Source organism: Psittacula echo, assembly GCF_963264785.1.
Source record: "Psittacula echo genome assembly, chromosome: 1".
NCBI lineage: Eukaryota > Metazoa > Chordata > Aves > Psittaciformes > Psittacidae > Psittacula > Psittacula echo.
This window is the reverse complement of record NC_137735.1, coordinates 76,657,948-76,730,036: the sequence shown is the minus strand read 5'-3', so window position 1 is coordinate 76,730,036 and position 72,089 is coordinate 76,657,948. Positions and strand designations below refer to the sequence as shown.

At 39.9% G+C, this 72,089-nt stretch overlaps 3 protein-coding genes across 3 annotated transcripts; 2 read left to right on the top strand and 1 right to left on the bottom strand.

The window, feature by feature from the left end:
• Positions 1-35,565: 35,565 nt before the first annotated feature.
• RPL7L1 (ribosomal protein L7 like 1) lies at positions 35,566-40,087 on the top strand. The gene is made up of 7 exons (XM_080626156.1): positions 35,566-35,595; positions 35,735-35,843; positions 37,760-37,923; positions 38,100-38,237; positions 38,499-38,608; positions 38,857-39,069; positions 39,320-40,087. The coding sequence occupies exons 1-6, from the start codon at positions 35,585-35,587 to the stop codon at positions 39,063-39,065; spliced, it is 741 nt and encodes a 246-aa protein (XP_080482282.1). The 5' UTR covers positions 35,566-35,584; the 3' UTR covers positions 39,066-39,069; positions 39,320-40,087.
• Positions 40,088-41,162: 1,075 nt separating this feature from the next.
• Positions 41,163-43,240, bottom strand: MAD2L1 (mitotic arrest deficient 2 like 1; the record flags this gene model as incomplete). The annotated part of the gene is made up of 5 exons (XM_080613660.1): positions 41,163-41,335; positions 41,860-41,963; positions 42,575-42,695; positions 42,850-42,996; positions 43,165-43,240. 5 exons carry the CDS (start codon positions 43,238-43,240, stop codon positions 41,163-41,165), a joined length of 621 nt encoding a protein of 206 aa, XP_080469786.1.
• Positions 43,241-63,187: 19,947 nt separating this feature from the next.
• Positions 63,188-66,780, top strand: LOC308222820 (uncharacterized protein; the record flags this gene model as incomplete). The annotated part of the gene is made up of 3 exons (XM_080621246.1): positions 63,188-63,369; positions 65,606-66,112; positions 66,530-66,780. 3 exons carry the CDS (start codon positions 63,188-63,190, stop codon positions 66,567-66,569), a joined length of 729 nt encoding a protein of 242 aa, XP_080477372.1. The 3' UTR covers positions 66,570-66,780.
• Between the last annotated feature and the right edge of the window lie 5,309 nt (positions 66,781-72,089).

Here is a 72,089-nt window from a genome sequence, read left to right as displayed (position 1 = left end):
GTTTTGAATTTTAAAATGTACCATGTCATTTTAAGTTGCTAAATGGTGTGATTCACTAACTGCTCTTAATAGCTTGTGTTGACATCTCATGAGGACTACATTCTAGCTTTTTCCTTAAAATACAGTCAGTTCTAAGAAATCAGCATTATTCTTGTGGAAACAGCGTTTATGGATTTCTCTTGCATATTTATCCTCAGTATCATCTTGCTGGGAACATGTTTAATCTGCCAAAAGATCTGAACTCTGACTGCAAACCATTCTGTAGTCCAGATTTCTAATGTAAATACCGTATGACTTCAGGTAGGTAGAGAACTTCAGGTTCTCTAAGCACATTATCTGCAACCAACTTTACAGTTTTCTGTATGACTGCTGCATATTCAAAGCACTGTTCACTTATTGTACTTGTTATCTAGTTAGACTGTATAACTTCTATTTCGCCAGTTTGCTTTCAATCTTACCTCAGTATTCACGACCTTGTCTTGCTGAGAAATCTTATCCAGGCTTCTTATCCTGAAAATTCGGTGCTTTTTATTTGTTTAACTTCCGTGGCTTGCAAGCAATCCAGCTTTTGTTCAGTCGGTGTTCGGTAGGCTGGTGCATGCTTCAGCACTGCTTGGGTTTTCTTTAATTAACATATGGACTATAATATATTGTTTGTTTAGAATCTGATGTCATGGGAAAAAGTGTTGCTTGAGTCAGTTTGGAAACTTGCCCAGGTATGTTCAAGTTTTCTTCCTTGACTGTAGTATCTGCTTGAAACTTTTCGCTTGTCTTCTAATGGTTATTCCTATTCATCCACAGGCTGTTTCCAGTCCAAATATAGTGCTACTTGGCTGAAAAAATCCAAGAAGCAGTTCTTTTTGGCATGTGTTTAACAGTCTTGACCAAATCCGTTCTGAAATGCCATGGTCCAGTCTGTTATAGAAAGTCACAGGCTTGCTAGGGCTGTCCCTCCCAACATTTCAGAAACTTCTGTGTCTGCACAGCTATAAAAAACTGCTGAAATCTGGAATGTTTTTCAAACCCTTTTTTCTCCTCCCTCCAAAGTTGCTGTCAGGAAGCAGTGACCTGGGGTACCCTTGTGAAACTTATTGACCCACAGTTTGAAATGTGCCCCCAGTTCAGGGCTGTCCCCTACATCAGGGTCCTGTGTCGGGGGTTGTGTGTGTTACACTGAAGGAGCCCTTCAGATAGTATTTGGGAATACTTCAAAAACATAGCCGAAGTGATTTTATTTGCCTGGCTGCTTAACAAAACTGTATTAGTCAGGGCAAAGTAATGTAACTCCACTGATGTTAATAGGAACACTGAGTTACATCAACTGAAGAACAAGACCTTAAATTCTGTAGAAATTATACAGACTGAGCTTAAAAGGCTCTAATGCTGTCTACAGCATATAAGTAATGTTAAGAATGTTTAATACCCAACTAATTTCTAATTAGCTTTTTTCTTGTTAACTTTTCTATGATACTTTTTTTCTGTTGATGTCATAGGTTTGCTGTAAGAAAACAAGAGCTCTGTTCAAGATAAAGCTGTCCCAAGCTGTACATTCACATGTGTAGTACCTTGCCCAGGACAAGCAGCTCAGCAGGCTTCAGGGCTTGCATGTTCCTGTTGAAATGTTCAGAATATCAAAATGTAACAGTTTTTGTAAATACTAGGATTTTTCTGTAAACTTTAACCCACCTAATAAAGAATGGATTTTGCTGGGGACAAAAAGAAGATACTGTTTCAACTGCAGCATTGTGTTCATGCCAGATTTCAAGCTCCTGTTATAAATCATTATGGCTCTTCAGAAAAGATGAAAAAAATGAATGTTGGCAAAACCATCCTTCACTAAGTTTGTTCTGAAAATGGCTGAGCTATTTTTATTTTCTATCAAACTAAAAAAAGGAAATAAAAAAATATTCCAGAGTCAAAGAAGATGAAATTTCAGCCTGGCTGGTTGAAGTTTGACATATTTGAAAATTAAAGTATGTAATGAAGTAATTAGTCAGACTGAACTGTCAGTATTACACCGTGCTCATCTTGTTGAAAGTTTCATGAAGACTACAGGGAAAGGTCAAGGTATGTCCATTCTGTTTCTTTCTAACAAAAGGTACTTCGATAGACGGACAAGATCCTTGAGCAGAGCTGGATGCTATAGGACTTAATAAGTGGATTCCGGTGGCAGAATTGTATGTAGTGCATGTGGAGTTTATTAGTTAGCTACCTGGATGCTACTGGAAAATTTAAAATATACAGAAAACAAATTCTGGTAAGCATAATCAAAACTTTTAAAGTTAGTTTACTTAACTTTTTCCAGGATGCTGAGTGACAAGGTTTAGTGTGAGGTGTCCCTGCCCATGGCAGGGGTGTTGGAACTTGATGATCTTAAGGTCCTTTCCAACCCTAACTATTCTGTGACTCTATGTAGCCAATTTGTCTGTCAGTTTTTAAATTATTAAAAAAAAAAAAAAATCTTTAATGTCACTAAAAAAAAAAAACCAACTACAAAAAAACAAAACCAAAAAAACCAAACACAAACCATCCATCATGGAATAGTGGTCAAGTATTGCAAGTGTTGAAAAATTTTTCTGGCGTGCTAGGTTGTGTTGCATGCTTTCTTAGTTTTATGTAAAATGACACTCAGAAGTGATATTGTTAATTACTTTTTAATACTTTAGTTAGGTATACCTCAGTGTCATCTGACTAGCCACTCTTTGTCAACCTTAGAAATATAATGTGGCTGGCTGAAGACCTACCTGTAGGGAGATCTTTGGTTGCTTTTAGCTGGATTTGGAGGAACTGCTGAAGACTGCGAAACTTAAGCAGTGAAAAGGGGTTAAGATACTCCAGCTTTTCTCAGGCAGTACTCATCACAGAGGGAAAGTGTGTAATTTCATAGAATCATAGAATGGTTAGGATTGGAAAGGATCTTAAGATCATCTAGTACCAACCCCCTGCCATAAGCAGGGACACCTCACACTAGACCATGTTGCCCAAGGCTCTGTCCAGTCTGACCTTGAACACTGCCAGGGATGGACAATTTACCACTTCTTTGGGCAACCTGTGCCAGTGCCTCACCATCCTCACAATAAAGAATTTCCTTATATTTAACCTGAACTTACCCTGTTTAAGTTTGAACCCATTCCCCTTTGTCCTATCATTACAGTCCCTGACGAAGATACCCTCTCTGGCATCCTTGTTGGCCCCTTCAGACACTGGAAGGCTGCTCTGAGGTCTTTACACAGCTTCTCTTTGCCAGGCTGAACAGCCCCAAATTTCTCAGCATGTCTTTGTACAGGAGGTGCTCCAGCCCTCTTATCATCCTCGTGTCCACCCTCTGGACTCACTCCAATAGTTCCGTGTCCTCCTGGAATTTCACAGAAGGATTAAAAGCATGCTTATATATTATGGAAATAATGCATTTTCTATTATCCAGTCATTTTGGAAATCAACTCAGTGGGGAACTGGGTTACAAACCAGAGACATTGAAGTCAGTATCTTCTGGACACCCTTAGGTTGCAATGAAGATGACTGTAAAGTTTAATCTACAAATGGACTCAGAATAATCAACAACTTGAATGCAATCATCCTTTTATTCAGGACCTAGAGCTGTGCTTTTCTGTTAGCTTGTTTCATCTCTTACATTTCCAGGCCATCTATCAACACAGTTATCCCTTTAGCTGCTCCTCTGTATATAATGATAAGAGAAAAGCCAGAAGCCAGACAGAGAATGCATGGGCTATCATGGCAACTTTGTTGCGTTCAATTTTTGCTCAGATAAAAGCATTTGGCCCTTACGAACATCACCTGGCAACGACAAATGTGCTTGTATTCTGATACTCAAACTGAGGGGTCATGGCCTGAGATTTTGTCTTAGTTACTAGTCTGTATGACCAATGTTTTTGAAATAGTAGAGGCAGTATCCAGGATATTTTTGCTATTATAATTCCCATTGTTGCAACTCTCTGGAGATGATTAGATCAGATGACTTAAGTGGTGTGATAGCTATTGGCATAAATAACTTCCCAGAAGATTTTCTACTGACTTCAGAGCAAATTAGCCAGTAAGAGAAACTTTTCTGAAGCTTAGTTCCCTAGCTATTTTCTGAAAACCACAGTAGGCACTGATCTGCATTATGGAAGAGCTACAAACCTTTAAAAGCTAATCTTTGAGTGCCTAAGTTTTTGATAAAAACCCAAAAAAAACCCAAAACCCCCCAAAAAACTCCCCTCAAAAACCCCACAAGATAAAACAACTAAAATCAGTTATCAAATGCATAGGTGTCATTTTCAGGAATCTCAGGTTCCTCAGTTTCTTAAGTATTTTTGAATATTGTGCTTTCTGAAAAGTTTAGAAAAAATGGAAGAAATGCTGACCTAGATGAAGTCAAAGTAAACTATATGTATTCTTCAGTCATCAGAAACAAATAGTGTAGTTCAATGACTAGCTGCAGGAAATCTGGTGAAGAGACCTATAATTATCCAGAACTGTCCACTTTAGAGCACACCTAAACTTCTGCTGTTGGAAGAAGTCTTTCCTGTGAGGCTTCCAAAGTTTCCCGGGTTCAGCTGAGAAAGGAATAGTGGAAGAAATGTCTCTTGTTCTGTTCTGGTACTTTTTCATGAAGAAGGGAAGCAGAGGCATAGCGTGTGTTTGAAAATAAATTAACAAACTTGTAATTGCTCTTTCATGTATGTCTACTTCATTCCATGTTTTGGAGTAAAGATTTGCTTCATTTATTGAAAAGACAGACTGGCAGCAGACATTCAGGGTATTTTTTGAGATCACTGCAGCTCTTTACCTTAGCAGAATAAAGTTAGTTAAACATTATTCCAATACAAAATGCTTGCCATATTGTGACATGCAGTTTGCTGTATGGAAACACAGATGTTCTTTAGCTCAGTAGTGCTCCATACATCTCAAAACTTTTCTGCGTGACAGCCTTGCTTTTCTTGGAGAATATTTTAGAAGTGTTTTGGAGCCATCTAGAATTGGAAACCTCCATAGTATGAGCTAATCCTTTGACCAGGGATCTATGAATATATTTTCAGTTTAGTAAACCCTCTAAGACTTGCTGAAGAACCTAATGCTAATCAGTCAGCAAGACTCTGCAGAGTGGGAATAAGGCTGGCACCATGTACTAGCTGGTGCCAAGGGAGTATGATCCTTACTACAATCCTTGCTTGTGGTGGTAAAATTAGTAAGTTGCTTAAGTTATATGAACTGCAATGAGCCACTCTGCAAAAAAAAGGTAGCTATTCTTACCTGCATAATGTCAATGTAGGGGATTACTTACTGTATTTATAGTAAAATAAGTGTGTTGCTGTGCTGAATTAGATCCCCAGTCTGTTCCCATAGATGGTAGTGACAAGTAGCCAATGCCAAGAAGTGTCAGAAATGCAATTGTAAGATCACATGTAATAATTTACTCATAAGTGAATGCTTCCCTTAATTAGAGACTATTTATAATTTGGAATTATAGACTTGCATATTTTCAATACTCTTCTTTCTTATTTCCAGTTTGATCTAGATTATATTGTTAAGTCTCAATGTAAACACTGGGGGATGCAACCATATCTGGGGGAAGGAGGAAGACTTCATTTTGTGAGATGTTGCATACTAAAAGTCAATTATTAGGTGAACTGGCTATAATATAAGTAGCTGACAAAAGTAAAAGGCATCCTGTATAATATTGTAAGAAAAGTAATTCAGTTCAATTTGTTCTTGCACCTACTGCAGCCTGAAAGCTGCCTGAGTTCTAGCCTACTTCTCTAACCAGAAGTTCCTCCCTTATGTTTCTTCAGGGCCCAGATAAAATATCTTTTTATCTTGCCTTAAAAAGCATATATCATTATTTCAGTATTCACTTTCAGTTCTACTCATTCTGCCAACTAAATCATAGAATCATAGAATAGTTAGGGTTGGAAAGGACCTTGAGATCATCTAGTTCCAACCCCCCTGCCATGGGCAGGGACACCCCACACTAAACCATGTCACCCAAGGCCTCATCCAACCTGGCCTTGAACACGGCCAAGGATGGAGCATTCACAACCTCCCTGGGCAACCCATTCCAGTGCCTCACCACCCTCTCAGTAAAGAATTTCTTCCTTAGATCCAATCTAAACTTCCCCTGTTTCAGTTTGAACCCGTTACCCCTTGTTCTGTCACTACAGTCCCTGATGAAGAGCCCCTCCCCAGCATCCTTGTAGGCCCCCTTCAGATACTGGAAGGCTGCTATGAGGTCTCCACGCAGCCTTCTCTTCTCCAGGCTGAAAAGCCCCAACTTTCTCAGCCTGTCTCCATATGGAAGGTGCTCCAGTCCCCTGATCATCCTCGTGGCCTCCTCTGGACTTGTTCCAACAGTTCCATGTCCTTTTCATATTGAGGACACCAGAACTGCACACAATGCTCCAAGTGAGGTCTCACGAGAGCAGAGTAGAGGGGCAGGATCACCTCCTTCGACCTGCTGGTCACACTCCTTTTGATGCAGCCCAGGATACGGTTGGCTTTCTGGGCTGCGAGCGCACACTGCCGGCTCATGTTCATTTTTTCATCGACCAACACCCCCAAGTCCTTCTCTGCAGGGCTGCTCTGAATCTCTTCTCTGCCCAACCTGTAGCTGTGCCTGGGATTGCTCCGACCCAGGTGTAGGACCTTGCACTTGGCACGGTTAAACTTCATAAGGTTGGCATCAACCCACCTCACAAGCGTGTCAAGGTCCCTCTGGATGGCATCCCTTCCCTCTGGCGTATCAACCGAACCGCACAGCTTGGTGTCATCGGCAAACTTGCTGAGGGCGCACTCAATCCCACTGTCCATGTCACCGACAAAGATGTTGAACAAGACCGGTCCCAACACCGATCCCTGAGGGACACCACTCATTACCAGTCTCCAGCTGGACATTGAGCCATTGACCACAACTCTTTGCATGCGGCCGTCCAGCCAGTTCTTTATCCACCGAGTGGTCCACCCATCAAATTAATGTCTCTCCAATTTAGAGACAAGGATGTCATGTGGGACAGTGTCAAAGGCTTTGCACAATGTGTAAAAGTAGTGTTGTCCCTTCCATTTTTCCAGCCCTTAGTTTTCTGCACATTTCAGGTGACTTCAGCTGTGAGGGGAGCATACAGCATCTATAGAAACATTAAGCTAATTCTATTTCAAAACTTAGTTGGTGTAATGAGCTCAAAAGCTCTCGATTTCAACCCCTCTAATATGTATTAATATGGGTATCCTTACCAAAGGAGGCACTTCTCATGAATATATAACAAGTGTATCTCACCTGATTTTACTTTATCCATGAATTCTGTCTTTTATGAATTACTCTAACCACAATTGTGGTGTCTGTTCTTAAAATATTATTTCCTTGTTGAAGCTGCTGATTAATGTCCCTGATTATTATGCACTGGGTTTTGTTTATCAGTTTTCTACACTGATTGCCACAATATGCCTAATATGTTAACTAGATCTTCTGCCAGGACTTGTTTAACTATCTCTCTTCTTCTCATCAAACCAGGTACTGAATGAATGAATTATCCATCTGAGACCGTCAGGTACTGCCATGAACGAAAGTTCTCCAGCAGATCTGTAAAAGGATGATGGGAGACACTTGGCCAACAGATAATATTCCCAGTCAAGTGTCATACTTGGGCATATTTGACAAGGATTTCTCCACTGGAAATGAAGGGTTTAAATAAACCGGTGAGCTGAGATATTGAGAAGACAGTTCTTTGCTGCAGAAAACTGGCACTGAGGAAGCTGCCACTTGGCAGAGTGGTGTTACTGCCTCCTTTTTTTGTGCTGCTGCTGCTCCCAGATGTGAGGGGAGAAGTCATGGTAGAAATCCATAATTCATTACGCACATTGGGCTCTTTTTCTCATGTTTGCTCTAGATTGACTGTAATAATGGCAGAGAAAAAAGAACAGTAACTTGCTATCTGTCCTTGTAACTGAGATTTTTAGTCCTCTGAAATTTCATGAAGACTTATTTTTAGAGACTTTTTCTATGAAACCATCTAGGTTCCTCAGAAAAAAAAAAAAAAAATCCTGTTTTTCAAAGATAATATCTAAAGGTAACCAATCTCTGCTGTTCTGCTTGATCTAGATTTACCACTTCAAAAAAAAAAAAAAAAAAAAAAAGCCCCACTTCTACAATCTGTATGACTCTGCAGGGGGTAATTCCCTGTAGCAGGAATGTGCTTGTTCAAATTCAGTTAATTTTCAACACTAAAAGCTACTCAGAAACAAAATATAGTAGAAGAATGAAAAACCTAACACTATATTCCCACTTGAGCTCCAACAAAAATTCACTTTCATGTCCTGACTTCTAATGCAAGATTCTTTCAGATTCAATGGAATAAGTTGATTATATTGTGCTTAAGCTTCTGAAGACACTATCTTTGTTCCGTTTTTGATCAGAGATACCTTTCTTATTAAGGCAAGAAAGAAAAAGAAATAGCAAATAAATCCTTCATGGTCAATCTCTAGAGAAAAAAAAAAAAAAAAAAGCTTTGAAAAGATGTTTGAATTGCAAATAGACAGCTTTGCTAACACATTCATAGTGCTGCCAGGCTTGAATTGCAGATGGCCACTGTTTGAAAGCTTATCAAGTTACTGTTTCATTCCACTAGCAGATGGTGAAATAGTAAAAGGCAGGTTTCACTTTTCAGGGATCTGTCCTCTGCACTGCCTTGACCACAGGTTAGGGAATGAAGGTCACCCTGCGGAAACTTGGCAGGCATTTTTCACTTCAGAATCTGGCTCTAACTGTGGGCTGGCTTTGACATTTGGAGAGAAATTACAAGATGTTTTTGATAAAGGTCCAGTATGCTGTTCTTGGAGGGTCTGGGAAGATTGTCCCTCATCTGAGCTACCGTCTTTTTTTCAAAAACTGACCCCTGTATAGAACTTTCTTTGACTATAGAAAGTAAGATATTTCTGAGGGATAAAATTGTCTTTTGCTTTGTCATGGGTATCTTAAATCATGTGTGACCCTCTAGAATGTCTTAGTCCCATCACTTTAAATGATGGTGAATGACAGATTTCACCATGGTACTTGTAATATATGTGATATGTCCTTTCCTTGCTTCCTGTAGGTAACGTTATTGTAAATTCGCAAGCAAGTCAACTGATGCTGAATTCTCTTGTTGTATCTTTTTCTATGAGCCCTTTGTGCTGTGGTGTGGGTTTGATTTTTGGGCTTTTTCTAGGAGACCTTCCTAAAGCATTAATAAGATACCACAAACACTACAATGGCTTGTAGGCTTTGATATTTACATTGGATTCCAATGCACTTCAGATAATGAGGTTTCTCTGCATTAGTTTACATTACAAATTGTCATTTTGTCTGCAAAGAAAATGTGCAAAGGAACATATGAAATCAAAGTGAAAAAGCTCTTGGGTTTTGTGATGGACTAAAATGGCAGTGCAGCTATAATATGCTTTTGTGGAACAGTGCCACTCTGGAGTTCCATCATGGAGCTGGGTGGAAAGGTGAAGGTCAGAGGGAGTCCTATTACAGAGACTTTCACAGGGCTTTTGAAAAATACATTACCAGTGTGGAGAAATGTAGACTTCCGGCATTTCTGTTTGTAGGTCTCCACACTGCTGCAATCAAAGGTGGACAGGGTAGGATCAATGGCCTGCTGTCCAGTTGCCTTTGAGATTGTATTTCCCTTCATCTCCACAAAGACTCACCTGTGTTTGAGGAGATGAATTATCCTCAGCCTCTGTATTTCCTTGGAATAGCTGTATTTTCTTCTTTCTCTTCGTTCGTAACCAGGAGATCTGAATAGCTGTGGCATGTATGCTGTTCTGTTTGTATATGGAGAAAACAACTATGAGAATGTTGGAACATTGTTCGAACAACAATTAACTTCAAATTGAACGTAGTACTTTATTATCACTTAAGTTGCTAATCCTGGCTTTAAGGGTGGTTTTGCTCTGAGGGAGACCTAAAAGCAGAGTTAATAAATACACAAATCTTATCTTTAGTGCTTGTAATTTTGTTCATGTTGTAGATTGGTGGCTGGTACATGATCACCAGTTCTTCGTGTCTGTGCTCTTGCATAATAAAACAGCTGAATTCAGATGTATTTTTCATAGCCACCTCTCCTGTTGATGCCATAGTCATTTGCTTCGCGTTCTGGAAAAAGCTGGCATATCATTGCATTTTTGCAGAAGTAATGAGCTCCTCTTGAAGGGGTAAATCAAAGTCATAATTAAACACAACCGAGGCAGCTGCCATGTTTTAAAAGCAGCTGAAAATGAAATGAAAAACCCTTCAACTTGTATTCTCAAACTGCTAACTTTAAATTTGGTTTGTAATTGCTGCCTGCACAAATGCCGTAGGAATTACCCAGTGCTTGTGTTTACTCCAAGACTAACACCTCTTTGTGAAAGTGGATAGTTTACAACATGTGTAGTGCTCCACATGTATGTATTTGAAATATCTTCAGAATGCAGTATATACAGTACAATACTTTTGCAGTGTATTTCTTACTGTGGTTTAACACCTTTTCAACTCAGTGGTGAATTAATTTTGTACTTTCTTGAACATTTTTTCCCTCCTTTTAAAAGAGTATATTTATAATATCTAGACATAAGTCTTTAAAATCATGGAGCTTATAAAAGCTCTTGAAATAATTGGAAAAGGTTTGTAAATGAAATGAATGCAACAAAGTCAGTTATCTAGAATTCAGATGTGGGCAAGTGCTTTAGGCTCTAATGGGGTAACAGTTCACCTGCAGTTCTTTCTGAGACATTTTAGAGCATCTTATAATTTCAAGAGTATGAATAGTGGCCTTGAAACACCTTTTGATTATGATACAACTGTAAGTTATCTGCTGCCCTACTTTGATTCTGATGACAATAGCTTTCAGGAAGGTCTCTAGGTTTGAAAAAAAAAAAAAAATAGAAGCCTTTAATACATGACTAAATGCCTTCAAGTACAGAAGGGTGCTTCTGTCTTTGTGTAAATGGGCAATGACAGCAGCAGACAGGAGAGGAAAACCAGGATGAGTTGTGGGAAATCTCTAAGTTCATTCTTCTTTTCATGATTGCTTAATTGATGTGAATGGAATTCAAGGTAGAGTCTTTGTCAAGTTCTTTCTAAAAGTGAATAGCTGTGGTGCTTACATGAACTACATCAAATGGTTTTGTTTAGGTGCTTTAATAAAAGTTGTTGGATACCAGGCTTTTCTCTAAATGCAGTCCTAAGTCACTGTAGTTGTGAAATAGGATTGAATAGATCAGGTGAATACAGACACTGTTCATTCCAGTAATAAAATAACACTGCTTATCTGTGAACAGTCTGAATAGGGTTAAATTCATAAATATGAATGCTACAAAATAAATACAATAAGAGTTGGTTTGTCAATAAGAGTTTTTGTCACAAGATAGGGACCTGTGTAGACCCTTGTGTCCTCTCTAGAAATTAAGAAGCAGGTAGAGGGTGGCTATGCCTTTAATGCTTAAACATAACCTCTGTGTTTACTTCCTTTATCTTAATGATCTAACTATATAAATAGGACAAAATAACTAGTTACACATTTGTTAGCTTACCACTTTCATCACAGCCTGGAGTATCAGATTCGTGTGATAGCAGCTAAGGCTTTGTGTCATGATTTCTCATTGTGCAGCCGCCAGATGCTTGTAAATATGTTGTCTCACAGTTGACAATAAAAGCATTGTGGGAATCTACTAAAAAATCTTGATTTGTTTGTTGATTTTAGACATAATGTTAACTATTTTTATATATGGCTATTTAGAAGTTAGTGAGTAAAAAGTGAGGACATCCAGAAGTAATTATTGCAACGGTTAACCTATTCCTAAATGCCATGTAAAAAACATGAAGGACAAAGTTAAATTTACAAATGTAAGTGCAGTGTGCAAGGATTAATTATTTATATTTATTATGAAACAATAGTAAACTGATATTCATTTTTATAATGCCTATTAAATAACTTCAGGGCACCAGTAAGATAATGCTTGAAAGAAAATAATCTCAGCAGTACCTCCACAATTAAGATTTCAGGTCTCAGTATTGGGCTGCCTTCAGGGAATGTGCTGTCATGAATCTAGACACCTTTTTGTGATACCCGATACTGTTGTTTCAATGCAATAGGCAACTTGACATTCAGCTGGAGCACTGCCAATGATAATATTATGGTATAACAAGGTTGTTCTTTTAGCAGATAGTTTGTACTTCTAACAATGAAAGTTTTATGAAATTTGTATTGGCTTGATTTACAGAAAGCAGACCCATTTAGTGCTTCACTTTGACATAACTTTTCTATATTACATTACTGCTCAGTGCACAGGAACAGAATTGTTTAATTTTTTTTTCCTTTCCTTTATTTTTCTTGCTTTTGTCTTTAAAAAAGCTCCAAAGAATTTCTGTGTACAGTTGGATTTGAAATAAGAAGATATTAGCTTTGAAGAGGCTTTTTGTTTTAGTAAGCATCTATTTCAATAATCTTGTGTATTTATTGGTATGAATGGCACAGCTTCAAAGGATAAATACTTCATTTTTAGAGTTGAAAATTACCTACTGTCAGCAGAAAAGCTTTTTGAACTGCTTAGAGCCTGGTTCTGAAAAGCTATTAATTTCTGATATCTCTTGGGCTATCTCTCTTATTCTAACTTGCTTTACTGAATATCACTTGGGACAGCCAGAATAAATGGTACCATCTTGCCCTGAGTGGGAGCCTTGGGGCAGGGGAGCATTGGCTGTGGGTATGTTGTGGGTATGCTTGTATGCTGTGGGCTGTGCCCGAGTCCCAGGCTTGTGCTGAGTCACAGTTGGGCACCCAAAGAAGAAACCTGCCTTTCAGAGGTGTCAGTGTCTTCCCTTTGCAGTTGCATACAGATCCTTGAATTTTGGTGTAGAGGTCTAACACCTAATTTATGACCTTAGGAACTTAGGTCTGGAAATTTTGCCTCAACCTTTTTCAGAAGTGGCAGTGCCCATCTGCACACCAATGTGAAACCTAACCTTTCTCAAACAACCTTTTTCCAAAAGTGAGCTGAGGATAAAAATTTGACCTGTAAAGATGTCACCTATTTTATTAAAATGCTTTTCATGGTTTTTAAACCTTTTTGTTTTACCAAGTTTATGCTAGGATGTGAAAATCAATATTTGCTCTATCTGCCTATTACACACACACATATGCACACACCCCTCAGAGAAAAAATATTTTTGCAGCCTATGCCAACAGTATTGTATGAGGCAGACGAGCTTTAAGCTTCTGGCAGTCACACAGGCCCAACAGGTGATGTTGCTGGAAGAAAGTCATTGGCCTGGGTGAGCAACTACAGAGAAGGGACTCTTTTCCTGGTGCAACTCTGATTCTACAGCAAAGACCAAGCTCTTTCCTCCATTTGGGTTATCTCGTGGTGAGTCCAACAAGGGCACTATGAGTCCGGCACAACTTGCAGTGAAACCGTGCTTTCTGCTAAGACTCCAGCAATGTTCTTGCACTCTGAAATTCTCCTGTATTTCAGTGATACGGACCATATCTTAGAGATGCTGGTCTGTCCTGTTTGTTCCTGTGATGCTTTCCACCCTTCACTTCCCAAGTGAAGCAATAGGAATGGTGTATGTGTAACGATTACATTAAAAAGCACTTGTGTGTTGCAAACAGGCCATTTGGGGGATGGGAAAAAGAAAGCAGGGCATTTATTTCGCTGCTGTTTTGCTCTCTCCTTTTGTATGACTCCATGGCTCTTCCTGAGGACAAGGAGGAACTGAACTGCCCAGCACCATTTTCCTCTGGGAAATGTTCAATATTATTCCTTATGGTAGAATGAGTTGACAGATTGCAGAATTGAGTGATGCTTTCTCTAATATTATGTTCTCTGCTTCTGAGGAAATACTGAAGGCAAAATGTTCAGTGTATTTATCCTCTCAGAATCTCTACTGGACTCAAAAGACTTCCACAGCTGATGGGACAGGAAAACAACCATTCAAATTTTAAGTTCAGATGCCTCAATAAGAATATGTAACAATCTTTCATTCATTATTTAGCAGATTGCTAATCCTTAGCAACATTTTTCTTTAATATTTAAAAATAATTTAATGTAATATCCTATTTGGGTAGCTTACAGAATTGAAATATCACAATTTTTTTTAATTTTTTTTTTTACTTGATTCTACTTGAACTAAAAGAGTGATAAAAATAAGCAGGATCATATTCCTGGTTTTAACAGCGAGGGTCTAAACAGACCCCTTGAAAACGTTTTTATAAAGCTGAATTGCTTATATAGGTGAAAATTAAGTGGAAAATATCTAGCATGAAACATTTTTGTTCCTCCATTTTTCATAATTTTAGTGCCAGTTGGAAGCCCAATACCTTGTATTTCTTTCCCATGCGGAATCTTTTCAGCAGCTTGTAAGACAACAGGCTTAGGTCTTGCCCAAGACCTCAGACAAAAGGTTGTATTTACTGCAAGTTGGTTCTTTCCTAGTCTAACTAAATTAACCCTTGTGAAATAGAGCCTGAAACATGTATTGATTTCAGATTTTTCTTCCTGAAAATAGGTGCATGTGAACTATTCTTTAATCATGTATCAACCAGATTGTTTTTAATGAACAATTTAATAAATGGCATCTTTCTTTGAATTTTTCATTATTAAGGGTGTCTAAGGTAGTTTATTGGTAGGTATATAGACAGTAGAGAACAACAATTTTTTTGTGACTTACTGGGTGTTGAAACAGTATGTAACATCTGAGCAGGAACCTTAAGAAAAAGGTCAGTTGAAAAATTCATGGTTTTCCAGAGTAACAATCAGGAAGACAAGAAGCTGTTAACAGTAAAAGAATAATAAATGTTTGATCTAAGGAATGGAATTGTAGTTTGTGGCCTTGCAGAAGGCAGCTTCCATTAAATGCGTGCTGAAGGAGCTAACAAAGGGCATTGGTATACTAATGCCGGTGAGTTCAGGTGTTTTAGAAGACAGATGCATTATTTAGTTCTCTTTTGTAATAACAGAGGAAGCACATCTATCTAGGAAAGGTGAGGTGCAGTCCAGATTTGTTCATATTCTCAATGATACTGGATTAATTTATGGCAAATGCAAATGACAGATAATGAAGAATGATGGTGACAAGGGGGCAGCTTAGGCAATATGGACTGTAGGTAGGTCAAAGACCTCCAGCTGTGATCCCTACTGTTCCTCTCTTGAAGGATGCAGCTTTTCTTCACACTCATCAGGAAACTGGGTACTTAAACACTTCAACACTCTTCCCCTCGTCCCTCCATGTGCTATCCTTTTGTCACTGGTGCACAAATTATGCTATTTTGGTATAGCTGAAATATTTAACGGACTTACAAAATATTTAGTTGGAAAGATCTAGGACAGAGACCCTGGTCAAATACTAACAGAGTGATAAAAGATGTCTTCAGCTAGACAACAGATGTTTCAACACAGCTGCTTCATAGAAATGTTTGAAAGGATTTATTTTAATTCCTCCTTGAAACAAAAACAGATTTTGAAACCTTGAATGCAATCACAAGATGGTTTGTTCCATGGCCAGCTTTGCACTTCAGCTTGAATCTGGGTGTTTCTGCTGCCCCCACCTTAGGTTTCCCTGCCCATCATGTCCTTTGCTTGGCAGCCATGGGGAGTCCTGGGAAGCAATGCTCCTCACAGTGCAGGGAGGAGAGGGAAGACAGTTTTTCTTATTCTTCTAGTAGAAATCAAGGAGCAACTCTCTTTACAACTTCAACTGAGAGGTTTTCAGACTATGAAAGGGGGATGGTAAGGACGCATGGATCTTGGTGATGCTGCTTTTGTACAAGATGATTTCTGTCATAAAAACAGGGCTGTAAGAAAGGGCTGATGAATTACAGGGATCTGTTCTTCTAAAGTTTTTGCTGAGCTCAGATATACATCCTATGCTCAGTCAGAAAGGTGTTTTGACTTCAAAAGGAAGTGCAGGACAGGTATCTGCTGAAGAAAGGGCAAGACAAGTCGTGGAAAACAAGGAAACCAGTATAGGAGTAAATTGAAAGTAGCAGTGCAAATTAGCTACTATTAGCAGTTTAGTATCTGTAAAATTGTTGCTTCACTTCGTAAACGAGATCCTGCCTGACATGTGATCAGTACTGACATGTGATCAGTAAAACCTAAGGCCTGGGTGGGTGAAATGCCTTGGGCAGATGTTTGATTTGACTTGATTTAGACTTGCTCCTGAGAGTAGTCCTGCTGGACATCAGACCTGGTCATATGGGCCCACTTCCTAGCTCAGTACTAGGAAAAAACAGCCTGGTTTTTGATTATTTTCTCCTTTCCTATTCCTTTTTCTCCTATTTATATTCTGGTAATTAATCCACCTACTCTATTATCCTTCTTTCCTTTTTTTTTTTTCCTCTGTATTTCCCACTCTCTTCACCTCCTGTTTTCCATATGCTTTCTTTCCTGCTCCTTTTCTCCCCTATGTTCTTCCTTCAAGCCATGACAGCTTTTGGTTACAATGAGAAATGACATATTGTGAAGGTGCTGTATTTTCCAACCTCTTCCCATACTCACTCTTTGTTGGGAGCAAAATGTTCCTGGTGTGCTGCCAGCTGAACCTCTTGCAATGCTACAAAGCTGGCTCCCTCCCATGCGTGTACTTCATGGATGCTCTCTCACAGCATGGGCTGTTTGTCTGCTATTTCCTACATGGCTGGCCTTCTCTTCCGGCACAGGAGTGAGCAATTATAAATCAAACTGTGTAGAAAAAACTGTCCTTAAAGACCAGAGATAGCAAAACTACTTATCATAACCTACATCTTTCTGGAGAAAATGGCAAAACCTCTGTTACAGTCAAAACATATGTGTTATTGCCTTATATTTAGCATGGCAGCTGGACCTATTTGAGACATCAACATAACTACTGTATTCACTTTTCTGGATGGCTTGGGATGAAATGTCACTCTCTTTGCTTTTTCTTTCAACTTAAAGTTTATACGGGGATTTAACTATTGTTTATTCTTGTTAACCAAGGAAACCCAGACTAATTTCCTTATACTACATTAAGAAAAGCCTTGAGACTTTATTCCGCTGCAACTTCTGGCCTCCTTGTTTAGCAGTTGTTCACATCTTTTATTTTTAGCTCATAGGCTTGCTACTTGACATTTATTTACAAAGAACAACAGATGCCATCTGCTATCCTGCTTATCTTGAATTACTTAAGCCTTTTAGTGTATTCCTTCAATTTGTAGATTTTACAATACAATTTTCTCTCAAGTGCATTCTGAAATTGTGGAAATTCTATTGCTTTCAGCATTACTCCGCAAAAAAAACCCATGCATACTGGGGGGGGGGGAAGGTATGGTAGAAACAAATAGAACACCATGAAAAGCAAGCACTTTGTTCACGTGAATGCTAATTTGTAGTTTTAAATCATGAGGTATTGGGCCAGTTCCTGTCTTTAAAATTAGATTCCTTCTACGATATTGAGTAAGATAAAATGTTTCATGGTGTTTGTCAGTGAAGGGGAAAGCACAGATCCCTGGTATTATATGATGCTTCTGTTCTTACAGTACTTTAGTAGTACATCTTTCTCCTTTTGCTGAAATTGCAGCCTTGAAGATCTATTCCTTACATAGCAGGCAAGCACTGCTTTACCTCTGCTGCACTGTCAGTGTTTAGGCTCTCCCAGTATGTCCTGCTCTTGGCTATAAGCTCAGAGAGGAGTTCAGGATGCAGGAGAGTTAAGTCCCACATCTTTACTGGACTTACTGCCACAAAAACTTTGTCTTTGGTGTTTGGCTATTTCGGGAAAAGTTTAACAGTTTATCTTGGAGTAAAAGAACATACTTTCAGTGAACACCTTATCTCAGTTTTTTATTAGGTTTATTTCTTCAGGTGTGTTGCTTTTACATGTACAGTAAGATGAAAGAAAATGCAAGCCTCTAAGAAGCAGCTCTAATCTCCTCTTCCAGGCCCAGCCTGGAACAGCCCTGATTTGTCTGGGCAAGACATTTTCTTTCCCATGAATCCACTCATCTGCTTGGGGTGTAGTGATACAGCAGGCACTTAGTGTTGCACACCATGTTTGTGGTAAGCCAGCAGTGCTGCCCTAACAAGACCATCCTTCCACCTCCCACAAGACCCTAGAAGCTGGGCTGGCAGGGGCCCTTAGCAGTGCTGCCCATAGCGGAGCAGCCCAGTGCTTCCTGCTCCGCTGCAACAGAGCATCAATGCTCTGTTCTTCACTGTCAAAGCGCAGAGTCCTAGCTGAGCATAACTGCATTTACTAAGCAATAGAAAGACAAGATACCTAGTTCATGGAAACACAAAGGTTTATATATTCCTGTGCAGCTCCAATTTCAACTCTCTGAACAGGACCCACAAAAGACCATTCCTGAAATCAAGCTCTGTACTGCCTGTGGCCAGATCCAAATTGTGACACTATGGTACTGTCCATTAATCCTTTCAATTATTCCTTCACAAGTTTCTGGCTGCCTGGTTGGTGGATGCCTTCTCCCAGCCATGCATTTGCTCTAGCACAGCTACTTACGGTTGCTAGGAAATTCTGTGTCACAAGCCACCTAGTTTTAATTGTCCATTTTCTCTCCAGAAATTCAAACCAGAGAACACAAATACATAAAGCAAGAGTGTGTGAAGCAAGAAGGGTTTAATTTGATCACATTTCCAATATGCCTGTAATTAATTTGCTTTTAAACAGAGGCAACAGTCCACATGAGTGTGCTCAGACTTGAAATTTGGCTACTGAGAAGAAATGCAGGAAGGAACTGGAGCTGAGTCTTACTCTTATGTCCTAGGCAGACTGGACACATTCTGGCCTCCCTGTCTGTTTCGAATTTTTCAAATGGGACATATATCTATCTATTATTTCGTTCTGTTATTTGTTAATTTCAAAGCATGCAATTCAGCCCTCACATCTCTTGGTTGTTGCAAGTTAAGAGCAGTGGACTAGAGGAACTGCTTTTCAGTAAAAAGTAAGGTGCTGTTAGTACAGGAACTAGCTCCACTTCTACAAGGAAGCTATTTACATGTAGACAAATGTTTCATTAGATGTTATGTAAAGTGACATCCACTCTAAATAGTAGTAATTCTAGTTAAATTTAGACACATACCAAGATGGCATGTTAAGTAACAGGAGGAATAGATGTGTTTAGAAACCATCAAGTTATATTTAAACCAGCTTGTGCCTGTATTTGCAACAGCAACAGTTCCAGCACTTCTGGCTGAGAAGCAGAGAACTGCCCAGGTTATCCATCTAAGGAAAGTGCACGAGATGAACCGCTGTCTCCCTGTGTCATCCACAGGGGATTTTGATTATACCTTAGGGAGTGGATGTCCACGGGCATTTTGTCTGTGCCAAGCACAGTCTTTCCAGCATCCCTGTTGAGTGTTGTGAATGTCAGCACCATCTTCCACAAAGAGGCATAGCTTGAAGTTGGAACATTGCCCTTGAATTCCAGATTTTAAAACAAAAACCTGGAAAACTAGGAAGGAATCTCCCTTTTCTTCTGTAAGCATTTGGGTCAGAGGCCCTGCAGAAATCTCAGTTATTGTGATTGTTTAATATTATTCTTGGTAGAATATGTGGGCAAAATCCTTTCAGACAGGAAGTTCTTTTATGGCTATCTTATGAGCAGCTCAAATCGCATTATTACACTTTCTCCCTCTTCAAAGATCCCAGAAATATCTCTGTTCATGTTTAAGTCTGGATGTGTTCGTTATGTTGGTGGTAATTTAAATTTCCCATAATTTGCAAAGCATAACTATGGGAAATTCTTACAGCTTGAGGTAAAGCGCACAGAACTAGTTACCACAGCAGTTTTTCCTTGGTTTCAAGTAGCCCATGGGTCATTCAGAGAAGTCAAGACCTCTCCTGGGGAAAGACAGCTCTTTGCCAGTGATTGGGTTTTTTGTTTGTTGTTGGTTTGGGTTTTTTTTGTTGTTGCAACGTTGTTTTCACTTGTTGCAAGAACATTTGGGAAGTGGAGAGCCATTTCTAAGGATGCTTCTTCCATGCTTTCTTGGTCACTTTTTGGTTTTTAAACTGTTGTGTACTACTTTTAATTGGCAGAGCAATAACTATTAACTATTTTAATGAAACCAACCATGTAGTAGCTCTATGAAATTGAATAGTTGTATTAGAGTTCATAGGAGTTTAAGCACATTACAGTTTACAGCTCATGCATGTTTCTTAGGGACATAATTGGTTCCACCATGGAAGCAAGAGGATCATTTTTTATCGGCTGAGATGCTGGCTCTGCATCCTTGGCAGGCTTCTGTGGGCATCGATTCTTTCTCTTCCCCCTCTGCATGAATTTAGGGTCTCTACCAAACAAAATGTCATTTCAGCTATGTGAGTGTGAAAGTGTTTCAAAATGTTAAACAACAGTGTTGCTATGCTATTGAGTAGGCAAAGTGAAGACAATAAAAACAATATTAAGCCATAATCCAGTTTTAATATGATTGTGGAAAAAATTAAGAGAAGCAACTATGAGACTTAGTACAGCAAATATTTACCTACTGTATACAATTAATTTGCTTGATCACCTGTGCTATCTACCCTTAATTTTACACAAACTGAGCATCTAGTGCATAGTAAATTCTCTCCCAAGGAACTGCTTAACTTGAATTTTGGTAAGGTCAAGAGGCTACGTTTATAAAAACTAGCATGTATTAAAACAAACAACAGGAAAAATTTCACAAAGAATTGAGACTATCCTGATAAGGAATAGCTTTTTTAGGGTGAATAATTTTTAAGGCAAGTTTAATTGCAGTAATATATCTGTTGGAATATTTTTTGATTTAAGGATTTAAGCTTAAACTTTTTTTTTTTTTGTTAGTAATAATGAAAATTCTACTAATAAGTAAGTATAAATTAAAGTTCATTTTTTACAGAATTAGCATGGACCTCCTGTTGAGAAGAACACAAATTCAGCTGAAATTAAGTTTTGGGATATAATGTTTCTATTTTAACTGTCCTTTAATAGCTCCCTATAAAATTTATATAAAGTTTTAACATACTTCTATTTTTTTATCCCTTTTTAGAGTTGGTATAACAAAGATATAGCACTTAAGGACAAAAAGTAATGAAATACAAGCTGTCAGAATATGCAACCAGATCTTCTTTTTCAGCTTAAAGTGCATTTGTGATAGGAAGGGCAGCTCTATATAGAGGATTTGTGCTATTTCTGATTCAGTGGCCCTGTCAAGAGAATGAAATAGGAAATTTCTGTAAGTGTTCAGATACCACCAGCATAAAAATGATACAAAAATATGAAAAGCCCAGCAACCTCTGGACTCCTCTCCATGAGCAATGTTTCGTAATTCTACCAGATTGGATTTGGAGAAAGCGGAAAGCTTGAACCCAAGGCTCTGAGAAATGCCTCCAGGAGAGGCACCAGAGGCCTAGGGGAAAGAGGCAAGTGGTACACCATCTTGCCGCTCAGCTGTCGAGGCTGAGAAGGAAGAAGTGACCACTTTTAGACACCTGGGGATGAATCCCAAGAAGTTTTAAACCATGCACAGTCAAATGCTTTGGACCCAGATCTTGTATAAGCTGTAAAATATTTAGGGATAATCATCCTCGTTTTGACCAGAGAACAGTACACTGACTCGTGCTTTAATATCAGCACCCTATTAAGTAATGCAATTGTCTGCTTAAACATCCTTATTAATGAATGTATGAGCTTACTCTGCTAACAGGCATTCACTGATATTTTTATGTACAAAAATTGTGCTAATATTCTAATGTTTGTCATGTACAAGCCTTCCACTACAGATAACCTTTTTAATTTCTGCCAGACACCTGAAGAAAAAAGTCATAAAATGGATGGACACCAAAGTAACGCTCCCTTCAGTTTCTTACCTATGTCCTATTTTCTCCAGTAAATTAATTTGCATTGGCATGTGTTTTGCATTTCAGAAACCTAGTTCCAGTTTAATGCCTCTAAACTGTTATATTTGCACCAGTGGTAATTATTATTCTTCATGTACTCTGGGCATGTCTTCCAAAGTGTATGAATGAGATAAATTGCAGAAACAAAATAAGCATCTAAAACTCATTAAAGTTCAGGGGAAGGGTAACTTAAGCACTAGATTTTAAAATAATTTGGAAGTGATGGGAGTATTTCATGCCTTATGAGCAGCAGCTGTAGAACCTATCAAGCAAACAAACAACAAAATATATACTTTATTTGAAATCAAGTTAAAAAAGAAGAACAGGAAGAATGTTTCCCCTTGTATGTATTTTTACAAAAGACTCTTAATGACCATGTAGGAAATGACATGAAGAGGAGTTTCTTACTGGCAGTAGTACAGTTTCTCAAGTGTACCAACCCTGCAGTGTACCACTGTTGCATGGTACAACAGTGGTTATGAATTTCACTGCTGTAACAAGAATATGAAATATTTGGAGAAGACTGGTAACTGGTAAAGACGTATGGTTCTTGGTGATGCTGCTTTTGTATAAAATGACCTCTCTCATTAAAGGAGGGCTGCAAGAAAGGGCTGCTGAATTGCACTAGATCTGTTCTTCTCGAAGCTTTTGATGACCTCGGATACACGTTCTGTGCTCAGTCGGAAAGGCGTTTCGACTTCAAGTGGGCACAATATGTTGACTGATATTACATTCCTTATGCCTGCAGGCACCCCTCCAGTGCTTTCCCCCAACTCATCCTGACTGCTTCTCTCCCAGTCCTCACGCCCAGAGGTCATGTAGTGCCCTCAGCTTGAGCTGGTTTGATGGCAGCTCATGCCTCTGCTGGATGTTGTTTAGCAGTCAAGTTTTGTACCTTTTCACAGTAAGTTTAAATTTCTGTCCACGGTAAAAGAAAGAGAGTGCTGCTGAGGGCAGTGTGAAGCCAGGTTATAAAGGCAAAATGACCTGAGTGGTGGTTACTAGAGGAGTTGTGATGACTGTGAGAACAGCCTATGCCGAAGGAGCAAATAGAGCAAATAACTCATAGTTAAAAGTAGAGAAACTAGTTAATAATAAGTGAGGATAAAACACCACTGCTGCATAGCTTTTATAGCCATATGGGTTTTTATCAGGAACAGTCAGTGATCACACATACCATATGTGCAGCAGCATCTAAGCCTAGTGAGCTGGAAGTTTGAACTACAAATTTCCTTATGGTTAGTGGTGTTAGTATGAGCCAAAGTGATATTAATTTTAATTAGAGTAGAATAGAAAAAAAAATCCATTTGTTCCACTAAACTCCAAAAACTTCCCTTTTGGCTCCATATGGCAAGTGTTACATGAACATTCCAGTGAATTTTTTTGTAGAGAGAGAAAGTGGTGGAAATACCCATGTGTACTGGCAGAAGTATTCATGCTTTGCAGGTAGATGTGATTATTCCAAATGAAGCTTGTAAATTTGGTGGTTTGTAAACTGGAGAAGAGAATCCGCAACAAAAACCATGCACACCTGGACAGTGGAAATTCAGAAAAGCAAACCTTTAAAGTGACATGAAGAATTCATGATCTATTAATCATCTGTAGTATTTTTATTTAAACACTCCAGTGGGTGATCTGTAATAATAAAACACCACTAAACCTAGGTGTCTATTCAGATCATTACAAATAGATAACAGGGTTGCATTCCAGTAGTGCCTTCCAGGTTTTGAACTATCTAGGAAGAAGTGAGTGCTTCAAATTAAATCCTTGTCTGGATCAAAATGAAATACAGGGTCTACAGCATATACTTGGGCTATACAGGCATATGCTGCAATGTAGTCTGTGATCCTTCAGCCTCACTAGGATGTGGCAAGAATTTTTTGCGGCTCTTCCCTGACCAGCATGTGCAGTTTCATTTTTTTTTTCCCCCATGTAGAAACAGGGTACAAGGGGGAGTAGGGGAAGGGGACTGGGGCTTTACTTGTCTGAGCTGGGCACAGCATGTCCCCAAAACTAGGGAGCTCCTCAGGCAGCCTCTGCACAGGCACTTCTTCATTGACCCACGTTCCTTCCCTCCAACACAAGAACTAAGATAACGTCAGAGCAGCACATTTTGATTATCTGTTATGCTTCACCTTGTTATCTCTAGGCTGAGTCCTCCAGGTGATGCGTTTTTTATTCAAGCTTATCTTCCAAAAAGGTAGCCAGTCTGGATTTGAAGAGAATGAAAGATTGAGAAGCCACTATACTCCATGCTTTCTTTATATTAGATTTTAAAATGTTTCTGAATAGAGATTTTAAGATTTTGGAAAGGGGTTAATTTGAAGGTATTTATTTCTATTTTCCATTGCCTGTGTAAATGGCTGTGAGAAAATATTTTTTCTTTGAGAGGGAGATATTGAAACCTAAGTCGAAGCACTTATATTTAGTATGAAAATACATCAAGCTTTTCTACATTGGCAATAATATTAGGAAGTTGGCTACTGTCTTTAGGAAGACTGAAGAAAACACCTAAAATAAAAGCACAAGCACATATGTAAAGTAGGTCAGGTTTTCCCCCCTCCTGCAAATATAACAGCCTTTTCTTCCTTGATAAAATCTACCTGGCTAATTAGCTTTGCCTCTTCACATAGCACTCTTATTAGGCAGTGACTTGACAAAACTGGTTTAAAAAAGGTGTGTCTGTGTCTGCATCTTTCAGATACAGCTGCAGTGTGTGAGAAGCTGAGATGGAAGATACTGTTTCGAGAACAAACCTTTATTTGAATCACATCTGCAGTCAAATGACATCCTTCACTATAGAGGTTGTGTACTGACAGGAAGGTGCGTATTCTTGCTATTAAAGAATAGAAAAAAAAAATAAAATATAATTAATCTTTTCCTTTGTCTATATATCATATCAAAAATAACTTAGAGTAATTAGCATGTGTGTGGAGAAAACTGAAACAAGCAAGACACACTTGTTATCTGCTGACTGCTGTAGAAATGGGACAGTTTTTCTTTATTAGCTCTTCCTCAGTATAGTCTCTTGAGTCAGAAACTCTTAGATGTGAACACTGTGTCTGATACAGAAAGGTCTTGATCCTGCTGGGGGTTGTGGGAAAACTATAGGTGAAGAAAGAAGTCCTGCCAAGCACAGCACAGAGAAGCAGCATAGTTGCTTTGACTTTTTGTGGTTTATTCCTGTGTAACGCATGCCCCTCATCTTATATCTCTGTTCCGCTAGGCTGAGCACTGTGAAAGCTGTTTTCTTTCAAAATGAGTGAGCAGCACCGCTGCAGTCTGTCAGATGATTGACCAATGTTAGAGCTGCAAGGATGGCACTTGGAGATGCTGGAACAATCGGGCATCACTTGCTGGAAGTGCTCTCCTCAGCTGTGATCCAGACAGTGGTACCTGAAGCTAACTGGCTCCTTGATCCCCTTCTTGCTAATTTTTTCTGTTCTCAGGTTTTTTTTGGCAAGCTTTCTCATCCTTCTAACTTTCAGACAGCAGGGATAATAGATCATTGCAAGAACAGATTCATTTCTCCAAGGCTGTTTAAAGATCTGAAAAAGATGCACTTCAAAGGCAGGAAAATGGAATGCAGTACAGGTGTAAAGGAGAGAAAGACATGCAGTTAGATTAAATTAGCTGTTCTTCTACATGCAAGCAAACAAATCCATTTTGTCTGCCTTTTCGAGTGTTTTGCTATAACAGTAAGGAGGAATATAAAATGGGATAGATCTCAACTAAAATGGAAGGTTTAGAGCAGAGCTAGCAGAAAGACCAGATCCAGGGAAGAGGGGAGGAGGTGGATGGGGATGGACAGCTGGGATGTGTAACTCTGCTGTTCGGCAAAGCTGGCTTATAGAAACAGGGGCTTACCAATGCTGAGATCACATGCTTCTGCTGCAGATACCTAATCTGCCATACTCTCTGAATGCAAGGAAAAGTGCTTCAGTTGCACGTATAACCACTGTTGCAAAAAAGGGTGGAGGTCAGCACAAAGTTCCAGGTAGAACAAACTAAAAATGTAGTCTGTTAGGAAGCAGCAGCAGTCATCTAGACTTTCTCTGCTGTAAGAACAGAAACTGCCTCTATTTTATTTGGAGGTGCTACAGATCTAGCTATGAGATTAAAATGACAGGATGGCATAGTTTATGACATGGGATTATCAGAAGGGTTTGAGACCTGATATATACCACAACCAAACCTGAGGTCTGCATACAAATACAAATGTCCTTTTAATATCCTAAATCAATGTATCAAAGAAAAGTTAGGCAATTAAAAGGTGACTTGGCATTCTTTTGAAATGGGGGCCTACAACTGTATTTCTTTTCTCATCTCCACCTAAATATAAATATTTAAAATACTGGAGGATAATGCAGGGTCATTTGGCTCCTACGTGACTGATTTTGTTCAGTTTGTTATAGACTTGTACATTGTTGGAAAAAGAGTTTGGGGCATAGCACTGGTATTTTTCTTATTTCTGGTTCATCCCCAGGGCTTCGATTTATTCATTTTTAGCAACCTTTTTAATTGTTTTATCTGTATTAGGATCAGTGTGTGAAGGGTTTAGGAAAAAAACCAGACTGAATGTTGTGAAAGAAACATCTGCACCCATTGTAGGAAAAAAATGGAGTGTGTGCCTATTATGGGAAATAAAAGAATGGTAGAGATAGAAAGAATACTGCAAAAATTAATCTGTTCAGGAATTGAACTGTATAAATTTCATTATACAGCTCAAGTAAAAAGACAGTCAAAGGTGCTACAAAACATGGTTTATGAATGCTGTAGGTTGTGTAAAACATTTAAATGTTGCATATAAGGTAGGATTTTCAAATTACGTCTTGTATTCATCTGATAGGTACCCACTTGAAAGGTATTTTGCCAAGAGCACCAAAGGAGGAACTATCAGTATTTGAGAATCCAATTATTTAATCTTGTATCTCCAGGGCCAGCTCGATACTGTAAATGAATCTTCAGTCTTTTGCAGGAAAAGTATCTTCACAGGAAATGGCATGTAAACTTGCATTTTCATAATATATAAATGGCTGGCAGATATACCATATCAAGAGTCTTCTAAGACTCAGGAGTCTATGATAGGGTCAACGGATTCCTTTCATAATTTTTGATTCACCTCACCTCTCTCAGAATCCAGTGGCTGTGTCTTAACTAGAAGTTCATGTCCTGGAAAAAACAGTTATTTGCTGTGAACCTGCCTCCTGTTACCTTCATCTGAGGTTCCTTACCTCTTGTGCTGGAAGAAAGAGGGAACAAGTACCCCACCATTTATGATTTTACAGACTACTTTATCTTCTCTCAGGCACCTTTCTTCCAGCCTGAGGGTCCAGTCTACTTAACTGCTCCACAGGTGGAAACTATTCCATCTCTTTGATCTTCTTTCTTTGAATTTTTTCTAGGTCTGCCTTGGGGAGAGGTGGAGGGAAATATGGAGTGGACATACGGGATAGAGAGATGAAAAAAAAAAGGACTGACAATAGCTGTAGCATTTAAAATGTGGGTGTAAGGGGCTACAGTATGTAATGACGGTCTCTGTTTTGCTCTTTATCCCTTCTTCAATAATTTTTAATTACTATTCTATTTGTTGTCCTAAGCATGAAGCTGATATTTTTATTCATCTATAATAATTCAAAAATCCTACTCCTGGTGTTATTAATTAGCCTAGAGCCCATAATTTCATATATAAATTTGTGACTCATTGCTGCAATTTTATTTACTGATTTTTATCTGCAATCTTACTGCGTTAGCACTCAGCCTTACAAGGGTCTTCTGTGCCGTGAAGAGAACCCTGCAACTACCTTCTCCCTTCCCTTGGTCCTGCCATCCATAGGCAGCTCTGAGCAGCTGGGACACAGCCCCTTTCTTGGAATTAAGCTATGGGTGACTGCCTACATCCTTCAGGCTCTGTGTTTCCTGCCTGATATTTCCTGGTCAAATACAAATGTTCTGTATCTTTATCATGACTAGGCAGTTGTCACAAATAATTGCAGGCAATATAAAATGCTCCAAACAGAACTTTCCCTGCATAAATTTACAGAGAAAAAAGTGAGAAGATCGTGATAGCCTTATTGCCGTGCACCGTTATAGCACTCAGAACCTCAGCTTTGTTTAGACCTCAGCAGTGCAATCTACAGTACTATTGGCCTGTGATTTTACATAAATTACTGTAGATCACTTCTCACTTAAGGTGTTTTAATCCTCTTTTGATTTCTACTTCTACCTGAAACAACAACTCTTTCACCTAGTCTCCTGAACTTGTTAAAAGATTTTATGTGACAGTAACCAGGACCTTTTAAAAAAGAAGAATAATGTTTGGTTTTTTTTTTTTTTTTTTTTTAAAGATAACACTATCCACTGCCCACCACCACTGTATCAGAATAATCAACATTTAGGACAGAAAACACATCTGGATATGCAAAGCACTTCCTATTAAGTTGTCTACACTGAAATTATAAACTTCCTAATTAGGTTATTCCGTTCCAGTCTTTTTATGGCTTCCTACTCTGTAGTATTTTTATGAATAGTTCATGCTGTGGTGTATTTATTAATATGCTTCTGCGACCTAAATAGCATAATTATCTTGAAGGTTCAATTTAAAAGTTACCTAGTAGGAGACAGGGTTCCCAAGTACTGAGTCTGGGAAAGACACCTATTCTGTTCTCACTGTCTTTCATCCCAGACATAATTCAATCAGTCTTTCTCCCAAATACAATGTAGCTTTTCATCCCTGTGAAGGAACGAGAGAGGTCATAGAGACCTGTGAAGACCATACATAATGATATTTTTACCTCCACTTTTCTTTAAAGATACAATTACATTTGTAGTACACTCACATTGCAGACACTCTGTATGCAGTCTTATAGACAAGACAAAAAAAGAAATTATTTTCATTGCAGTTTATTGTAATTGAAAAAACAATTTTTCTGTTTCAGGTTCATTAATCAAGCCTTTACAAGTACATTTGAAGTGAGATGAAATTAATTAACATTTAATTTCTTACAAGTGTTTCACTTGGGAAATTTGTAAATAGGTACCACCACACTCTTAGAATATGTCAGAACATTTTTGACAAATGTAAATCTCTAATATAATATTTTTAGGCCTCACATATAATTTCCAAGGACAGTAATTGTGAACAGTGTCAGCTTTTTATTAGTCTGCTTTTCTTCTAGTGAAGTATTCACAATCGTTATTGTTAAATTGAGCTTTCAAAGCTATAATATTTTCCATTAATGCTTGTAAATTAATTGCACTAGAGAAAGAACAGAAATAATGGCAGTAGAGTTTACTGAAAAAACTTGGCCAGCCTCTCTGGGGCTGTGCTAGAGGACTTAGTCTTGTGTACGTGGGAAACACCCCACATGAAAAAGTATTTTATGGCTGCCAAGTCTTTGCTTCTCACACAGGAGGCAGCTTGAAGAAGACAATGAAGCCATAAATGAACTAGCACATGGAGCAGTAATTTCATGTTCAGTCCTACCAAGTAGGAATGTGCATCTCTTGAGAGATCTCTCCCACAGATAGTCAGCTGTGGCCCAGCATGGCAAATATCCCAGAGTGGGAGAATTTCAGAGTTGTCTGTGGGGCCAGAGAAACCAGGAGTTCTCACAGAAGTAGGTGCTTGCAGAACGCAAGCATTAGCTACAGCACAATGAGGGAGGCAAGCAATGTGATCTTCCTGCAATGGGTGTGTAATTAATGATCACAGTGTTGTAGTAAATGGAGAGTTATTTTATTTACTTAGTTGAATCCATTTATAAGACGCATATAGCACAATATTTAGAAAGTAGTGTTTTAAATGATACTTGGGTTAGAAACCTAATCTTTAGAAAAATAAAAATATGCATCTATCCACAGCTTTTTGCAAAAATATTTTTATTAAGTATTAGTCTATCTTCATATGATTTTTATTTTCATGAAAGTAAGTCTTGGACCACCCAGCTTTTTTCTCTGTGAAAAATTGGTTTGAGTGTGTATAGAGTAGTTCCTGGGCCTCCTTCCAAATAATATAAACTTCTTCCTTAAAAAATCTGAAAATGGGCATAATTTAAGATCACAAGGTATTTTCCCCATTAAAATGTTCCCAAGGTTAGATCAGTGTTTGGCAAAATAAACAAAATTTAATTCTTTGGCTTTTTTTATAGGGAATTCAATACAGACTGATTTCAGGTTGGGGCACGATTTACTGGTGAGGGTGGCAGATTTCAAGAGTGGCTTTGGCTGTTTTGAGACTGCACACAGTGTCAGGAGAGATTTTGTGTGCTTTGAACTGAATTTAATGGGGTTTTATACTATTCTCTTATAGGATAAAATAAGGCAAGAAGTTTCGTATCTTTAACATCCTACCTTACCTTCTAACTTAGCTTTTGCCCTTTGATTCTGTACCCAGGCATTCTCTCTGAAATGCAGGCACCAATTTTGCAGTCAGGTCAGCATCATCCCTCCTCTTACTTTCTCTATATATTGTATCACAGGAGCCCTAAAAATCTGCATGCAAAAGTGAGTTGGGTCTTTACATACTTTTACCTGTATTTACACTTTGTTACGTTTACATTTGTTTACACAAATTCACATATACACATTTTACATATTTTTATATTGATTCGGAGAAATCTGGAAGTCGACAACAAAGTTTAAGTTGACAAGCAGGTATTTTTTATTGCGTTGCCGGGAGACACGGGATATAGCTCCTCCTAGTGTGTCTTTGCGGAGCATCAACCAGGCTGTGATTATATTGCCCTTAAACATACATATGCATTGAGTTACTTATACATTACATCATAAAACATTGTATCATGCCTTCATCACTTCATTTTAGGATCGTCGTCATGTCGGTAACCACCAGGCCAGTTCTGGCCAATTCTTGCCAATGCTTATCTTAGCCATTTTCTTGGTTGCTAACAAGGCCTAATGTCCTTAATGTTACTCATTTACAACCCCATTCTTCAATCAACCCCATTCTTCAATATACATTTGTGCGCTTGACTAGTAACACTTGCTACTTTTTCAAGCTGCATTATGTGGCAGTTTCAAATTGCAGATCAAATACCAGTCTGAACACTGTGACAGCTTCACAGGCAGGCTGTCTTGCTTTTTAATTATAGAAGTATATGTCTGAGATGCAATTATGGAGCTATAGCAGTACAATATATAATATTACACTTAACTATCCACTCATTATAGAAATATTAAGAAAAGCTGTAACATAAGAACCATAACTGGCAGTATCTAAAGCACAGTAAGTATAAAGAAAGGGTTGGAAATTTCTCTTGCAGTAGACATGTCATAATAAATTATTTTTGGGATGTAAACTGTTGTCTAGAATTACAAACTTCAGAAATCGCATGGCCATCACTGCACGACTGTAGAAACAGCCTGGCAATGTAGATGACTAGAACTTTGTGTACAACTTACTCCTTCCACATCCTTGTACATGTTGTACAGTTCAACATCAAAAAACAATGGTCTTTACACCAAACAGCAAACATCTCAGTTGATGCAAAGACAGGAACATTCAGATACCTTCAGAAAGCTGAGCCATTGGCATAATGGAAGTGAAGATTTAAGCTGTGGCTGAAGTCCACAGCTGTTTTCCTACTGCAGTGAGAAAATAACCTTAATTGTTTAATCTACACCCATACAATAACAAAAGGAAGCAATATCATCTCCTTTTGTGAGATTCATGCCTATCAGCATGAGTTTGCTATGTTTGTATTTTCTAATGTCTTTGCATTTGTATCCGCAAATAACATAATAAAAATAAACATTAAAATACGACACAAAATACCAGGCTAAATTATCACAACAAAATGAAATTAAAAGCCATTGACACACAATGTTAAAGAACATGAGTCATGTAAGTCCTACAAGGGAACAAAAGGGAGGTGATCTGCCTTTGTTGTCTTTTGTTTACTCTAATTTTTCAGAAGTCCCAGGCATAATGAAGGGACCTGCTTTTGGCTAGCTCTGCAGGACCTAATGATATTGTAGATGCACGGTGAAGAGTTTTCAAGACAAGGTAGGCTGGAACTGTGGCAGTGAGTTGTGAGTGTGCTGCACTCCAATATGGACCAGTGTGATGACAGCAGGGTCACTTTCTCAGCTGTAAAAGATTGCAGGTTTTAGTTGTAAAGGCAAACAACTCGGACAAAGCTTTCTGAGAGGGTGCTTTTTTTAAAAAAAAAAAAAAAAAAAAAAAAAAAATTCTTCCCTTCCAGGGTGGAGAAAAAAACCTGCTCATTCTGGAAAGATATCTACCTGTAGCATTTGAATTTTGATCTCTATTCAACCTTTCAAACACCATCTCCTCACAACAGCACAAAAGACCTGCTGCAGCCAGTATCAAAAGGTAACATGCTTTGCTAAGCATTATATTCTAATTTCTTTTTTTTTTTTTTTTTTCTAATGACAGTGCAAAATGCATCCATGGAGTAAAGGATAAAAATGGCTATAGTCTACTGATGAAAAGATGCATCTTTCTTTATAGATGACTTATTTCTAATACAACGCATTCAATTTTGGTCCTTAAATGTGACCTCTGCCTTCCTCTCTCACCCTCCCCAAACCAACAGGCCTTTTTGAATTACATAAAACCTTGTTTTCAAAAAACAATTTCTTTGGGTGGGTTCTGGGACTTATGTGAAATGCATTGGTGAAGACTGGAGGAAATGCACTTACATCAAGCTTCATCAAAAATACTGATGGGGAGCCACTAACTGCTTTGTGAAGTCATCGGATGACAGTGATTGAAAGGAGCATTACTAGATATCCAGGTTTTTAAAAGGATTTTATCTATCATTATGAATGATCTATAAACTAGGAGAAATCATTTAATCCATCACTGATGTATTAAATGATGTATCACTGGTGACTATTGTAAGTGCGCAGTCATCAAATTTGTCTGTAACAGTTCATGGAAATCTCAGAAAATGTCAAGAAAATGCCTTGTCAAGAAAAAAGGAGAGAACAGAATTTCAGTGCTGAATGTCAGTTTACAACAGCTTGCTGCCTAGGAAAGTGAGAATATTTTCTTGAGTAACCCTGCAAACAAAGACATTTGACTAGTTATTCATTAATATAAGTATTAGTTAAAATTTAACAAGTCAGCCTGTGTATGCTGCGTGCCATTTGATAGCAACAGCACTTGAAATATTTACCATTGTTTCCTTACGATTAATAATGAAATACCTAAGTTCCCTTTTGCTTTTCGCTTCTGTTAAACAAAGCACATCCATTCGTAGATTTAAATGGGCCACATTTTCTGTCATGAGCTACCAGAAATTTCAGCTATTTTTATATGGTGCAACTTACCCTAATGTTAGAGTGAAATTATGCAGTTGTGGATTTGCTTCTAATTTTCTTCAGTGCAAGTTTCATATTTATTTCATAAGCTTGTTGTTTTCTGTCTCATAATCCAAAAGATTGCATCAGAGAACAGTTGATAAGAAGCTGGGTTTGGTCACACCATGGGGTGTGTTTTTGCAGAGTATGTATGTATGTGCTTGAGCAGGTTCTGGAATGTGGGATCATGTTTCTAAATACAGATATTCAAGTATTGGATGTCAAAGTAGAAGTGGCCTAGTTGACAGTATTGTGAAGTTTTGCAGCTTCACTGAAGTAAGCAGTTAAACCCTGACATCACTGAGCTTTCTAGTAAAAGACTCAAGCTCTCAGCTGTTCAATTGAAGAGGAAATTATGGTTGGTGTAGATCAAATAGAGGAGAAAATACAGGTCCAGTGTACAGGTCAGATACACATCCCTCTTCTACTCAACATGATAAAGAGGAGGCAGCAGAACAGGAATACAACCTCATCAGATGGAACAACATCCCATTAGTGTGAGGCTATGGCACCACCTATGGGTGAGATTCTTGTTCAAACCACCTGTCCAATTCTCTCCTGACAGTTCTGCACAAGAAATCCCCATCCCCAGTCCCTTGCTCCATAACCACCCTGCTCTCCAGCCAGCTAGAAATGCTATGTTGCCTCCTCACGAGTACCTGCTGCCTCAATGTGGAAGTCATCTTTCTTTCTGTTCTACAGGACTGTCATGATTTAAACCCAGTAACCATACAGCTGTTCTCTCACTCCCCACCCCCCACCCTGCTCACCAAGGGATGGGAAGAAGAATCAAAAGAATGTAACTCCCACGGGTTGAGATAAGAACAGCCCAGTATAACTAAGGTATAACACAAACCACTACTGCTACCACCAATAATAATAATGATAAGGGAAATAACAAGGGAAGAGAATACAACCGCTCACCACCAGCTGACCAATACCCAGCCTGACCTGAGCCTTTTAGATTAGCCTGATCTAGCCCTTCTGGGTAACTGGTCCCAGTTTATATAGTAGGCATGACATGCTGTGGTATGGAATACCTCTTTGGTTAGTTTGGGTCAGGTGTCCTGCCTCTGCTTCTTCCCGGCTTCCCCTCCTCCCTGGCAGAGCATGAGACTCAGAAAGTCCTTGGTCAGGGTAAACATTACTGAGCAGCAACTAAAAACATCGGTGTAATCAGCGCTGTTCCCAGGCTGAAAGTCAAAAACACAGAACTGTGCCAGCTACTAAGAAGGAGAAAAATGACTGCTACTGCTGAAACCAGGACAAGGACCCTGGCCACATTAGAGATCCTTTCCTCAAAAGTGGCTGTGATCAGCTGCCCACCTGCACTTCATATGTGCTGTGTGGCACACGAGCCCTCACTTGGGTCTACTTGCACCTTCAGGCAGGACCTGCTGTTTGGGGGCAGGACTTGGAAGCCACCAGGGAGGGAGAGAAAACTGACAATTTCTTCTGGTGAAGATACCTAGGGTGTTCTGGTGAGAGGCTGAAAGACAAGCTCTTTCTGAAAAGGCTTTTTCCCTCCTCACAGGCCTCTGGTGTGGTGAGACATCTGTCTCATACCAGAAGAGTTAGGGAGAGGGACATGTACACCCCAAGAGTGACTTTTGGACATGACCACACAAGCTGCTAGGGGCAACAGCCCTGCAAGCCTGTTATTCTATTCCTTGGCACTCACAACAGGGGTGACACTGACCTTGATACATCTTAAGTGGGGTGAAGCAGCAGCGGGAAGGTGCTTAGGGCCTGAAGTATTGTCAAACATGGATTCTATCCTGCTCCCACAACACACGTGGCAGGTCTGAGCCTGATGCATAACTTCCAGCGCAGCCATCTGGCAGCTGTCCCGCTGCCATGCAGCGGCCAGTATTTCTGTCTGGTATCAGTGAAGGGTATGGGAAAAGGGAGATCCTACCCTGGTTCCCTCCACAATGTCACCATGGCATGGGCAGGGGCTGCCACAGGAGCTGGAAGAGCTGAGGGGACTTACAGATAACACGTTTTAAAAATTATTTTATTATTACTTTTTTCCCATCCAGCATTCTTTGGGAACTCTGAAGCGAGGCAGAGAAGGCACCTGGTGTCAAAGCAGTCCCTGATGAGGCAGGATGGCTCTCCAGGGTTCACCGTTAGATTTTAGGCTTTCAGAGCGCCCCCACTCCCCTCGCACTCCTTCCCTCCGACACAGTATGGTCTGGATAACAAGGAGCCATTCTTCCCCCTGCGCCTCCCTTCCCATGCAAACGCCTCGGTGCGCTTCAGGTCATGGGGTAAACGACGGGGAGGAGCCGCAGAGCGCCGGCCGCCCGGCTATCACACAGCCCCGCCTGCTAGCACACCGTCCCGGCGCACGCGCGGCAGTGGCACCCAGGCAAGATGGAGGAGGAGTGAGTGTGGCGTGGTGGCCGGGCGGGTATCGGCGGGTATCCGCGGCCATCCGCGAGGACTGCGCGGTGGCAGGGCCGGGGGCTGCGGCGGGTCGGGGTGCGGCGGTGTTGGATGTGAGCGACTTCTCCCTCCCCGCAGGCCGAGGAGGCGGATCCCGCTGGTGCCGGAGAACTTGCTGAAGAAGAGGAAGGCCTACCAGGCCATCAAGGCCACCCAGGCCAAGCAGGCGCTCCTTAACAAGCGCAAGGTACGGGCTCGCCGGAGGAATGCGGGGCGGGGGTCCCCGGCCCGGCGGTGCAGCCGGGAGCTGACGGCGTGGAGGAGTTGGCGACCGGCGGCGGGAGCCTGGTTGTAAGGAATTGCAATCCAAAGCCGATCTGCAGCGCTGCTGCAGCCGTCTGTCCATGTCTTTCGGAGGAGGAAATCGTGATTCCCTGCAGGCGTACAAATGATCTGAGTGATGAGCTTTCTCTGCGAGAAAGATGCCCGAGCTCTGCGGGTGGGCAAAAGCTGAGTGATGAGCTTTCTCTGCGAGAAAGATGCCCGAGCTCTGCGGGTGGGCAAAAGCTAGGTGCTGACACTGTATCGATAGCTTGATGATCCTTTGAGTTATCTCCTGAGGGGAAGTATGAGTCCGTTTCTTAAGTGGTTGAACATTTTCTCCATGTGTTTCTGAAGCCTCTAAAGAGGACAAAACTTTTTTGGCTTGTTATACTGAAACACGGTCTTAATGAAGACTGAGTTGTTCCTCTTAGATCAGGGATTACCAGGGTGCTTGTTTGTACAGCCACACGTGATAAAATGTAATACTTCTGAGTTGTTTTGTTGCCATGGGATTAAGACTGTCTGAAATTAGTTCACCTTTGCACCATAAACCTTGATGGAGAAGGTGTGCTTTTCTGGAGCACGTTTAGAGTTAGCTATCTGTCATGAGCTAGGTAAATCTGTTAGAGCATAGGTCATCATGAAGCCTTTTTCTGCGTGTGGGGTGGCACGTGTTCCTAATACAGAGACTCCTTGCACGCAGCATGTGGCTTTCTGGCTGGCAGAGCGCAGCAAACCTTTATATTTCAGAATTGCTGAGAAATGTGCTGCCTGTCTTGGAAGTGGTTTAAAGCTTTTCCGGTGACTGTTCTGTGGATTTGATGCAGTTATGTGCAAAGCTCCAGCCATTTGTGGTAGATACTGCATTTGTGTTTTTAAATATCTCAGTGGCTTGCTGTATTTCTAAGGTGGAAATGGAAGCATAAGCAATAATTTTAAATAGGCACATGTAAGATTCTCATTAGAAAAATTACCTTAGTGATGAGATTTTGAATAGGGCTTCTCGTTTTGAAAATTCAGAATAATTTTATAGGTGATATATAAGGTGAAATAGAAGACACATAACATCAGATCCTTTCATTTAAAATGGCATAATAATTTAGACAGTAGTGCGTGTAAAATATTAGGAGTTGAATATGCAAGGTAGTTACCATATGATTTAGGTGGATGTACTTGTTCCTGAGCTAAGGATAGGCATTTAAACATCTTTAAAAAACAAAAAAGCCCTAAATTTTCCCATAATTATGAATTATTTTTTTTTTTTAAGTGCTCTGGATGTTCTGTATTTAAGTTAGTGATACTTAATAGTTATTTGAATGCTTGGATGTTGTTTGTTTTGTTGTATGTCTGCCTTAATAGAAGAGGACTTTGAAGCTGGTTTTATTCTGTGGGATGGTAATTTTGAGTCACACCAGGGTATTGCTGTAGCATGTGTTCTGCAGACACATATGTTGTTTCTGGCTCTCTCAGTGACTGGCTGAGCTGTGTATGCAGTTGTGAAGATCTGTCTTGTCTGTGGCTGCTGATGCTTCCATTTGATTTCTGGTATGCCTAGAAGTATTCTAGGTCTTGCTGTGTTTTTTCTAATGTATTTTTTTCTTGGGGGAAAAAACCTGTCAGTTCACTGTTCATGAATTCTAGCTAGCTACTTGTAAATTTTTATGTTGTTCCTCAGTTCTGTCTCTTTTGGGCTTAGATTATCGATTTTATTTTCTTATTACTTTTCTTCAGAACTGGAAGAGTATAGTTCATCAGGTTTTGAATTTCATTTGGCCTTTGGAGATGCAAACCCCTGAGACTGCTGGGAAAGGTGTTGACCTTTTATCCTTTTGCCTTTAGCACCAGAAGGGAAAACAGCTCCAGTTTAAACGCCTGGAGGCTTTTGTTCAAGATTCATGGCGCAAACACAGAGATGACACCCGGCTGAGGCGCATGGAACAGAGACCTGTGCAGATGGCTGTACCTCAGGAGCACAAACTAGCCTTTGTTGTGCGGATTGCAGAGTAAGAAACTTGTGTTGCTCCTTACCTTTATTACTGCTACCATGTGTAGCTGTCATATCATGTCTAAGCAAAGGAAACATGATCAACCTAGACATATCTCCTTTCAGGTAATCTGAGGCCTTTTGTTGCTGTATTAGAGAAACCTGGTTACTAATAGTATTTGTTTTCTGACTCAGTATTAAGGGGGTGAGCAAGAGAGTAAGAAGAGTGATAGAGTTGCTGCGGCTCAGAAGAACCTTTACTGGAATATTTGTTAAACTGACTCCATTATTGCTGAAGATGCTGCGGATTGTAGAACCATATGTGGCGTGGGGGTAGGTACCAGTCCTGTGACTTGGTAATAGTTTACATGTAAAGGTTGTAGTTTTTTGATTCTCCACTTGGTATCACAAATCCATAGCTGGCTTTTCCGTTAATGGCCCAGGCTTCGTCAGCTTTATACCTAAAACTCACTATTGTCCCTTTTCTCATTGTTCTAAATATAACTTAGTCACTTTCCCACCATAGAAGTAGGATAGGCTTTCCCTGTGTCTCATGTCTCTTTGTTAAAAGATCTGATTTTTTCTTTTGTACAGGCACCCTAACCTGAAATCTATACGAGAGCTCATCCTGAAACGGGGCCAAGCCAAGATTAAGAAAAAGAGGATGCCTCTAACAGACAATATGCTGATAGAGGAACATTTAGGTGAGGAGGAGAATGAAGAAATGAATCGAGGAAGGAGGAGGATGTTATGAGTTTGCAATATGACCTAAGAGGGAGGGAGAAAACTTGCAATACCTGTATATGGAGGCATGGCAATTCTGATGTAGTGTGAGGAGAGATAATACAGCTGGCATCTTGGGGGGGGGGGGGATAGGGAGCAGGCAGCAGGCAGCTTTTTGTATTTTACTGTTTTCTGGTTGGTTGGTTTTTAATTTTGGTTTTTTCTGCAGGGGACTGTGGTATTATTTGCCTGGAAGACCTTATTCATGAGATCCATTCAGCTGGGAAGCATTTCAAGAAAGTCACAAATTTTCTGTGGCCATTCCATCTGTCAGTGGCTCGCCATGCTTCACGTAACAAAGTAGGTTTCCTCAAGGAAATGGGTAAGCCTGGCTGCAGAGGCGAAGCAATCAACCAGCTTATACGTCAGCTGAACTAGTCAGGTGAGGAATGCTTGTTGTGTGACTTCTGAATCTTACCCTTTATTAAGTTTCCTAAGAATAACTGCCACAGGACATGAGGGGGGCTTCTTTTTGATTCTTCACTCTACAGGAGTGATGTGTATGGTAGGGAAAATAATGGAGAATGTGGGTCCCATTGGGTGTCAGCAAATCTATTGGATACCTCCATACGGGTCTGGCTCCTGGAAGACTGCATTCATGTGACTTCTTTTTTTTCTTTGCTGTTCTGCAGGGTCTTTGTGAAAACTTAAGGATTTGGACCCTGTTCCTTCTCACATGCAGTTCTAATGGATGTTATCTCTGTCCAATGATACACTTTAGCTCTTGACTGTATATATTTTTATGTATGTTTCTCTATAAAGAAAAAATACACAGATGGTTATGGAGATGGGACTTTGGGCTGGTCCTTCTTAAAGCAAATAAATTGTGCTTGGTACAAGGAAGAAGTGACTTGAACTCCCTGGAGCAATCTGACTTCTGCATCTCTGTAAAACAATTTTTTTAATACTCATTACCGCTGGCTCTGTACCTGTCACTTCCCGGTCTCATATCTGGTATAAAGCAGTGGTTGTCAGTTGCTGATTTAAATGTGGTACATTTGATTTCCACTCACACTTTCCATCCTGTACTCCCCAGTGGAAACACTTGAAGCTTCATGCCTTGAAGTGCACTTCCTTAAGGCTAAAGGGGTGGTGCAGTCATCTCTTTAACATACATTGCTGACAGGCAGAAGGAAACAGGTGTTCCTATGTTGCTGCAGTGCAAGCCCTAGTAGTGAACAATGTAATGTTTTTGAAGTATGTAGATTGTATTTCTTTTAAAAAGCAATGATTTTCATGCTAGTGGTTTACAGAAGGCTGCATTTTCACTTGTACTAGGTTCACACTGCTGGAGAGAACTATTTCCTGATAGAGCTCAGAAACTTTGTAATAGAGTGATAGAGTACATTTTTAAAGTTGTGTGTTTTTTTTTAATAAACTTTAAAAAATACACTCTTATAGCAGGAAGAATTGTGTGTATATTACTCTAGAAGAGTGGAAAGAGGTAAATACTCTGTTTCAGCAGAGATTGGTGAAGGACATGAACAAAAAACACTGAAGAGCCTGAACATTTGTTTTTAAATCTCTAGTTTCTTCTAGTGTAAAAATGTGCCAAGAACACAGGAGGAGTGCTGTTTAACAAATATGGAAGGCACTGTGCTGAATCATTAAGTCACCGACTATACTGTTCCTTGAAGACCTAAGTGGAGGCAAACAATTAATCCATGAATGGATTTCAGAGTGACTCCACAACACTCATTTTGAGACTGAAAGGAAACAGTTACAATGCCTTTAAGGGATTAGTTCTACAGTAGTTGTAAATTTAATGTAGCATTTGTAAAACCATCTAAAGAATGAAGTACTGCAGAGTGTATTAGAGAACACTATAGAGTTTCAAGCTTTATTTTGTAGAAGTATTACAGACATAGACAATGCTTGACAGACATTACAGACATATACATACTTAGTAAAACACCATCCCCCAATCTAGAGCCCAACAGTCATCAATATACAAGGCTTCATCTGTAGGATTTTCCTGATAAACAAGCTGCTTTCATTGGTAAAGAGGTACAAGTCACTTTGGAATTGTTCTGCCAATTTGTTTTAGGATTGTTTCTGGTAATAAAACAGACCAGGCTTTTACACAAAAAACTGGCATGTCAGGAGTGAGATTTTCTGAGAGTGAACTTAAGCCTGCTAATAGATTGCAGTTTATAAGAAATACTGAAGTAGCAGGATCTGAGGACAATCTAGCAGTTAATGTCAGATTCAGGCAGTTTTTCTATTAATGTGCATGTTTAACACACTAGTAATTTAGCTCATATGTTTTAAGAGTTGAAATATCATAATTAATACCTTATTTAGACCTTTAGAAACAATGTCAGCTTGGTCTAGTGTTACCCCACATCATCACAAGCACATTGCTTTTTTCCTGTATCATCAGAAAAGCAACAGTAATGATGTGTTCATGACTTAGCTGCCCTAGGAACAGAAACTATACAAGGTAACAGTATGTACAACTCCCTGCTCCATGTCTTATGGGAAGGAATCTTTTTTGTAAGCCACTGTGCTGTTCACTTTGTGGATTGTAGTAGTGAAGGAACGAAGACGAACCTCTTCTGAATTGGCTATAAATTGTGGTCCTGACTCTTCCCACTTTTCTGGCACTGCCAAATCTTTATCTGTGTATATCAGCAAGTCAAAGGCACCTGTAAATAAGTAGGAACAAATTAACTCATGCATAAGAAGATGGCATATTTGAGAGTAAAGCACATCTTCTAGAGTTGAGACATGTGCCAAGGTTCACAGAAATTACACTGATACTAGTTCTGGGAAAAGGAATAGTTGAAACATGAAAAGCAAGTCCTGGTTATATTCGTATGTAGCCATTTTAGTTTTCTCAAGCAAGTGTGATGCAAGTTTTTTTTGTTTAAAACACGTTAAAATGTTGTGGAGCACTTCATATGAATTCATATACAAGCCTGCCCACAGCTAGCCACAAAATAATTATTTATGATAGCTTACATTCCTCAGAGTACATATACTAGTTTCATTTAGTTAAGCTACTCTGAGTTCTGTCCTCGTCTCAGTCTAACAAAATGCGGTCCCAGAAATGTGGTGGTACATGACATGCAATAACTAAAAAGCCTCAAAGCAGAAAATATTTTCTAAAGTAGGAAGGTTGAGGTTTCCAGAAAAAGTAACCGATTTCTTTAGTGAAGTCAATACTCACAGGCAGTTTCCAGCAGTGGCAGAAAAGTTACTGTGGCAGTGATTTGTCTAATAACAGATCGAATTTCATCCTGAATAACTTTCTGAGATTTTTCTCGCGGTTCACTGGAAAAATAGGAAAACTCTGTTAAGAACTAAAGTTTCTACCATCCTGACAGTTTTCTTCAAATATAGTTCTCCGAATTCAGCTCTATTGGTCTGTTACAGAATTTTTGTATTAGTGACTAAGGCCTAGGATAGGTAGGCTTAGAAAAGTTAAGTGATAGTTTACCTTTACTGTTGTGAAGCTTCACAGTATTTGTAAGGAACTGTGACATTTATTCTCAGTCCAGAATGGGTAAAAACATTTTGATGTAGCAACAGCAAAGTAGTAGTACTTAAGGGCATATACCTGGTACAGGATTATATATACTTTGTTGAAGATTAAAAATCAAGTTCTGATCTGATGCTTTACAGAAGAAAAAAAAACCACATGAGGATTATGTTTGCTTCCTTCATACAGTTTACGGTTTACAGACAAACATAAGAATGAGCAGTAAGAAAGAAGGAAGGCTTTATAAGGTTTAAAGACACATCTCCCATGCTCGGTGAGCAACACCTATCTCAACTGCTCTGAGGAACCAGAACGGCACAGATGCACATGGCATGTATCATCTTATATCTGCACAGCTACTAGATAACGGGAAGAGCAGACGTAGAGGAACACTGTTACTCACTTCTCATCCTTTGCAGTTTTGTCACACTCGATATCAAACTGCCACCGCTCCAGAACCTCATTGTTTTCAATACTAGAGATCACCACCACCAGGCGCTGCACAATGCACTTGTACAACCACTCTGAAAGAGTACACAGCAGTTACTTGCAGCGTGCAAAAGATGAGCACTGGCAGAAACACGTCAAGAAGGGCTTGGCAGCCTTCTGCCAGCAGTACTAGCTTGGCAGCCTGAAGAACCCCCCTCAGCTCCCCGGCCCAGCCCAGGCCTCCGCCACCTTTCATCTGCTCCACCACGTTGTTGAGATAGTTCTTCAGCTCGGGGTCGGTGGTGATGAGGAGAGTGAGCCCATACTTCTGGACGCGGGTGAAAGTCTCGGGGGGGTAGATGCCCCGCTGATAAAGGATGCTGTTGATTCCATAGGCTGCAACAAGGAGAAGGGGAAGGTAGGGGGTGTGTACGTGAGGCAGACGCCGTCCCCCTTCCCTGCCGGCGGCCATGTCACCCTACAAAAGGCCTGAGCCGCCAGTCCATTTTTTTTTCCCAGCCTGGTCCCGGAGCCCCCCGCGAGTCCCTTCTGGCAGGCCCTTACAGAAAAACTCGGCGACGGTCTCGGCGCTGCCCCGCAAAGTGATGCCCTGCTGGTCCCGACCCGCTTGCTTGGCCATGGCAGCTGAGCCGACGCTGCTTTCCCGCCGTCCGGTTCAAACCGCGCCGCACCGCCTCTTCCCGGCTCCTCAGGCGGCCACTGCCTCCGCGCACGCGCACACCAACCAACCCGCACCTACCTCCTCCCAGCTTGCGCACGACCGTTGGGGAGTGGACTTTTAACGCGTGCGCGCATGCCCGGCGGGCGCTATGCGCGAGAGAGGCGGGAGGTAGTGTCGGGGGGCGTGATGGAAAGTTCTGTAACGTTGTTTTATGGTGGGGTGGGGGTGTGGAGCTGTTTGCCAGCAGAAAGCGCTGTCGGGCGCTGGGCGGCAGCGATCTGTTAGGGAAATAAGGGTCTTCTCGTGTTAAACTTTGCATCAGCTCGCAGTGCTGTTGTGTTTAGCTGAGGGAAACGCAGCGTGTGAGTGCAGCGAGTCCTCACCATGGAAATGCTGTGGAAGGTCGGTTTCAGAGGCTGTTCATACACATTCGTACCTGTGAAGGCACTTCTGAACTTAGAAAATGATACTTTACAGGTACAAATGAAATTAAGCGAGTACCTCTTTTTAAGAGTGATTTTTGGTAGCACTCACTGTGTAAACTGGGCAGTAGCTATTGAAAATAGAAGTGGTCTGTTCTGCGAATGCTGTCAAAAGGCAGGCAGAGAACCTCGGAAAGCCGGATGGAACACTTCCCTTAAATCTGTAGGTTAGCAGGTAACATGAAAAGAAAGGGTTTAAGAGGCATTTGGAAATGTAGGGAACCCACAAGCTCATCACTCAGGGAACACCCACCCTTGTGGTGAGGCTGCCACAGGGCGGTTGCTGGTTTTGGTAAAAGCACCTCAATCGTGTTATTACAAGGACAGCAAGGAAGACACTGCAGCTAGCTGTAACTATCATAAGGAGGAGTCTGTCAGAGGTTAGCAGATAAGAGACAGAGTGAAACAGCAAGTACATGTGAAGTGCTGAAATATTTAAATAGAATCAGGAAGAGGGGAAGCTGTAGTGTGCTGGGATACTAAGCCTGTGGCCAACCAGTGAGCTGGCCAGATACTTACTAGCAATCAATAGGAAAATAAGTGAAAAATGAATGGATTTGTTGGGAATGGAAGAGCTGCAAATGAAATCCTTCACTGAATACAGTTTTCTGAAGGTTCTGGGATGAGTAGACATTATCATCCGTGACATACCTGTATTAGATGTCCTTATTGACCTCAAAACAAATGTATCAGAACAGGCTTCAAATGAAAATGACATTCAAAACTGATACTTAAGCCTAGGATAAAAACTGCATGGTCATTACGTAGTTCAGTAGACCAGCTGCTAAAGAGTGAGTCAATGCCACAATTGTTTATTTTGTCATAATAAATGGTAAAAACAAACCAAAAAGGTAAGACTTTCTGTTGGTTCCAATTTTGGCTCTAAGAGGAATTACAGTTTGTTTCAGTGTTCACTGTGCTGTTATTAAAACCAATAGGATATCCTGAAATCATGCTGAAGTCTGAATAATTTAGTTAGTAATCTGGAGGACCTTTATCCTGGGTCTCGATCATTAGCGGTTGTGTTATATGTTAGTCTTCTGAATAAAATATTTTGATTGTTGTATTTCAAAGCCTTATGGTAGTAGAAGCATTTTTCATCTGAGTCCCAGCTTTTAGAAGGAGATATAGCTGTAAGTATCAGCTGTTTTGCTTCAGACCTTATGTACTAGGATGCTACTCTTCATCTGTTCTGAAATAGTCTCATCCTTTCACCCCCACTTTTTTTTTTCTTTTTTTTCCCCCCTTACTTGAGTTTTCATTCATTTTGCTTCCTCTTGAGGTTTTTGGACAGCTGCTCATTTTTGATTAATAATTGCACATTTCTCCTCTAGCTGTTTTACTGTTAAAACCAAATGGAAGAAAAAGTTAAAACGCTTCTTGATTTACCAGATGTATTTTGCCACATTTCAGTGTGGCTTAAAGATCTGTTGTTGATGTGACTGGCCAGATACGTTTATCAACAACAGACTTAATTGCATCTTCTTTATTTCTGCCAGCATTGATCTGACAGGTATTGAGAGCTGGTGGTGATCCCTAGTACCTCTGTTAAAATTCTGAGCTTCCTTCAGTAAACCTGACGTGTGGTATTTCAGGTTTGGATCAGTTCTCTATCCTTAGTTCTGTATTGCAGTTAACACTGGTTTCTGCCCTGATGTCCATGTGTTCCCCTCTGCCTTCAACAACAAAAAAAGCCCAAACAAAAACCAAAACACAACCACCTCTCCACAAATACCCAACAACCCTAAGAACACCTTTGCATTTTTGAATTTTGATTTTTCTCTCTCTCTTTAGAGAAATACATTACCCTTTTACGATGTGTTAGTACTTATATATGCTGCAATGTAATGGGAAGAGCTGCATATTTTCAGTACTTCTCTCTCCTCAGCTCCTAGTATTTCCCTTTGTCTTTTAACACATTATTTTTCCTTGGCCAATTAATTAATTTCGAAAAGGTCAGTCTTTTAAGTCCACTAAGTAGTGTCTTTCTTAATCTTCTGTTTCTTCTGTTATCTTAGCCTCTTTTACTTCTCATGTCATAAAGATGTTCCTCCACTTTCCCCTGACAATAATTCGCTTGCATGAAGATTTAGTTATCTGACAGTGTGTGTTTGCTGCTTTTTCTCTTTGTGTTCTCTGATTATCTACTAAGAGTTATCTACTAAGAGTAAGATCTCCTAAGATCCACAAGACTTATCTTTATTTTCTCCACTTCGTTTAGGTTGGTGTGACTCAGCTTCTCTTCCAGGTCAATCCAGTATCCCCCAACAGAGGCACCCAGGTACTGTGTGTTTATCTGTCGTGTAACTAGTCTGTAATTATCACCTGATCATAGCCCAGACAAGTGTGACTGGTACAAGTGTATGTATGCACACTCTCTGCGATGGTAACCCACCTATAGTTTGTGTTATGACATGTCCCACTACACAATAAGAGGAAGGCTGCAGGGAGACTGCTGTGTATTAGTGAATGATATGTGTGGCTGACAGTAGGCTTCCTGACCAGCTCTGAGGGAGTCTTGGAAATGTAGATGACAGGCTGAGTTATATATTCTGGCACATCAGGAGCTGGCTATCCTTGCTTTAATTATCTCATTCTAAAACCTTAATTTTCATAAGGAATGTGAAATCCCAGTTGTGTTTCATTTAAGTCTTTTACAATTCTCTAGTAATTGCTCTGTTTCTCAATTATAATTTGATGTTATGACATTTTTTTTATTATTATTCTCTTTATGTGGAAGAAAATGTCCCATGTTTAGCTTGGCTTTTTTGCGACATTTAATGATTGCTTCCCCATGGCAACTGACAGTGAACCTGGAACAATCCAGATCACTGGTATGCCTTCACTCCTTTTAAAGCTATCCAGGTCACATTCCCATAGTTGTTCAGCAGACTAGAAGACATAATCCATTTGCAGAGTTCATTCCCAGTTGTTGTTGTTTTACCCTCAGGATGATGTGGACAGGTCTCTCCTTCCAGCATAGCAAAATGGTCTATAAAATGAATGTTCTGTTTGCTACAAAAGCTCTCGTATCACATTAACAAATTGTCATATTAAGCCTCAGTAAAACTAGTTTTTCCTGTGCAGAGAAAGGAAGTCTTACTTTGGTCAACAGAGCCTTAGTGCTTCTCTTTTTCTGGTAGATCTCAAGCTCTTCTGGGTAATTTCTTCCTACATTTTAGGAGGCAATTCTGTGCTTTTAAGCCCGTAGAAGTAGCTAGCCCTTTTGCCTTCTTCCCTATTTTCTGTGCATCACTTTAATTCTCCTTAGTCTATTAGAATGCTGTCTACCCCTGTTCTTGCCAGCATTCAAAAATCAGGGTAGGTGTTGAGTTCATTCTTTTTTCTGCAGGTTGGATGTTCTGTTCCCTCGCTTCCTCAGCCCAGCTTGTGGAGTTTGTAGGTCATACTGGGTGCGGCAGGTGTCAGTTGGCAGAACTGCCATGATTTTTTTGGTCAAACATATTTTTCTCTTTTAGCTGTTTATCTTCGGTGCTATACAGGTTTTGACATTTGGGTGGTTCCCAGGAAAAGCTTTTCCTGAACATAGGGTAGGCCACCGGCACAACCAAGTACCGTCACTGTTCCTTTATGTAAGAGTTATTTATAAATCTTCCAAGTCTTTAAATCACTTTCCTATCTTTAAACCACTTTGCTGTGCATGAGCTTCTTTACTGCTTCCACTGCATCTTCACAGCTCTCATCCAAAAATTCCTTTGGTGATTTATTATTATCTGGAATTAACTCTAGCATGAATATAAAATACTGCACTTTTTGATAGGCATTGTATTACAAAACTAATTTTCTTTGTTGTTGTTGTTCAAATTTGTTTCCAACAGTCAGTAGTATTAAAGTTTGCAGGGTAGGTACAGGTACTTTGTGTCAACTGTCAAAATAACTATAACATTTCTTTTCAAGTTGGCTGGTGCTATTTTTAAAAACATGAACCATGGAATATTATTACAAACAGCAGTACTGTATTCTTTCACCAACAGCAGCAAAAGAGTGGTGCAACTAGGAAGGCTTGTCTTGAATTTTAAGTCTTAATTAAAAGAATTTTTTTTTAAAGTAAGTATGGGCTAATAAGCTGCGCTATAACTTCTAATACTTGTAAGTAGGCTTCACAAAGGGACATGACATAATTCTAAAGGATACATAGGAAAAAGGTTTAGCAAGACATTTGTGATGGTTTTACCTCTAAACTACCGGGAGATGGCAACCAAACACGTTATCTTACCCTTTCAGTCTGGTCTTGAACTAGAGTGAATTCCTTTTACTGTTACATGCTTTAGTTTAGACAAATTTCATGTGCATTTATTTTTGCTAGTTTTAAAAACATTGTTCCAGAATGAAGGAAATACTTAACTTGATGCCAGGTTTTGATGTTTACCTTGGTAAACATTTAATGCAACCTTGCTGTTGCACTAAAGACAATTTGACTGTTGAACACTTATTTTTAGTAAGTGTTCATTTTCAAATTGAGACAGAAATCCTGTTTCAGAATCAGAAAGAGCAGATACTGATGAGTTTTCCAAGCCTTGAAAACTGTATAGTGCTGGATGATGTCATGTTGCAGTGTTAACAGGTAAGAATCCAGCTCAACTTAATCTCCAACCTGAAGGATGATAATTTGAAAAGACAAATATTAATCCAGTTCATTAGCTCCTGTCACAGCTGAAGTTTTCCTGTTAATAAATTAATGGAAAACTAAGGAGTTACCAGGTAGCTTAGACTTACTAAGCCAGTATACCACAATTTAGCTTTAAATTCAGAATGGGTCTTCTAAAGAACAGTTGAACAGATTTATCAGTGGAGACTTAGACTGTCAACGGGTCATCAGGTACTATGAAGCAAAAGGGTCCAGAAGATTGATAGCATAGTAAATATACCTAGATAAGGATTATTGATTGTTGCACAATCACAACATATTAGATGACAATTGTTATTTCATGATTGCTTTCTAACTGTGTCGCTTCTGGTATATAACCATGATGGACTTGTTCAGTTAATTGTGTTGCAAGGAATACAGTACAGCTTACATAATGCCTAAGACGTATAACAGCTGAAGAGGTAAATATATTGTGAAAAGTATATGATTAGCATTAGAAATATTTTAAGCAAAATATGAAGAATTTCTTAATTTCATCTTGAAAACTAGTGTTTATAAATATTTCTCTACAGTTAGATCACCAGGCAAGTTAGGTGCCCTGTTGTCAGAACGATACTCATTACTGAAAACAGGCATACCAAATATTCAAATTCTTTCTCCCAAGTATTGGACAGCCTAAAATGATGAAGGATGACTTTGTAGATAAGATATCTATTCCCATATGGAAGGGGGAATTCTTCAAAGAACGTAATTTATTTCAAGAAAAACATCCTTTTTCATGTGTTTTGAGAAATTTGTGCATGCTTTTCTTCAAAAAAAAAGGAAGACCAAATGGCCACTAGTGTGTCATGACAATTTGATGAGCTAAAATATTGTATGAGGCACCCAGTCCACAGCAGGACTATGCCCTGAGCCATTCCTCCCCCCTCCTCCCCACTACCTGCACTTCTCACTACACACTGCTGCTTTGGGAAGTCCAATCCTATAGCATGGAGACAAATGCCTGACTTCTGAACTTTCTGTGATGTCTTCATCAGAACTCCTCTGCTCTGCTGGTTAATAGCAGAAGAAACATGCACAGTCTAGGAGTAGCATGGATTGTTAAAAATTGAGAGCTTTAAAGCAATTAAGATGTCTGCACAAGAACAGCATTGAGCTAGGCATGGGATGTATCAGGTACAAAACCAAGCTTATAGAATTCCACTATAAATGTAAAGAAGCTCCTCTCAATTCATCACATAGATCACATGTAAGGTGAAAAGTCCTGCTTAATTATTTTTTATATCACTCATCAAATAAGTACCTAGGTGTTTCTTAGAGTTTGGTCATTGATTCAGCCACTTAAGAAACCAGGGAAAACTATTTTGTGTTCCATTGGCCTTTAAAAAATCGCTTATGGGCAGACAGTAGGAACATCTGCAAAATAGCTAGGAAAACAAGTGAAGAAAGGATTTGTTAGTACAATTTAAATAAAATCCCTGTATTTTCTGTGTCATTAGTGAGCCCAGAAGGACTGCTTATTGTGTTTGTCAGCACTGGCTATTTTTTTTAGGCGAAAAATTAGAAAAGAGCAGAACAATACTTGAAAGTTCATGCTAGTTATCTGTATCTCCTGCACAATGAATGGCTTCATCCAAAACTCATGATCTGATGTTGCTTGGTGCATAAAAATGTAAACCAGATGGCTTGGTAATTGGAATAGCAGCTTGATGCTAATTATTCCTTACAGTCTCCCTTCCTTGAAATCCGATTTGAGGGAAAACACGGCTTTATTGCTCAAGGTAAGCTACTCCTTGGTTGTAATCTGCCAGTTGGTGGACAGGTAGACCAGGAATAGATATTTAAAGGTTAACAGTGCTCTTACCACCAAGGAAAATTCACTGAGCTAAAGCATATCTTTGATCTGATATGTTCCTTTAAGCCTTTGAAGATGTTAGTGAAAAAGTCCATAGACTTACATGTAATGAAGCAGCAACCTAAGCAATGATCTAACATTGTCTGAGAAAATAAAAGAAAAATATAATAAATATAGAGTCATAGAATGGTTAGGGTTGGAAAGGACCTTAAGATCATGTAGTTCCAACCCCCTGGCATGGGCAGGGATGCCTCATACTAGACCATGTTGTTGGACAGACCAAGGCTCTGTCCAGTGTGGCCTTGAACTCTGCCAGGGATAGAGCATTTACCACTGCTTTGAGCAACCTGTTTCAGTGCTTCATCACCCTCCCAGTATAGAACTTCTTCCTCATGTCTAACCTGAACTTCCCTTGTTTAAGTTTAAACCCATCACCCCTTGTCCTATTGCTATAGTTGCTGATGAAGCGTCCTTTTCCATCATCCTTGTAGGCCCCCTTCATATACTATAAGGCTGCTATGAGGTCTACACACAGCTTCTGTTCTCCAGGCTGAACAGCCTCAACTTTCTCATCCTGACTTTGTACAGGAGGTGGTCCAACCCCCTTATCATCCTTGTGGCCTCCTCTGGATCTGCTCCAACAGCTCCATGTGCTTCTTACTTTAAGGACACCAGAACTGCACACAGTACTCCAAGTGGGGTCTCATGAGAGCGGAGTATAGATAGATACTTTTTGTTAAATGCAGTATTACTGCAGTTTTTGCAGAAATGCAGTATAATCCATTAAAACAGGAGAGAAAGGTGGAGAGAAAGAGTTGCTGCATGAGAAGAAGTCACTGGGTGGTAACTGATTACTTGGTTACATTGAGGGGTCCTGTGGTTGGTTTGCTGTGCATTTTGCTTAAGCTACATGTTGCAGTTGTGAATGCTCTGTCCTTGGCGGTGTTCAAGGCCAGGTTGGATGAGGCCTTGGGTGACATGGTTTAGTGTGGGGTGTCCCTGCCCATGGCAGGGGGGTTGGAACTAGATGATCTTAAGGTCCTTTCCAACCCTAACTATTCTATGATTCTATGATTCTATGTTGGCCCAGGGTTCCTTTTTTGGTTACAAGCTTGCTGCAGGGACCATGCAGGGTGACTGTAAGATGTTTTGCAAGGTGATGCTGTCCCTTGTGGCTACTGCACTTGGGAGTTGGCACTGTTTCAATGCCATCCTTGCTTGCCAGGGACTTTGTATTAACTTGGACTAATCAGCCTAGATCTAAGTTTCCAAAAAAGGATTTGTAAGTCCTGCAGCTTAGGTACATTGTATTTCTGCAACTTCTACCTTGGAGATGCCTTGCTCACTCACATCCTTTTGTTTTAAAGAACAGGGGGGGTTTACTTTTCTTTTTCTAAAGATGTGATGGTGATGATGCCCACGCTCACTTATTTAATACTGTGATATGAGAACAGTCATCTAGCATTGAAAAAATTGAGATTCAGTAACTTTTGCATCCAGAAGGCACCCAAAACCTTGTCTCCCATGCCCAGAGAAGTCTTCTAGTCATCAAGCTTTAGGCTAATTTGACTGGGCAACATTCTTTAGCCCATCTGTTGAAACTGTGTCACAGAAAAAAAGGGAATTGAAAATGCATTTGAAAACAGAAGTGAAAGGAAGAGTTTGAGTTAATGGTCAGATCTGGTAATGAGTGTCCCAGAATCACAGTCCAGCTGTCAAATTATGTGTTTCACGTAATTTATTTTCCATATAATTTCACTTTGCATAAGCTTTTCAGTAGTGGTAAAATTTAAACTTATTGAGATCTGCTCTGAATTAAATTTGTAACAGAAAAGTCCTTTTAATACTTCTTTTTAATGACTGATGCGTTTGTTTATATGACATTTTCATTGTAAGCAATGTCAAAAAGCCCACAAAACAATGTTAGTGGGAAACAATAGAGACGTGCTGCCCTAGTGATCACAGTAAACTGCAGGCATACATGCCCCCTGTTGTTATTACCTAAATAATCTTGTAAAATGCTGCAGGATGATTCATCATAACTGCTTGCTGTCTGTGCTAATTTGCTGGGTAAAATGCCCTGCAACTTTTTGTGTTCACTTCGACATGCGTGTAGCTCTTTTCCACTGAACAGCATGACCAGATTGCTGAACTCTGCCAAAAGCTTTATCTCGCTGTGAATGGCTGTCTCCGATTACTGCCACACATGCGTTTTGCATTACACCAGTGATACTTAGATTTAATCTCTGTAGCAGCCTTAACCTTCTCTGTCCTTAGGCACATTTTGGCCAACCAGGCTGCACATGAATTTAGAAGTGGTAGTAATCTGTGCTGACCTGCAGGCTTTTGTACATTACCCTGGCTGATTTTGCATTACATTTACCAAGAAAATGGCACTGTTATTCATAAAGAGGGAAAAAGAATCTGCCAAAGTTCTCTCCAGACAGTAGAGGATATGTACGTGATTACTCCATCTCCAGTGACAGCTGTGCTGATACATTGTGGAAAATATATATAAAAAAAACATCTGATAGTAACAAAACTGGACCTAGATTAAATCAAAAACCTGGAGGAAAGTATCAGTAGCAGACACGTTACATAGATATTCTCCAACATTAAACAGGATGCTGTAGAGTCAAAGGACATGCCTAACTGTGTAAGCATTGTAAACAGCTTTGTATCACAAATGAGAGACTGCTGACTGCACAGTATTTTGAGACTTCCTGAAGATGGAGACAAACAATTTAGGGGGCCCCATTTCCTGAGCCTTAAGACATGAAGTTAACAAAAATAGTTTGACAGAAATGACCTCTATATGGATGCATTCTTAGGAGTAAGCAAAAAACTAGAGCTCAGGAAGGACAGGATTTACTTTCATGTTCTCATTTGCCCATGACTTGCTGTGTCATGTTGCCTCTTTTTTACCCCGATTACGTTCTTCAATTTCACCTACATCAAGATGGGGTTGCAGTAGTCATGGTACCATAAATAACGTAGATTTGTAAACAATTCCATGATGTTTGTATGGGCAGTGCTCATCAGCCATCTCTGCTTCAAGAGAGTTGTTCTGTGTTGTTAGTATAAACTGAACTTTACAGCTGCTGGGGATAGCCTGAACTGGAAAATGATTTGGTCTAAACTTGCATAGAGACATCACAAATGAGAGACTACTGGCTGCACAGTATTTTGAGACTTCCTGAAGAGGTAGGCAAACAATTTAGAGGGCCCCATTTCCTGAGATGATGAATTAAGATGGTGAATCATCCTTATTAAGGATGATTTAGCCAACTTTCAGTATATTAAAAGCTCATAAAAATCATCTGTACCTATTACAGAGCAGCTCAAGTCAGAGCTGTTGTGACAAGGGAATAACTTGAGTTTGTGTGCAGATGACAGTGCAGACCTTCTGAGAAGGTGTTGACACACTTCTCACCTTTAAAATTCAATTCTTGTGATTTTAAAAGCATTTTGGGAAACTTAATCGAGTTCTAATTCACAAACAGCTCCTGACCCCTGTAGTAATGAATAATGACCAAAAGTTACAAGGTAGCATGTATTGGTCTGAAACAAAATACTGACTTATCTTCTGCGACTTCGGCTTTTCTTTATGCAGAGTATTTCTGTTGTGTTAAATGACTCTTGGTGTTCCTTAAAACAGGCAGTCTCAGTCCCCACTCAACCCTGTCATGGCCTTTTTTTTAACCCCCTTTCTTTTTCTGGTTCTTCCCCATTGTCTTTGAGTGGAGGAGAAGGACATGGTCTGGGAATGTGGCTTTAGAACTGCATGTCTCTCTTATTTCCTCTTGAGATTTGTAGTGTGAAATTACCAGTGTCTCTAATGGCATTAAGGTGAGATTTTATAGACCCAGTCTTTTCTTGTCTTTGGTAAAAGTGCTGCTACTTACTTATATGCTTGAGAATGTATTTTCTTGTATTTGGTTTATTGTATTATTAAGTGGAACACTAGAAACCATGCTTATGTTGGAAGAGGGCTGCCTTTTATAACTGGATTATGTTTTGTGAAGCAAAACAATTGCTCCTAGAAAAATATACTCCTTCCCCATCAATCCTTCATTCTATTTGACACACTGGCTGTTCATTCTCTAGGAATCTAAAAATAATTTTTAGTGATTTATGGGCTACTTTTGGTAATATTTCAGTGATTCTGTTAAAAGTTTTTCCTCAGTGCCCAATTTTTGTGTTTTAAAAAGCAAAATGTCAATTAAACTAAAACCAGGTCTAAATCATGTATATAGTGAAATTGGCAACAGCTTGCTGTCAGAATTTATAAATCATCTGAATCTGTCTATATCTGAGGAAAATGAAAAATAAAGTTCTGAATAATGTAAGGAACCAGGGAAGGTGTAAATTTACATGGTGTGTGACAGTGAAATATTCACAAGTAAGTCAAGTTTCAAATATTCCTCATTTGTATTTACTGTGTTTTATGCTTTTGTATTACTTTATCTCAGACATGGTTTTATATATGTATACTTGCTCTTGTGGGTTTGGTTTCCTTTTCTGTAATGATTTTTTCAGGTAATAGAAGTGAAAAGCTTATACATGTAATTCAACATGTACTTATTCATAACACATGTTATTTCTACCACTTTGAAGGAGATACAGAACCACAGAATGGTTGAGTTTGGAAGGGAGGTCATCTTGTACAATCCCCTGCTTGGTTGGAGAGGTCATCTTGTCCAGCTCCCCTGCCCAAGCAGGATCACCTAGAGCAAATTTCCTAGGACCATGTCCAGATGACTTTTGAATATCTCCAAGTATAGAGATCTTCTCTGGGCTGAACAGTCCCAGGTCTTTCAGCCTTTCCTTCTAGGAGGGATGCTTCAGTCCCTTCATAATCTCAGTGGCCTTTCTCTGGACTCTTTCCAGTAGCTCCATATCTCTGTTGCTGGGGAGCTTGGAACTGGACCCTGCACTCCAGGCACAACCTCATTAGTGCCAAGTAGAGGTGAAAGATCATCTCCCTCAGCTTGCTGTAACACTCCTTCTAGTGCAGCCTGGGAAACCGTTAGCCTTCTTTGTGTCAAGGACATATTGCTGCCTCATGTTCAACCTTGGTGTCCAGATCCTTTTTTGCAAAGCTGCTTTCTAGCTAGATGGCCCCCAGCATGTGCTGGTGCATGGGGGTTATTTTATTCTTCCACAAAAGTACATCCCCTTGTTGAACTTCATGAGGTTCCTGTCAGCCCATTTCTCCAGCCTCTTGAGCTCCTTCTGGATGGAAATATGGCCCTCTGGTGCACCAGCCACGCCTCCCAGTTTTGTATCATCTCCAAACTTGCTGAGGGCACACTCTGCCCTATTATCCAGATCGTTAATGAAAATGTTACAGGAAAGCTCTGAATAAAGAGCTTACCAAACAGTTTTTTCTCTAAAGGGGAAGCTTCAAAATCATAGTAAATTTATTGGGTCTTTTTATGTTGTATCTCCTCTGTTATTGTGGTTTCTTTGGGCATTGTGTACCGTAGGCATCTTATGCACTCTGGTACTAAGCAGTCTTCCTTGTCTTTTGTCAGTATTAGATTTCATAGCCCCAGCCATCTCCTACACATCATAGAAAGACTTGAAGTCTCTTAATTTTCATATGAAATTTGGCAGAACAGGGAAGACCTCAGGGATCCACAGATGTGTTAAGCCTGCTAGATGCATACATTTTACTTTTTTCTTTGGACAGGCTCAGTGACCTCTTTTCCATCAGTGATGGCACAGTGACTCCGCTGCTTTCAGCACCTGGGGATGGAAAGGTTGGCAGCAAAGTTTGGCATATTTGTAAAGTGAATACGATGTTGGTTATTTCTGTCCAAGAGAACAAAACACCTAACAGAACAATGTCTCAGTAGTGGCAAGAATCCTAACTGGTTATATAATAGGTTATGCAACTGGGTGTCTGATAGTGGGGTTTTGAGTTTGACAATGTTCTGTCTTTTTAAGTGTCTCTCCTGAACACTTGTGCAAGTTAACTCTGCCAGTATAAAACTGCATGTGATTAATAAGGAGTGAAAGGCTTCAGCCTAGTCATGACATGGTAAACCTCACGTCAGAGTATCTTCAAGAATGATGCTTAGTAACTCATTTTTCCCCTATGGGAATGTTCAGCAAGGCAAGCTTAGTTAAACAATGAAACCAGTATAGTTACACCATTTTTATATTCATGAAAATGGGAGCAGGCTTTGGCACAATACCTATGAAGCCAGATGACTCTCAGTAACTCACAAGAAGCAACAAGAATACAGGTTATGTGTAACATGATTCTTCTCTTACTTTTTAATGTTACCCAAACTGGATGCCTCAGTAAATGTATTTATTTTTCAATAAATCATTCTGGTGCTCATGTAAAAGTTTCTGTTTACAAATGATTGAAACAGCAGCTTTTCTTCAGTAATCAACCTTTAGCACATAAGCCTGCTTTTTTACAGTGAATGCTATAAAAGCTGTATTAAGTATTTCCTGCAGAGATTTTTCTTGTTCCTTTATGTTCGTCTTATCTCAGTGCCTTTTATCCTAGAGGGGATAGGCTCATTGGTAAATCTATTGAACTGTTAGTGCTGAAAGGGAGAACAAGAATAGAGGCATTCAGATAGGAAGAGCCTCAAGCTTAGTTTTTATTAATGCAGAGCACAGTCTTTTGGGCTGTTTTTATTGAAGAAGGGGAAAAAAGGAGGTTAACCTTTGGTTCAGCTTATTGTTCAGTGTTAAAATTAGAAGTCTTTGCTGCCCTTGCAGAGCCTATTACTATCATAGTGTGGTACAAAGCCTCTGGTAAAGTGGGGTAAATGAAGCAGTCCAAGTGCAAGTAGTGTAGTGTAGACTACCTGTAGTGCCAGGTAGTCCCAGCTCAGCACTAACCTTGTTCTGTGGAGTCCCACTTCCTGCCAGTGTTATTCTAGCCTTATTCTTAGCCCCATCCTAAATACCCAAAGTATGCACAGCTTCTTTTCCCTGCATAGCAATAGCTGGTTTACAAACCAGCAGATACCTGTCCTAAAACAGACATAGGGATCTCGTCTGGATCAAAGTGCTGTATTGTTTGGAAACCTGGTTCTGTCATTTGATTGGTGACTGCTACGTAATTTCTGCCCCTTCTAGTTCAGTTGTTGAGTTAATCTCCTGAATTATGTGTATTTTTGTCTTTGGAGGGAGACTGTTGCTGTTCCTTTGCTGTGGCTGTGCTTCAGGAGGGCACTGTAACAAGGGTCTTTTTCACACATGTTATGAAGCAGCATGCTCCACAAAGGTGGTCTCCTTTCCCTGTGTGAATGATTTTTTTGTTATATGTTAGCAAGTTCTGTAGTTACGTTGTGTCCATGTGTTCAGCATATCTTTCTTACACTGTTTGTTTAATCCGCTGTGCCTTCGCAACTTTTACACAAGGGATAAGTTTGCTGGAAGAAAATTGAATTTCAGCAAGTTGGGATTCTTTCACTGTTCACTCACTTTTAATGTCCATTTTGTTGTTTTGCTATGAGAAACTGAATTATAATAGTAACCATATGAAACAAATCTGAATTACAATAATTTGAATTCCTATTAACTCTGACTGGCTTTTTTAACTCAGTATGAAAACCAGATTATCTCTAAAGTACTCCTTTTGACAAAAAGGCTATCCCAGGGGACTCTTGGTAGACCTCTCTGTTGAGCTTTCTTACAGATTCCTGCATGCAGAAATGTAGTAGATGATCGGTGTAAAGCCACACTATTTGTTGCTGTGATGCTTCCCTTAAATGCGTTTTCATAACAATGCCACCAAATGAGTCATGCACTCAAGTCCAGAGTGTAGTTTGGACCACAACAGAAGGGTAGCTGTGCATACTTAGAGACAAGGAGGAATGCAGAATTAGAATTTCTGGTACAGTTCACAAGATATAGCAAACAGTTAAGAATGTCTTCCCTTTCCAACCCTGATATTCAAGCCATTGTTTTTCCATTACTTACTGTACCTCAGTCATGCAGCTGGTAACAGTGAAATCTTCTGCATGTTATTTGTGTTCTCTTATTTGGCATGCCTGACAAAGCAGAAATGTGCAGATGATACTGCTCGGTACTTCTTTACAAACAGATTTTTTGCATCATTTCTTTTCCAGTTTCAGTAATAGAGGTAATTTTTACTTGCATACGTCTCAACTCTCTTGAATCTGCATATGTTCACTTTTGTAGAGATGAATGTTTTGTTTCCCACGGAAGACTTTTTTTATAAGTAAACACGATATATTTGTTTACATGGGGGATAGACTATATGATTTTAATGCTTTTTGTATCTTAAGAAAAAAATGTCAGATTTTGTGTATTTTCTTATGCATGTTTTTTCTTCTGATTCCTTCTTTTTGTCCTGTGGGAAGCTGTGTTTCAGTAGAAAGCTATTTGAAAAATATAGGTAAAAGAAAATTGAACTTAAACTAATCCTTTGAGTCAATTAAATAATACTGATCTCAGTAAAACATCTATTAGTATACATGTGATGTTACTACTAATACAGCATGAATTTATTACAGCCAGGGGTAGCCCAATAAATTCCAGATGAATTCACAATAGCTGGATTCTTAAAATGCTACCAGGTTTACATCAGGTTTTCTGTTTCCATGTGTAATTAATGCCAGAACACAGCACTGCTGCCTGCTCCTGTTTGAAAAAAATAAGAAGAAAATGTATGAAATATATGAAATCAAATTGGAAACTTGAAAAGGTGTACCTGACTCTTGGTATTGTTAATCTCAAATAACAGTTTTGGAGTACCTGAAGACACTGATTTTACAGAATCAAAAGTCGTTATTCGTGTATCTCCTTCAGCACAAATCCAAACAGCCCAAATACTCCACAAACTATTTTACTGTAACTGGCTAGATTAGTAGCTTACTTGAAAAAATGATTCATATCATATTTAGAGATACTTATGTGTAAAAGTGGCTACAAAGTTATGCTTCAAGGATATCTGTGAAAATAAAATGTATTTTCAAAGATTTGTTTGTCAGACAAGCTAATCCCACGTAGAAACCTAGCAGCTTCTCTTCATAATAGTGGCAAAATCTGTTTGAGTTGGTACTTCTTGTAAAAAGATGCTGGGAACTTTCACAGTTTCACACTGTTGGTTGGTAAGTTGGTTTTTTTAGGGTTTTTTTTTTTTTTTTTTGAAGTGTCAGATGGTTGTCTGAAGCTTTACCAAATGAAGTCCAGCATTTCATGTGTGTGGAAAATGTAGGAATGATTCGTGTCAACAACTGGGAACTCCTTGTGACCGTTGTACTTTGTGTGAGATATATAGAAATGATCCTGATGTTTGTTTATGTCAGTACAATGGTGAAAGAGAAGAAGAAACAAGGGAATAATCCATTTACTCAACTGCTTAAGTGCTAGCATGGTTGGGCGACCAAGAGACACATCCTGTTACAGGATGTTGTGAAACTTAAATACTGAGCAAATAGACATACGAGGTGTGGAACAAATAAAGCTAAGATTGTGGTTAAGCTTGTAACAAACGTCTCCTTGTTAATACATTACCAAGAAGGTTAGCAACCTCCTCTAAGAAGTTTCTTCACCAAAAGGAAGACCTCAGCAACAAGAGAAGAACAATGAAAAGAAGCCACGTCGGTATCCAGGTGAAGAAGACAAGGAGATTGGTTGAGACCCAGGACCGAGAAGTATAAAAGACTAAACCCCAAAGATCCCGGTGTGCGTTGCTGGCAGAGCGGAGACTCCGCGGCGCACCCAGCGCTGCTTGCTTATTGCCTCTTGATATTAATCAATTGGAATAAAAAGATTAAAACCAATTATGGCTAAATTGGGATATATATAACAATGTGGAATGTTAAGTTTCACACTGGTATCTTCTGTTATGTTTAGGCCTATGTAACATCACATATTTTTAATTACATTATTCCAGCTTCGTACTGGCAATTAGCAGAATCAGACTCCCAACTTTGGCATATGTATTTAGGTTTGAAGCTTTCACTGGTCTCTTTTTTTCATCAGCCCTTACCATATATAAATCATATATAATGTTTCCATAGCTTAATAGACCAAATGTGTTTTGTGCACACTTCATCCAAAAGCAGTGCACCAAGGACTCCAGTAACTGCTTAATGTATTAGTTATATGATGGTGTAAATCAAATCATGGACCTATGAGGCTGTTTCTTTTTTTGTAATGTAGAGGACATGCACTGTGAGACAAGGAGGCACAAAAGCACAAAATGGAATATAAACCTTTGTAAATAAGTGGAATCAGTTTTAAGTTACGTTAAGTTTGATGGCTTTGTAACAGTACCAATGGGAAATAACTGAGGTGCATGAAGATAAACCGTTGTAGTTGACATAGTTTTAGGTCCTTATGACCTTAGTACAAAAAGTGTAAGAAAAACAGGATAGAAAAAGAGGACCTGGGGACTGGGAGTATATGGGACTAGCAGATGGCCAGGATGGGATCAGTTAAACTAACTGGTAAGTAGAAGAATGGGATGATTGCTGTGTCTGTAGTGTTAAGGAACCCATTAAGCCGGTGTAAACATCTACTGGGGAGTGTCTGGGACTAGCAGATGTCCAGGATGGAAGCAGTTAAACTAACTGGTAAGTAGAAGGACAGGATGATTGCTATGTCTGTAATGTTAATTAAGCTGGTGTAAACATCTACTGCGGTGCTTCAAAGGCTGCCAGAAGTGATGAAGATTGTTGGAAGAAGTAAACGACCCTCAGAGACCACCACCACATTTTTGTACGCATGCGGGAAACTTTCTGGAAAATGATGTAATTCATACATAGCCTCATGAATATGCATGTATGCCCAGTGACTATATAAAGGCCGGCTTGTGTAGCAATACGAGGATACACGTTAGGGGGAGCTATCCCCCATGTCTGCCGGTGCCGCAGTAAAGAATACCTGCTTGTCAACTTAAACTTTCTTTGTGAGTTTGTTCCTGGAGATTTTTCCAAATCAACTGATAACGGGGAGTGCCAGAGCAAGTTAGGACAGGGTTTTTATTGCTCTCTGTACATGTTAGGAGAAGGATACTTGTATCTTAGTTGTGAAACTAGCCATTTTTAACTTCCAGCTCTCATCCCAATACTTCAGAGCGCTGTAGCATTGAAGTCAGATATCTGTTTACAACAGTACTGTTTTTTCAAAGTTTGCTTAAGTCTGACAATGAAGAAAATTTACCGAGGTCCCCCCAGCTTTGAGATTCATAGTCTGATGAAAGCTTAGGGAGGGGAATGACAAAGATGTATGTAAGATATCAACAAATTGACAACAGTCCCCCACTGCTGAATAAGAACACATTTGCCACAAACATTTAACAGTTGGTTTACAACTCACAAGTAGGGGAAGCACAACTCAAACTTTTTCCTTACGTAACTATAGTGTAAGAAGAAAGGCCACATCAAGGTATGTGAAATAGTGCTGACTGACAAAGATTTTGTATTAGCATTTGTATCTCTGGGACTTCCAAATGTGCATGAAAACAGAGGTCTTAGCTTTTCCTCCACTCTTGGTTAGATTCAACCACCTCCTGTGTGAAAGCTCAAGACAGCTGGATGAGAGGCTGATATAGGGCTTTCAAACATAAAGAACATTGCACTAGGATGTGGTGCTCACAGGCCTCTATCAGTGACCATGGTGTTCTGTTACTTTCTCTCTTGAGAAAAAGGCAATGCATTGACAGGTTTAGAAGAAATTTTTGTGGCTGTGTTTTGGTGCAGACAGAACAGATATTCCATCATATTCTCCCATGGGGCCATGCGCTTTATACCTTCTTCATCAGGAGTGCTATGGTCTCCACTTTCAGAGCCAAAGGACCTTTTCAGACTGGTAAAGCAGTAAACCCTTTTTTAAAAGAAAAAAAATCAACAAAACCACCTGCAACCTTTTCTAGGTACAGTCTGGTTTCTTTCAAAGTATTGTATTCATCATAGGGCTCGGTCCTACATTTCTGGTTTTAACATGCTTAAAAATAATCTTTGAAGGGGCAATGAAGAAGCACTGAGTGAAGACAGAAACACTAACAAAAGAATGTAAAAGGAGAGCATAAAGGAGGCAAAGAGAGAAGTGAATGAAGATGGAAGATGAAATGAGAAAAGAGAATCCACACAACTACTTAAAAAGAAAAAGGCAAGATTGAAATTAGATTTTTGTACATTCAGTTTTTACGTGTAGTTGATGAAACTTAGACCTGATATTGCTGGAAGTAAGTCCAATTGGACTAATGCATTTGTACCTCATTACAACAGGGCAAAAAAGTAGCTTTTTTTTTTTTTTTTTTTTTTTTTTAGACAAAATGCTTAGTGATTTATGATCTAGTCTGTTTTCAGAAAGGAGTTGGGAGTATCAGGGTTTCACTGAGACTTTGGTTCCTCAGTGCCTATAGCATTTTAAGAATTAAGCTTAGGCTAAATTTTAGAGGTGTTTGTCAATGAGGAGCTTAAGTTCAGTGAAAATTTGAACGTTAATTGTGAGAAACTATGGACTAGGATATTGTTTATTAAGACTTATACTAAACCCAATGTAAAGGTCGGATAACAACTGATGTGAAATCTCTTAAGCAAGCACAACCAACGCCGCTTATCTCTTAAGCAAGCACAACAGACGCCGCTTATCTCTTAAGCAAGTATAACCGACAGACGCCGCTTATCTCTTAAGCAAGTATAACCGACGGGGTCAACCATAGGACAAAGGAGGAAGACTTCTGAACCCCTAGCAATAGCTGGAACATGCGCAGAGTATCTCCACCACTCTATGAACACGGAAGTCAGGATGTATAAAAAGGGACAGTCTGATTTACTTGGCACGGTAGTTGGCGGAGCGCAGACTCCCCTGCCGTCCAGCGCTGTCTTTGCTCATATTCTACTTGCTACAATTAATAAAATTGTAATTGGAATTACGATCCATTGTGGTCTCAATTTATAACAATTTCTGGTGCCGTGACTCGGATAATAATTTCTGGTGCCGTGACTCGGATGAGGAACGGTGGGCTTCTGTCCTCCGGGGAGGCGCCCCGCGGCAATCCGCGGCCCCGCGCCCGACAGCCTACCTCGCCCTTACCGACGAACCTAAATTCTAGAATAATGAGCAAAGGAGAAACCGGTAAAAATCCCATAAAAATTCTGTGCACGGGAGTCCGGACGAAGACGCAGGACGCGTAAGTATATTGCGAATTTTTTCGCGGGTTTACTGTTCGGGCGGGATTGGGTTTCCTGGATTATAACGAATGAGAGGTTCGACATACTGAACCAAGCGAGTGCGGACCCTTAAGTACTGCGTTTCCCATCTCCCGCGAGGGACTGGGCCAAGAACAAGGGGAGCGAGTGAGTGTGTGTTTGTGGATAATTCAGAAGATGGGGGCGAAGGGCAGCAAGCCTTCGACTCCCATGGGAAGGGTACCCACTGTACCTAAGAATACCCCTCTGGCATACATCTTAGACAATTGGAAATACTTCCCTGGAACCCTAGGGAAAGATGATAGAATATTGTACTAAGATATGGGGAGGGAAGAAGATTTCTGAACATGTCTTTTGGCTAGTCTGTGGGTCAGAAGAAGATTGGGTAAGACAGCAATTAAACCTCTGGGTTAATAGTAAAAATTCCTTTAACCCAGAGGAGAGTCAATATGCGGAAGTGTGGCTCGAGAAACCGAGAGCTAGACTTTACCCGCTGAATGAAACAAAAACTAAACAAAAGAAAAAGAAGGAAGAGTTAGATGAAACTCTTCTAACTCCCCCTCCTTACGTTCCCCCGCCTGCTCCCGCAGCCCCTCCAGAGGTCCCCAGAGCGCCCACTCCCCCACCAGAATCAGAACAAGGGTCTCCCCCTCCCCCTAGACGCGTGACTAGAAGTCAAAAAGGGGCAGCTCAGATGTATCCTTTAAGGGAAATGCCCATGGGGGGGACCTCAACCTGTGATTGGATATATTTCTGTACCCCTAAGCTCGGCAGACCTACGAGATTTTAAAAGAACCGAGATGGGAAACCTAATTGAGGACCCACTCGGAGTGGCGGAAAGATTAGATCAATTTTTAGGACCAAACCTTTATACTTGGGATGAAATGCAATCTATCCTTGGTCAATTATTTACTACCGAGGAAAGAGGCATGATTAGACGAGCAGGAATGAGATTGTGGGATGCTCAACATGCTCAGGGACCTCAAGCAGATATTAAATGGCCACTCCAAAGACCTAATTGGGATAATCAGGATCCGGTGCATAGAACTCATATGCAGGACCTAAGAACTATAGTAATTCAGGGGATTAGAGAAGCAGTACCCCGTGGCCAGAATATCAATAAAGCATTTAATGAAATGCAGAAGAAAGATGAAAGCCCTACTGAGTGGCTGGAACAACTGAGGAAAGCCCTTCAGCTGTACTCCGGGGTAAATCCAGACGTCCCTTTAGGGCAAGCGCTCCTCAAAACTCAGTTTGTGGCAAAATCGTGGGAGGATATCAGAAAGAAGATTGAAAAGTTAGAAGACTGGCAGAATAGAGGGTTAGATGAATTATTGAGGGAAGCTCAGAAAGTATATGTAAGGAGAGAGGAAGAGAGCAGCAAGCGACAAATAAAAATGATGGTAGCAGCGGTCAGAGAGGATCGTAAAGGACGGACAAATGAACACAGATCTGCTGAAACGAAACAAGGGAACGTAGTAGTAAAGAAGGAACAGAGATTTTGTTTTTACTGTGGAAGGAAGGGACATATAAAGAAGAATTGCAGAGAAAGGATCAGGGATGAGGAAATATTGAGAACGGAATAGGAGAGTCAGGGGCTCTATATCTTAGGGGACCGGAGTCATCATGAGCCCTTGATAAAATTAAAAATAGGTCCCCATAAACAAGAGTTCACCTTTTTAGTAGACACTGGGGCTGAAAAATCGACTATTAGACAAATACCCGAGGGATGCAAAATTTCCCCTGAAAAAGTACAAGTAATTGGGGCAAAAGGAGAACCCTTTAAAGTAAGTAAAATCAAAAATGTAATATTCAAAACTGAAAATAAATTTGAAATGGGTGAACTCTTGCTCGTCCCTGAAGCAGAATTTAATCTGCTAGGGCGAGACTTAATTGTTGAATTACAATTAGAAATTAAAGTGAAAAATCAAGAACTAACAGTGTTTGCTTATAATGATAGAGACTTTATTCGACCCCTTTGTTGCGTTGCCTTTTGGTATAAAGTGTGTATTGTTGTTCTTACTTGCAATAATAATTTCTTTGTTCTTTTATTATATATGGAAATGTACAAAGTGGGGTAAAGAAAATTGCTAGATATATGCAATCACACAATATTGAATATAGAAAATATACTGATATAAGTAATATATGCACCTCAGATATACGAGTTAGGTGCAATGATTTAAATTGTAACTGTAATCCATTTGTTTGTTTTAGGTGTAAGGTATGCCAGGATAAATGGTGGACACACTGTGAATATGGATATCCTCCAATAGGAATTTGCACACAGTGTTGGAAAATCCAAAGAACTCTCACTGAGTGGAAATTAAAACAATTAGAGTCTAGACAAGAAATTATTCAGGAATCCTATGAGTGGTGGGAAATTTTTGCTAAAGGAATAAATCCTCAATATTATTGTTACCACCCCAACGAACCAGTCCCCTTTATAGCTGAACTTTTGGCTATAAAGTGCAGAAGGGAAGTACTAACTGTGTCTTGCTTTGCCCCATTAGTTAAAGCGGCAAAGTGGGAAGCCTATGTAAACAGGCAGAAAGCCCGAAGCAGCTGTTCTCCTGAAGAATTCCCTTGCTGCCGAGAAGATGGTACACCCCGTGGCTCGAAGCAACCGAGTCGACGGGCGAGGCAGAGGAGGAATAAATTGTGGAGAAAAGAACCAGAACAATGGGATGCAAAAGCAGCAATGGCCGAACTTCCCCGGGACTGGTAAAAACATACTTAAATTGGCAAAATTGACAAACACCCTTTTTCTTGGTATACTGTTAGTTTTACTATTGATAATAACCCAGGCAAAAGGGGGAAACCCCTATGAACCTTTTAAATGGACCCTTTATCGTTGGGAAGATCAAAAAGAAGTAAGAACTATGATTGTAATTGTGAGGTATTACCCTGTGAATGTTATGATAAATGTTGGGATTGTGGAAGAAGGTTTGCTTACAGTGCCAAGAATGAAAGTAGCTTCTAATAAACAATAATAGAATAAAAAGAAAAAGGGGGGATTGTGAGAAACTATGGACTAGGATATTGTTTATTAAGACTTATACTAAACCCAATGTAAAGGTCGGATAACAACTGATGTGAAATCTCTTAAGCAAGCACAACCAACGCCGCTTATCTCTTAAGCAAGCACAACAGACGCCGCTTATCTCTTAAGCAAGTATAACCGACAGACGCCGCTTATCTCTTAAGCAAGCACAACAGACGCCGCTTATCTCTTAAGCAAGTATAACTGACGGGGTCAACCATAGGACAAAGGAGGAAGACTTCTGAACCCCTAGCAATAGCTGGAACATGCGCAGAGTATCTCCACCACTCTATGAACACGGAAGTCAGGATGTATAAAAAGGGACAGTCTGATTTACTTGGCACGGTAGTTGGCGGAGCGCAGACTCCCCTGCCGTCCAGCGCTGTCTTTGCTCGTATTCTACTTGCTACAATTAATAAAATTAATTGGAATTACGATCCATTGTGGTCTCAATTTATAACATTAATGCTTTTGAGAACAGTATTGTTAAATTTTCTAGGGACAGTGAAACAATCAGGAAAGAATAATAATTGTTGGCTTGAGCAAGAGGAACTTTTACTTACCACACCTGGCTGGGATGCTGTAGATGGAGAATGTATCCACATTTTTGTTTAGTACATCTATTTAGCAAGGTCATTCTTATTCTGCAGATTTGTAAGGATGGTCTTTGCTGTGTTCTGCAAAGAATAATTTTATCACCTTTACAATAGCAGTACAGTTGGAAGGACTCTTCCTAAGCTGTCTCATTCAGGACAGTATATACAGGTCTTCTATAAAAGGCCTCATGAGTAATTTAATGTAAAAGACTACAGAATATCTTTTCCTCAAGATAAAGCAGTCTGACAGTGATCTTCCTGTTAAAGGAGTTTGTGGCTTTCTCTGTATAGGTGTTCCAGAGTGTCCATTTGCAAGAAAAGAAAAACATTCAGAGTTCCAGGCTGCCCAACATATTCCTTCACAATACTGTTAAAAATGTTTCTCATTTTAATGTATAACCCCCTCAGAATTAACTACTGAATGTATGACTTGAAAATGTGAGCTCATAATATTCTGAGTTGGGAGTTTTTCAGTCAAAACCACATGCATATTAAATTTTTGTGTCAATGTTGGGCTGCAGAGAGGATTAAACACTCAACAAAAATCACTCCAGCAAACATGAAGATAGAAGAAAGCAAAGGCGTTTGGGTTTTGTGCCTTTATTCTGTCACGCTGGAGGAATGAGCTGCAGCCTGTTGATTTAATTGTGCTAAGCTCTATGGGCCTTCAGCTGTGTTAATCATGCTCTGTGCAGAGCAGTTGCATGGTGCTGGGCACGCTGCGAAGCAAGCCCTGCTGCATCCTCCCCCTGCTTCTGGGGCTGTGGGAGTCAGGCTAGAGGGCATTTCAAAGCAGAGACCTTTGTTGCCTAAAGAAATGGCCTCATTTTCTTTAATTTTATACCTGCTGTAAAATCAATTCCAAATAATAATATCTAACCTATTATTTACACTTTATCCTGTGGGGAATAGCTGGTTTTGACTATTATAACCAACCACTGATTTTCCCCTGGCCCTCAGGGCCTCCTGTTTCCACTGAGGCAAATGTTGCTGATAAGTGCCTCCTTCAAAGTGACTTTTCCAGCTGAATTGCATGGATTCCAGTCACCCATTTGATGGAGCTTTAACCAGAAACGTGTTGGACAAATTAAATATGGGTTAGCCTCTTGCTCTGGACTATATCAAAAGCCTATAAATGCAAAATGTTTGAGTCACAGAAGATTGTGCTTTGTAATTAACTATTGTAACTCTCTTTGCAAATCAAAAGCAGCTTAACCTGTGGAGTTCAGGATGTCAGGGCACGGGCACTGAAATGGTTTAGAGAAGGAAGAGGAAAGAATAGGAGGGGGAAAGGTAAACAAGATTTTGCATACGTGTATATTACTGTTAGCTAATATCAGGAACCTTGAACTTCTCACCTTGTAATGGACAAGCAAAGAGCTAAAGTGCTTCAATGTGTGGACTCACATTTGAGTCCATATATAGTTTTTCTCACTGGGAAAAAAATAAAGATCTTCAGACTTCTGCCCTTGGAAAATAATGATGATCTGGAAATGTTGTGCAAACTAGATACACTGTTGTTTCTTTCCTTTGGGCTGCTCCTGGAATATTTTCAGTTTTGTTGAAAATAGCTAGTCAGTGGGCTATTTGACAAGTTGAAAATGGCAAGGCTGATGTCAGCAAGTATGACAGGGTAAAATAAGCAGAGGTTGACTCTTCAGATTACAGTGCAGAAGGAAAGATTTTTTGGTGTGGACATCAGGTGGCTTTTTTCTGTCTTTAGTCGGGAGGTTAATGTTTCGAAACATGGGCTCTTTAGTGATTTAAAGAGAGAAAAATGATTTTATGAACAAATACTGAGTCTTATATTTTTATCTGGGTCAAAATATCATTTTATTCCAAGTACAACGACATATTAATGAACATGTTTATTGAAGAACTTCTCTCAAGTTTTGTCTCAACATTAATTGTAAATGTGCTATAATTCTCCCTGCCTCTTACCAGCCATCTTCTGGGAAACATTTGATATTGATCTTAAGTAAATCTTAAATCTTCAGTTGTCACCAGGTTTCTTGGAAAACTTGTGAAAATGCAGTTTTCAGTGGTGCTCATGCATGTGTATTTCATCAGCAATCAGTATGAAAGAAATAAGACTTAAATTCAAGCTGATATGTTATGATACTGTTGGTGCAGAAAAAGCTATTTACCAAAGATGATACCTCTTTGCTTATCTGTCTTAATTTTCAAATACAAGTAGCAGTCAAAATAGTACAGAGAGTGACAGAATAATCTTTTTGCATAAATGTGCTTTGTAAGCTAACTTCTACTTCCTTTGATATAGACTATTGTACAAGGGGGTTGTACAAGGGGGTTAGGTAAATTTTAGAAGGGGGTATTGCTTAAGTTACATGGCTTGCTCAACAGATATATCACTCAGCAAATACCTATCATGCCTTACCGTGCAGTACCAGAACATAACCTCCTGATAAGGAAAAAACAGTTACTTATTTCCAATAAAGGCCATTTGGACATAGACCAGACTCATCCAGGCTCCTAAGGAGCATGTGTGAGGACCAAGGGTGAAAAGTTCAGCCTCGAGGAAGACTCACTTACTTCATCCTGAGACCCTCGCCCACGACCACCAGGAGGCACTGTGCAAGCGCGAAGAACTTTTTTACCTCATTATAATACAAAGCGGGGATAGATCATTAATATATATAGACGTGTTGTGTAACCTCATGAACATGTACAAACGTAGAGGGAAAACATCACTGAGGTGCGCATGCTTTTGGAGGAGCAATCCCCCATGCGCCTCAGCTGAATAAAGGCATACCTACTTTACAACTTTAACGAGTTGTGGAGTCTATCCGCATATCAATCTGGCGAGCCAGCCAGGAGACGTCTGTTTGGCTGCAGGATCGGCGGAGGGGCGGACATCCTAGGTGCCCCAGGCCACTTGCCTGAAGGAGCTCTGCTCCTTGTCCGCTCACTGCAGGGACAGACAACAACCTGTGCCGGCAGCAGAAAAACAATATGCTTAAAATTTGTTGGTAATTTTGGAGGGTCTATAAGTCATACGCTTGACCCGGGGCTGCTGGTAAGGCACGCAGAGACGTCTGGTGAACAGAGTAGTTCCCCTGGTAGGTAGGGCTTGCAAGCAGGAAGGGATTCACTAACCGATAGAGCGGCCGCTAGCGATCCTGGGAGTGGATCAGGTGAACCCAGGGATTCGTCTGCTGATAGAATGGCGGTTTGTATTGGACGAATCCTAAGAGCTCATGGGCTAAGAGAGCCTGCTGATAGAGCGGCCAAACATCATTCGAGCTCCAGGTTTCGCTGAAGGGTGCAAGAGTATTTTGGTGGTAAGCAAAACCCAGTATGAATATGTGGGATCCCAAATGTAAGTGGTTTGTGTGACTGAGACATGGTATAGCTACAAAGCGAGTGCAGAGTCCCGATCCACGGTTCTGTATTCTCTGTGAGGGGAACGTCCGGAAATGGACGAAGTGTTTATGTTGTCTGTCCTGTCTGCATCATATATGTTATAACTAGAAGCTGCTAAAAAGCTGGGGGAGAGGAAATTTACCCTTCCCTCAGTGAATAATACTGTGAGAAGTACCCACTGATTCAAAGGAAGAAGGGGGCTTGTTTCTTGTCTTGCAAATTCCATCTGTAATCATTAGGCAGCTTAAGAATTGGGGAAGGGTACAATTACCCCTCCCACAGTGGTTAGCTTTATGACAGATAGTAGATCCTGAATTCTTGGTGCGACACGCAGAGCAGACCCTTAGATACCCGAGAGGGATCCCGTGTGTACCCTGTGGGAATATTACTGTGTATTATAAGTGGCATTTTACATGGATAATATGGCAGTGTCCGCTGTGTGAGTTTTATTTTTATAGTCATTCGCAAGAGCAGTGGATTTGGAGATATTGTTTTGGGTGTATTTGGAGATACAGGAGAATTCACCACACTCGCCCTGAGGGATATAATTTTGGGCCCAAAATATAAGCTTGGTTTGTGGAAATAGTCACAAAGTCCCAAAAACTTGCTGGGAAGTAAGAGCAGATCAGTGGGTTAGAATTTGCAGGAGATATTAAAGGAAGGTTGAAGGAAAGAAATATCTAAAGTGAAAATGGGTGCAGGTCAGAGCAAGGAAATTTTGAAAAAGAGCCCTTTGGGGTGTATTTTGGTACACTGGAAGGAGATCGCAGGACCCGGGGGCATGGAAAGTAAGAGGACCTTAATTAAATACTGTAATCAATGGTGGCCTCTCTATAAGTTAGAAAATGGGGTAAAGTGGCCACTTAACGGGACACTGGATTATAACACTATGTTACTACTCATGCTGTTTCTGATGAGAGAAGGGAAATGGGATGAAGTATCATACACGGATATGTTTTTCACCCTCTGAAACCACCTGGAGTGGCAGAGAGCTTGAGGAATGATACCTCCTCAGGATCCCCTTGTTTTGGCCATGGAAAGAGACAAGAGACAGCCAAATTAAGCCCAAATGCTGCAGTTCCTCTTGTGATATTGGTCAGCGGTGTACCAAACAGGAAAAGGTTCGGCACTGGGATACAGTGGAAGAATTAATAGATGTCTTTAAGCCTCCACCAAAGAGACAGGAAAGCACAGGTTCAGAAAGTTCAGAAACTCCCCCAGAAAGCCCAATTTCCTCCCGAACACAACATAAACAAGTTTTGCAGGCACCCCTTTGGGAAGCAGTGGGACCAGAAGGAAATACCATGTTAATAAAGATGCCCTTCACAACGTCAGATCTAGAAGCCTGGAAAAAGATAGCCAGAGATTATCGTAATGATCCAGTCAATGTTACAAAATATTTACAGTTTTTAGTGAGGCAGCATAATCCAGACTGGAATGATATACAGCTACTATTAGAGGCAATGACAGAAACTGAAAAGCAATTAATTTTAAAAACAGCAAGTGACCTGGCCGAAGACTATTATAAGACTAGACAACAGGATGTTAAATAATTCTTCCCGCTACAGGACCCTAAATGGGACCCTAACCGATCGGCAGAGCGAGAAAGGTTACAAGCATATCAGGAATGGATCATTAAAGGGGTGGAACGAGCTATCCCAAAGAGCATAAACTGGTC

Excerpts from the sequence above, each read along its gene's own strand:
- RPL7L1 (XM_080626156.1), top strand. Across the intron at positions 37,924-38,099 it reads TTTGTTGTGCGGATTGCAGA|TATTAAGGGGGTGAGCAAGA; the intron begins GTAAGAAACTTG and ends TTTCTGACTCAG. Across the intron at positions 38,238-38,498 it reads GAACCATATGTGGCGTGGGG|GCACCCTAACCTGAAATCTA; the intron begins GTAGGTACCAGT and ends TCTTTTGTACAG.